The 71,937-nt window shown below is 40.9% G+C and overlaps 2 protein-coding genes across 2 annotated transcripts; both read left to right on the top strand.

Moving 5' to 3' along the window:
• Nucleotides 1-21,199: 21,199 nt before the first annotated feature.
• On the top strand, nucleotides 21,200-45,949 carry MDM1 (Mdm1 nuclear protein). The gene is made up of 15 exons (XM_050905326.1): nucleotides 21,200-21,217; nucleotides 21,782-21,887; nucleotides 24,217-24,578; nucleotides 25,018-25,152; nucleotides 27,275-27,418; nucleotides 29,476-29,609; nucleotides 31,787-31,886; nucleotides 36,757-36,795; nucleotides 37,162-37,337; nucleotides 38,769-39,047; nucleotides 40,785-40,933; nucleotides 41,056-41,186; nucleotides 42,129-42,372; nucleotides 43,468-43,536; nucleotides 45,787-45,949. The coding sequence occupies exons 1-15, from the start codon at nucleotides 21,200-21,202 to the stop codon at nucleotides 45,891-45,893; spliced, it is 2,193 nt and encodes a 730-aa protein (XP_050761283.1). The 3' UTR covers nucleotides 45,894-45,949.
• Nucleotides 45,950-58,258: 12,309 nt separating this feature from the next.
• IL22 (interleukin 22) lies at nucleotides 58,259-60,375 on the top strand. Its single transcript, XM_050915308.1, has 5 exons — nucleotides 58,259-58,462; nucleotides 59,258-59,323; nucleotides 59,420-59,563; nucleotides 59,785-59,850; nucleotides 60,262-60,375. Exons 1-5 carry the CDS (start codon nucleotides 58,259-58,261, stop codon nucleotides 60,373-60,375), a joined length of 594 nt encoding a protein of 197 aa, XP_050771265.1.
• The last annotated feature ends 11,562 nt before the right edge of the window (nucleotides 60,376-71,937 follow it).

The raw sequence follows: 71,937 nt of genomic DNA on the forward strand, positions 1-71,937 counted from the left end.
AAATCAGAGTACAAACCCTAAAAGCCAGGAGCGACTGCACCCCAGCTGGAAGGTGTCGCTGGAGGAGTGTGACATCTCAGGCCACCCCACCCAGGCAAGGAGAATGCTGTCAGATGTCCCCCTGGCTTCTAGCATGGTGCCAGGAGTGGCTGGAAGGCAAGTCTCTGCCTGCCAGAGAAGCAAATTCCCCTGTCAACACTGCTCCACGTAGCGGTGGAGACACGGCGTGTCCTTGGGGGAGCAGAGAAAGCCTCAGGGAGCTCTGTGTTGTATTTTGCATAGGGCATCAGTTTGCCATAATCCAGCTGAGTTCCTGTATAATGCAGAGACAAGGTGTTTTAGCCTCCTAAGTAGTGTCTGTCGCCTTGCTTTCCACCCCCCTCTTTTCAACACACAGATGTGGGTGATGGAAAAAACTTTACTTTGTTGCTTCATAATAAAATATTAAATGGAGAGACAGAGAGCAAAGTGCCCCCTCCCCCAAGAGCAAAGCAATGAAGAAATGAGAATCTCAATCTCATTTAAATATTTGCTGGCTCTGTTGACACTGGAACATAGAGCTAAGTCCCTAATTAAATGAGAAAACAATAAACATAACTAGTAAACTATTGGTTTTCATTAATCCCCATCTAGAATGTTTTCAAACAGTGTCTAACAGAATGAGCACCATATTTTAAACGTTCACCCTCTAGATCTCTCGAGCGTAATCAGTGATGTTTATCATGTCCTTTATGAAACTGCTGTTTCTCTCTCCCCTTCTCCACTGCAGGAGCAGAAGAAGAGAGGGAAGCTGTTCCTAGGATGTGGGCAAGATGCAACAGGGATTTGTAGCACCTGTGCACTGGAAACAAACACAAATTCTCCTGTGTGAGCATGATAGTGGTATTGGTGTAACGAGCTCTTCTTGGGTAAGTAAACAAGATAAACTGATCTGATTCCCAGTGAAGGATCTGGGTGACGGCCCACCCAACACAGGAAAGTCAGGGGGGTGGAAACAGGACTATGGGAACCTCCAGCCCAGAGCTTGGCTTTAACACCAGCCAACATGGCCTTTTGCATTAGGTCCACAGACAAGCCCCAGTCAACACAGCTGGTCCACAGAGCTTGCATGGGGCCGTTCACGAGACACCAGTTCTAGTTAGGAGGGACAGAAATGCATCACCTCCGCTATTTTGTGTTTTTCTCTGTGTCAAAACTCGCCTGACTCCTGAGAAGCATCTCCCATTATGTATTTTAATTTTACCTTGGAGTGGCTCCCATATGATAGCACTATTTTTCTCATTTCCACGTTGTCCTTGACCTGCATTGGCACCGGGTATCTACCTCTCCTTGACTAATGTGTATAAATTTAGCTGGTAAGGTTGAAGTATTAATGATTTCCAGCCATTTTGGCCACCATTTTGACACTATCAGAGGAAGATTCCTGTTTGAAGTTTATTGGAGCTGGTGATCAAAGAGTGGGGGAGGGGTGAAGCGTTGCTAAAGCATCTCCAGGAAGTATCCATTTTGTGAATGTCTGAGATTTTTTTTTTTAATTGATATTTGACATTTCAGCCAAGCCTGAAACCTCCAGGATTTAATTGCAGTAAAATCAATGGTACACCAGAAGTACTGAAGTGTGCCTGAATTATCCTGAAATACATATAATTGCTGTGTAACTCCCCCAGCAGGTCCCAGTTTCCCCAGCCACAGTCAGTACCTCATTGTTTGCCAAGAGTAAAGATGTCAGGAGCCAGTGGGATAGAGCATAATTAGCCAGGGTGCTCTTGTTGCCTGTTTTGGTTTTGAATGACAGGTAGTGAACGGCATTTGAGAAGAGGAAAGGGTGCTGGAAGAAGATGTTGGCTTGCTGGCATCCTCAGGGTGCTTCACACTCAAGCGGTGGGGAAGACAAGCATGGAACTGGGGTGCCGGGGGGTGGAGCAAGCACTGGTGCCGAGGGCTTTGTTCAGCTGGGAGGTCTGGGTAGAAATTAATGGTGTTCTCATTAGAACTGAGTTTCGACTTTCACTGCAGTATGGAAAAATCCCTGCTACAGGCCAAGATGAAATACTCTGTAAATTATCAGCTGTCACCTATTAGAGCCACAGCTCTGAGCCACGGCACTGCATGGAGCTAGGGGACAATAAGGTACCTGGCCAGGGGAGCTATAAAAGCCACTGTGGCTAGGGAGTCTGTCCTCCTAAGGGACTCTGCGGTACAAGCGTCCCTGCTCAGGATTTCTTGCTGCCTGATCTCTGCTGCCTTTCTTTCTCCTGGAGAGAAACATGCCTAAGATGTGGTGAATCCAGGCTGGACGTTTTCCACTGCCTGAGGATGCTTGACTCCACACCTCCTCTGCTGGAGACCAGCAAGACACCAGGTTTCAACTTATTTTACTGCACTGCCTCCTCTACTGCAGAGGTTCCCTTGTATACAGAGTAACTGTGCCTTAATTAAGGGCACTCAGCTGGGGAGGAGGATATGCAGGCTGAAGGTGGGATCTGATGTGGGTCTTCCTACTGCTGCAACCACTGAGCTACAGAGGCAGCCTCTGTGGCCCCTCAGTGTTGTGCTAGATTGTGGATGAAACTTGTTTCTGAAAGAAAGACAATTCGATAAATTTGTATTAAGCCTTTTTTTTTTTTTTTTTTTAAACAAATAGATCATTTACCAGCCCAGGGAGATGTAATGGGGATACACAGTCATCTGGACTTTTACTAAAAATAATACAAGATAAATTTAGCTAATGAGTTCAGCGTGTATATGTTTTAATAGCTTTCCCCTGTTACAGTCTTATACTGGCTCCTATCGTACATCAATGCTTCTTTCAACACATGTAAATAATACACAGAGCACAATTCAAATTCCCATACAAAGCAACTTGCTTTTAGTTACAAACAGAAATAAATAGAGCAGCAATCGCATAGATTCACTCAGGCAGTATATCAAAAGTTGGGCCAAATTCTGCACCTTTTGCTCACAAAAATAATCCTTACTGACTTCCTAATGTCACTGTGATAAACAGGGCTAGATTTTCTGAAAGAACTTTATGTTGCAATATATTTCATATTAGCTCCTAATGCCAAAGGCACTTTTAAAACTTTCCATATGTCTAGTTAAAGTATAGTGGATGAGCTCCCTACATTAATAGAGAACATCATAACCAATCAATTAGTATAAAGACTCTCCATAATCACCTGACTTCGTCATACATCATCTAACTCCAGTGCTACTAAGGCAAGACTTTTTAAATAGCCTATATTTGTCAACGAGGCCAAGATTTTAATGCAAGTCCTCTGTATCTATCAGTGTAGCTTACGAGAGCAGCTTGTCTAAAGTTCTCAACACTGGATAAAAATTTGAGATGTAAGTTTAAATATGCTATATGCCTCTGCGTGGTGAGCTGGGCCCACTCTTTGGACTTACTAGAGAGTCTGGCCATGCCTATGTTGCTCAAAAAAGCAGAGCAGAGTGTTACATGTGGCCATGTGCAACGTTTGCTCCCTGCAGGGACCATCTGAATTCACAAGAGTCACTGAGCACCATCACATAACAACAGTCTCCACTCCACAACAGTTATTGCTAATTTAAACCTAAACTTATTCTGTGGTCACGGTTTTTGTTGCACTTGCAAAAATATGTGAAGGAAATAATTTTCAGGCAGGCCTTCTTGAATATTGGTGGCCAAGGTGATGAGAGTACCAATAATAGCGTGACCCTTTGCTTCTGCCTTGGGACCTAAGTGATTGGGCTGTGAGACATCTCCTTTCTTCTCACAGGACCATTATTTTGTTTCATTGTGTTCTCTATTTCTATGATGATGCCCCACTTCCTAACTTGGGAATCAGTTAAGAATGAGCTGGTAGGGGTAACGGGTGAAGGACAGATGTTTGCTGTCTGATCCTTTGCAACAGCATGGCTTCTTCCAAAGCATTTTTATCTGAACAAAGCACAATATACAGTTTACTAGTGGAAAGGGGCTTTCAGTGTGAAACCGTGAAGCAGAAGTAGTGCAGGCTTCTCTCCTTCACCTTGGTCTTAATCTACACCTTCAAGGTTTGATCTTGTCCACATGAAGATGGCTGCTGTTGACTTCAGTGGGATTAGGTATTAGAAACATGCAGAGGGGATGATACAAGAAAGTAAGTACTTTACAGCCAGTCTGCATGGAAAGAATTGGAAATACCAGGTGCAAGTTCAGGGAGAAGAAAGATGCAGATGTTGCATTTTCTCCATTTAGAAATAGGCATCCAAAAATCAATATTCTTTATACATAGCTCTGGAATATGCTGCCTAAGGTGACTTGGACTCTACAGTGATGTGTGTCCTAGAAATCTGATCAATACAACATCTGCTCCAAAGGTCTACCTTAGTCAAAACGGGTATAACTCCTGACTCCTCAGAACATGGGCAGCTCCTGCAGAAAGTAAGCACAGACATAGTCTCCAATCAAGTGTGCTTATTGGGAATAACATTTCAGGTACAGTTTGCCTGCTAACCCACTTATTGTAGCAAGTTCTGCGAAGATCAGACCTGTCTGGGAGATTTTCTGTAAGAAGTAGAAAATATATGCTCAATGCAGCAAACTTTGATGATAAATGTACGCTATATTGCTTCATTCAAATGCATCTGTTTGTTTGTTCTTTTTCTCCTCAAAACCTCAATTCATTGTGGAGGTATATGTAATAAATATACCAATATAATACGGTATCTTTCCTAGTACCTCTTGTTTTCTAATAGGACTTTATAAATTTATCAAATTGAAATACAGTGGGAAGCAGTGAGGCAGAGTTTACAGATTAACTGTTATGAGGGCAATGGAAAATTTCTCAGGCGTGCCCCAAAATATTTCCATGTTCAAAGGAATTCCTTTTATCTTGAAGCTGATATTGTACCAGAACATTTGCCATTTTATGCCATTTTTATTCATCTTCATCCAATCACCAGCTTTCCTAGGAAACCTACGCTTAACACTTGGGGCTAGATTTGCTAGACCTGCAGAAATCATGGAGACTGAACCTGTAAGAGGACACGCATGTGTAAAGCCTTTCTGGCCTCTTGTGTTTTGGGTGAGGTAGACTAATACAAATATTCTCATCTTCCTACATCAAAGAAAGAAAAATATGCTAGAAATTCACATAGTTGACACATTCATCAGAGAGAAGTAGAAAAGGAATTTCAAAATTCACCACCAATCCCAACTGGAAATACGCAAACCCCAATTATTTCTACAGTACTGCTTCCTTTTTAAAAACTGTTTACATCTGAACTCAGTTAAAACCAAATCTGATCAGAGCAATCAGTTCAAAGGCAGGATTCCTTTACCATCAGTTGTATTTATGAACACTGACTAGAAATGTTCTGTGTATGCTTGGGATCTCCTTTCAATTAAATATCTGCTTTCTTTAATTCAGACCTTTAATTCAAGGTCTTGGCACTACCAGCATACTGTGCAGTGACAGTCCCACACCAGCAAACCCCAAGCCTCAGTACTGGAGGGAATGTTTGGTAGAAAGGAGACCATTTCTGTTAAAAAATATGGGTTTAGATTTTTTTTTTTTGAGGGGGTGGAGAAATGGCCTGTCCAAAAGCACCATTCAAATGCAGCTTGGTGCCACCTAATACTTTTATATAATACATCAGCAAGATGGTATAGTTTGAAAGGAGTATCTGTGACTTTAAAGAGCCACTCTGCTCTCAGGAACTAAGGCAAATGCATTTGTTTTTTTAAAAAGGTTACCCTTAATGAGCCTGCAGGGAAGCTATCTCTGAGAGGGGCATATTTGAGTGCAGTGCTATTATTCCTAACAAATTAGTCATATTGCATCATCAACACGAAACAATGAAACTGAAGAGCCAGGGCGCTAATTTGCTGTCATGCATACTGGTGTAACTCCACTGGGCCTGATTTTCTGGCACGCCCGAGCTGGGAAGAGATGTCTCGGAAAAGCCAGTTATAGCCTGAAGACTGCTCCGCTCTCCCGAGGAGCGGGTGTCCCACCGGACTGGACGGCAGCTGGGGACGGGATGGGATGGGAGCACGGCAGGCTCGGCCACCTCCCTCCCCGCCTTTCCTCTTCCCATGCGCCGAGGGGTACGTGGCAGCTGGGGAGCTCCCCAGGGAGGGGGCAGCCAGCTCAGGAGACCAGCCGTTTCCCACCTCCCTTTGTACTACCGGGCTGAGGCAAAGCAGGGAAGCAAATATTGAATCAGATGGAATCACTCCCCTTTCCTGGTATAGAAGAGTTGCAGAAGCCCATCGTTTCTTATGCCTGTTGAAAAGTAAGAAAAAAACCAGTATATTTTGGTAGAGTTTGGAGAAAGATGCCTTTCTGCTCTGTTCAAATAATACAATGGTCTGTGTCCTGATTGACCTCTGCAGTATTAACATTTTTAAAACATATTTTTTAATTAAAATGGGCTGGAACAAATTTCCGTTCTTGGTCCTGGATTGAGCCAGAGTTCACAAGTGGGTTTCTTTCGCAACCCAAATCAAAACACTGAAGATTAAATACATACACTCTGATTCAAACTGTGCTCTCAGTGAGGTTTCCAACAAAACACTACATTTGACAAAGTGTGGAGCTACTTCAGATTTCCATGCAGAGAATTAAGATCAAAATCTGCCCTTGACATTTGAGCCTCCCGCCAGTTTAGATCAGGAGTTTTGACTCTGATCCATGTTTAAGACTAGAATTTCATTTTATTTCTGCTATCAAAAAACCCTCTCCTGTGCTCTTTTTAGCATCTCTGCAACTTTATGCTTGTGTATAAACTGTAGAGTAAAAAAGTAAAACTAGTAACTAAAATAGAAGGAACATGATCTACTAAGCATCATCATCCGAGCAGTTCTTTCCCCTTCCCCCACGTGCCGGCTTGTTCTCAAGTATTAAATCACATCGTGAAGGCTGCCCTACAAAAAAGCACCCAAGGAAAGCAGCTGTAGTACGCTAGGGCCAGTTTCATCTTTACGTGTGCATTCGTAACCGTGGCTGATGAGGGTGAGAAAGCTACGTGGGCAGGGAAGTAATTGGAAGTAATCACAAAACAGACTTGCATAAGTGAAACGATGCATACAAGTAGTCTTTGGAGATTAAAGGTATTTGGGTTGGGAGAGGAGCTTTAATTGGAATTGACCTTGTAAAACATGCTCCCTTATTTTCAGGCTTATAATCATGGGTGGGCTGGCTGATCTATTTAAAAATGCCTGGTTCACATTAACCACCCAGTTTTTAGAGACAGTTTTTAGATGCTTGGTGGTATCGCAGAGCACAAATGACCGTGTTTGAATATTGATCCAGCGCGCTAGCAGTTAATGGAAACGAGTACAGGTGTTTCGTGTAGCACCTCAGACAGCACTATCATGCAATGTTTTGACATAAGAAAACACCTTCCTTCAGGAAAATAAAATACTAATAATCCAACTGCTGCTACTAGGACAACAGATTTCCAGTTGCTGATCTCTAGATATATTTTTAGAAGGAACAGACATTACAAAAAGATCTAATAAGCCAGGAGATTGTCCCAGGAAGATTTGGTCAAAATTAGTTCCTTTGATTGTAACACAGATCCAAATGTAATAGGACCGTTGCTAACAAACAAGCTGTTTTGCTCGGGAAAGCTGTGCAGAAAAGAAATGCTGTATCTTTGTGCACTCTGGGTGGGGGCAAGTGAAGGGCTGGGCTGGAAAGAGGCAAAGCAGATTTTTATGAGGAAGTCCAGGGCTGCGCTTTTCGGGATCTAGCTGCAACGAGTGCCTCTCCCTGACTTTCTTTTGGCCTCTGAAATAGCACACACCGATTGTCTGTGAAAGAGCCCAAATTCCAGGCTTTCTTTAGAAAGGAGGAGCATGAATACTGGGTATTTTGAATTTGCAGAGTTTTGATCACACATTGCTCACGTGAGCTGATAAGCTCATTCTGGGTTTTTTTTGGCAAATACGGAGTCCCAGTAATTCACTCTCTGCCTTTGCAGGTACTGTTTCAAGGTTTGCTCCCTGGGCTGTTCCCCTGCATCGGCTGTGCCCCTGTAAGTGCCGTGGGACCGCGGGAGCCCGGTGCCTCGCAAGGGCCAGGCGCTGCCCACGGGAAATAGGGTGAGACCAAGCTCTGGCTCCACAGAACAGGGGAAAAGGATGGTGAAGCATCTCTGCCTGAGCAGAAAGTCTGCTCCAGGCAAAGACCCTCGAGCAAGCTCCTGCCCCTGTGCAAGCTTGAAGCTTTGGGGCTTCTGTGGCTATTATCATGTGTTTCTAAATGCTGTCCACAATAAATCTGTAGCTAAATTGCATATAATTGACAAGTGCAAGTACACTGCAGTCCTTCTCAGGCAAGGGACTTACAGTGCAAGAATTCACATACATGCTTTAGAAATGTTTTAGAACTGTTGACTGAAACTTGTGCTGATGAAAAATCAGGTTTGGGCAAAATCAAGATTTTCTCAGAAATAGTTTGCTTTCCTCTATGTTATTTAAAAAAGAACATTTTCCCCCTTTTTAAACTTGTTGGCCAAAATTGAGAACTTTCTTTGTTTTCTGCCAAAAATTAAGTTTCCTGTAAGGAAACTCTTTCTTACCCCTGCACGCAGTTTCTGACTGGCTTCATGTGTATAACCTCCGTCACTGTAGTGTCTGGGTGTAGCATCACACTTCCAGGAAACCAAACCAAATTCACATTTGACACGAATGACTCAGGAACTTATGTAAGAGTAATGTATTAAAACTTGCTGTCTGTATAAGAAATGGGAATTGTTAAAAGTATTTTTAAAGAAATAGTCTCCTATCTTTTGCTTCCTGCAACCTCAGACTCCCTTAAAATCCTTTGACATGCCTCAATTTTTTTTTAAGCCAATCTTCTATTGCTAACCTCTGTGCAGGCTTTCAGAGTGGATGCTGTCCAGAAATCCTATTACAATAAATTTACTGTATTAAAAAAATCTGAGGAGGAAATAAGATATGGTCATATTATTAAGTCTGACTGTTCACCATTGCCAGCCTTTCATCCAGCCCTTTGTTTATTGTCGTCTTATCCTGCACTTAATCTCATTTAAAGCATAGGTGCTTTAGTACAAGGACCTTCCATTTTCTTTATTTTGAGTGCCTTCTGCATATATGATACCACATTTAAAGCACATATTCTCTCTCTTTAAAGTGCTTTCCACATCGATGATGCTGTAGAAATAAAAAATTGTTACAAAAGCTTAACCAAGAGTTGTAAGCCTAATCAGAACATATTTCTGTAGCTCTCAGTCTCCTTTGTCATAAACAGTGAGGCCAGCTTTCCTATATTTTAAGAGAGACCAATTATCATATTTATCTAAAATAGCTGCTTGAAGTAATGGATTAGATATTAGTAAATCTGAATAAAAAATCAGCAGTATATTAGAGTGTATATCCCTAAAGAAATCTTGAGCATCACTTGCTTTAACTGGAAATATCTTGGGATCTCCAATACCTACTTGGAGAGCCATCCAAGGCTTCCAGGTTGACATCCTGCTCAGAGGACACCATGAGAGCAGCTCTCCCCAGACCTCCACTGCAATGTCAGCACTGGCCTGGAGGCAAAGTGGTGCTGGGACACTTCAATTTACAGCCTTGAGGCCTAAAAACAAGGTTGCACCGAATGAGCTGTGTGGCCATGGCCAAAGGGAAGGAGACAGCAATGGCAGCCAGCTAGCCTCATTTTTATGATGCGGTCTTAGCTGTCCACATCACTGTACCTCCAAGCGGGAAAAAAAAGTGTATGCTTTAAATACCTGGCTGCAGAAATACAGAAAAAAATTATTAGCAGCAATGGATTTTCATTTTGCCCTCGGGGAGGAGGCAACACAGCGGTTCTGTGCCAAACACATCCGCCTTCCCCCGTTATCTAGAAGACTGTTGTGCAAACCAGAATGAAGTGGGCTTTCCAGATGAGTCCTGGGCTGATGGCTAGCGTGGTGGTGGTAGTCTTTTCCCTTACTGGATGGCAACTGTTCAGCAAAGCATTAAATGTTTCAGCATTTTTTCAGACATGTTTTCTGCTGCATCAGGTTCGTGCCACCTAGTGGTGACAGTCCCACCGTGCCAAGTCCCATCAGTAACGCCGGCAGTGGTTTTCCCATTTCTTCATGAAAAACAACAAAAATCAGAGTATACTTTCAAATGATAAAGCACAATGTCCTAGGTTATTAATCGGTAGCCTGGATGCTCTGGTAAGTTTTGTCTTTCACCTCCAAACTGTGCATCAGCCCTTATAAGACTGCAGATGCTATCCCGGACCTCGGTGAAAGAAAATGCCAAAGGCAAGCATTAACATCTGTAAATTTGCCTGCCCACTCCAGCTGGCCTCTGCCTGGGTCTTGAAGCCAGAGGCAATGCAGTAATAAAACAGAAGAACAGAGAAATGCTTCACTCGGGCAGTTCTCACTCATTGCCACTTCTTCATCTGCCCAAGTCATCATACAGTTCTCAACAGTCCATGCATTGCCTGGAAGCCCTGAAAGGCATATCTGGGGAAAAAAAAAAGTTTCTAAATAGCTTTAACTGATCTTGTATTTCACTTTGATTTATGATTATTGTCTAAACTTAACCCGGAATAGATTGGCTTAACAACCAGTTGTCAGCAAACCTGCAGTAAATTTTAAATTAAAATTCCTCCATTTGTCTTTGTTCAATGACATTTTCAGCCTTGCTTAAGCAAAGTACTTTTGAAGATTTGTCATCTTTTTGGGTGGACAATTTAATTCAGGGAGGGACAAAAAAGACAACATCTATCCACATTGCAGCACTGGAGTTGTACTAGGAATGAATCTGGACCAGCAGATTTATTGACCAAAACACAACAGAAGAAATTCTTGACTTCAATCTTTCGGCACTGAGCAAGCCACAGAACAGACTGCAGTTTTAATGAATAGATTGCAGTGGAAAATTTCTAGTATTGTGCATTCATGTACAGTCTAATGGATTCAGGCCAATGCTGAAAAGAAAGTCAGCACTCAAGTCTTCAGAGAAACCATCATGCCATAAAATCTGTATTGTCCCCATTCAGAGATCAAAGATTCGACTTGCCCTGGTGAGGAGGTAGAAGGCAATCTGAAACCCTGAGCTGCTTCACAAGTCACTCCCCAGGAGCACAGAAAAATGTGGTGCTTCTGCCACTCTTTTCTGGAAAATGTTAGGAGATTAGCTTTAATACTGGGATCCTCTATGAGTTTTCCTGACAGCAACTGTTGATAAAAGCTCTTGTTAATATGTAACCTTTACTCCAGCACCTCAGTAGCTGGTCCTGCGCTCTGTGTGATGTGTGGTCCCTGGTCTTGTTTTCTGCCGTTCATCCTTCTTCCAGCAAGCCTTCTGCCATTCGGATTAGCCAAAGTGCCCAGGAAGCAAATACAACTTCTGAGTCTAATAGAAGTGATACTATGCCAATAAAGGCTTTTAGGCATTTTATCAGTGCTTCTTAAATAATCCAATTCAAAACACGACGAGAAGTATGTCTGAGAGATGAGTCATCTCAATAAATGTAAAAAATGGATTAGAAAAGCATCATTTGTTGAGGATTAAATATTTTATAGACAGAAGAAATGTCAGAAATATGTCTTCTTTAAGCTGTCTTAATACCGTGCTTTCAGTGTTCAGTAAGTGTCAGAGGTGGAGCAAGTGCAGATGTAAAAAGATTAGGAGGAAAATCTGCATGCTGCTGCATTAGAGTTACATTTTAAAGTTAAAGTCAGGACAGATGCAGCATGTTATGACAGAAACCAAGGTAACATCTTCTTTAACAGCAAATTGTTTATTTGAGGATGACTATGTCTGGGAGGGAGCAGAAAAAAAAAATCAAACATTAACTCCCAAATAATTTTTCTAAGCTTGAAAAGGCAACAACTTCACAGAGACTGCCAGCATGACCCGCGCTTAAACAAGAGACCCAAAATGGAGAGAAAACCAAAACCACCCATTTTCTCAATTAAGACCAATACACCAGCTGTGATAATGCAATCAAGCTGGACTACCTTCCTGGATCCTGTTGCTACTGTTCAATTAACATGTGAAATGATTTTCAAACTTCTTTCTGATATTATTTCTACGAAGTCTAACTTCTGGTAAGACAGAGCAGACTGAGACTCTCCTGTTTCTTTTATTCTTTTCCCCAACAAAGAAGTAAAGGTTTTGGAAAATTTGAAGCTTTTCAATTGGAAAGTTTAGATTTTTTTTCATCAGGTGATTGCACGTGAAATATTTAACTTCCAATTATTTCCACATACTATTGTATCCACCAGAGAAAATACTCTGTGGGAGGTTAATGCCACACTGGAGGCTACATGTGGATACATAGCTATGTATTTATTGCTGTTCAGCAATGCTTTGCCCTGGACACTTTTCTCCAAATATAAGGTGGGATATAGTATTCTGCCTGCCTTGGTGGCCCCAACAGTTTTGCAAATGGGTGTTAATTAGTCACAAATAGCTTGTCTTTACCATGCTGCTACACTGGAAACTGTGCAGTCAGAGTGGTATTCACACACATAAAAAAAAAAATGAGGACCAATGGGATATTCTGAAAATGTTAACCCTACTTTTTCGTATGTGCAAATCCAAACCCAAATGGAAACTTCCAGCATAAGTCAGCCAAAAGAATGAGTTTTTTCCTACGCATTTCTATTTTAAAATTGATATTTAAAAATCTACCTACTACTCACATGGCTTCTTTTCTGCAACTTTTACATCCTGGTAGGCACGAAGAACTGCTTTGTTCTGCTGAGAGCATTTCAACTTGGTTATGCTACCAGAAGTGGTGGAACACCTGCCTGAACTAACCTTTAAAAACAGTTAAGTAGCACCACTGTTGGTTTTAACTCACTATGATACTGCTCTTTACATTAATGCTTTCACCGTCCCTGTCTTCAGAACAGGACCTCCTCTTGAGGTCATCAGGAATGTTGTTCCTTAGGTCAGCGGGACCTTCTGGACGTGACATTTACAACTTTGTGTCTTCACTGGATATTGTAATTGAGGGCTGGATTTTGACAGCTGGCTCCAGCTGATGATGGTGAGATCCACCACATCTTCAGGTGGGGAGGTATACATTTCGATCACAACAGCTTTTGCTGCCATTCCAGATTTCAGATTAAAAAACTACAAAACTTATTCAGATTTTACCTGGGACAGTCTATTTACTTGAGAAAAAGCTTTGGCAGAATTGACAACTACAGACTGCTCCCATGAATGACATCAAGCCACTGACTAGAACATAAAAGGTTATAATACATAATCCTTTTTAGATCTCTTAGCAGAGATGATCAGCCAATGACCCTATGTCTAGATCTGGCCTGCAAAGCAGTTAATATGGTCTGTGGAAAGAAAAGAGATACCTTCAGCAGACTGTACTTCTGAGGTTGCTCTGTTGATTTCAGTAGGAGCTACTTATGAGAAAGAAATTGCAAGACTTTGTTCCAGGTACTGTCATGGAAAGAAAAACCCTAATGAAATTATCTTTGGAAGTGTACCACTGCAAGTCAGGTATTTTGAAATAAATCCAACGTATCATATTTAATTGCATACGTTTTCTAAAAGCTGTTAAGTACTGAAGGCTCTGGTTTATCTGAAATTGAAAAGGCATCCAAGACTAAATTGATTGAAACTTGACTTTTGGGCACTGAGACTGAGCAGCTGCGATAAGGACCAGATTGCTTGTTGGGTGGCATTTTCCTTTCCAACAATATTGGGAACTTTAGATTTTGCTACAGATTGAAGGAAAATACTACAAAGCATCATGTTTGTGCAGACCAGCTGTAAGCACGGAAAGGCCCACTGTGCCCATTTTGTAAAGGCCCTGAGAGCATCGCCCCACCGGGAGGTCTGGCTGCCAGGGCTTGGGGACAACGCAGCATCAGTGGAGGGAGAGGCCCCCAAGCAGTGCCGCAGGGAGACTGCAGCTGGGACCCAGCCCTGTCCCCGGGGAGCTGCTTCCAGCCGAGGCCACGGCGCTTGGTCCCCACCTGAGCGACACGTCCCACCAGGCCGCTGCCCAGCCTCAGCCCATCCCCATGCGGTGGCCTTCCCTTAGCTGGTAAAGCACGGAGTCAGGATCAAGCGCGCAAGTCTTGCGTTCGGCAAATCCCACTTAGCAAGTCCACAAAAAGCAACAGGGACCGCCGGGCCTCTCCATGGGACCACCAGGGTAGGGCCAGGCTCAGCGTGTAGCTCCACACCTGCCACCCCCGCAGCCGACCCAAAGACTGACGCTATCTTCAGCCAGAGATGGATGAGGCCCTCCAGGAACACCCTCAGCTTGCTCAGTCTCTCTGGTGGGCATTATCTGGAGAAAATAATTTTCTGAAGAAACTCGAGATATGCGTGTCACAGTGATGTCATATCTGCCTTAGAAGGGACTTCAGGATTTTTGCCAACTGCTGTTTACACAAAACTCTGTTAGAATGGTGTCCCGGGCGGGGGGGGAGGGGGCGCAGACAGGGAAGGAGGTAGGAAACAGCTGCGCTGGTAAATATTAGATTTCTTTGTGCTTATATGTATGCCAGACAGAAGAGAGGCTGAGACAATTAAGAAACTTCATTTTTAGCAAAGACATGCTGACAAGACTATTAAGATTTGATTTGTGTGGCACTGGATCACCTACCAGTCCAAATGGATGGGGCAGGAGCACATGATAGCACTTCTGGTGAATTATCCAGAGTATGCAGTCTGGTATTTATACTGGCTTTATATTGTCTGGGGGGAACTGGCAATATCTAGTTTGGCATAAAACTGGCGTGGTACGGACAGAATATGCTCAAACCGATACAAACCAGAACATTTTTTTGGCACATTCAAATCACGTGCCTGCGGCACTTTGCACCATAAGGCTGCAGTGTTTTGGTGCAGTATTCAGTGCCCTAAAATATTCTTGTGTATTGTCTAACATAATTCCAACTGAAAAGCTGAGCGGCAGTAACCAAAGGCTTATACAGAGTGTTCAGAAGCTCTTGTCCTTGTGAACAGCCAGAACCATGTGTCAGAACCAGCTACGCAGTCAAACAGATTCCTCACAATACCTAAATACAGCTAAGAGACATATGTATATCAGCTGCTGTGTGTACCTAGTGCAGACAAACACCAGGAGAACAAGGAGCTATTCAGGCTGCCGGTAGTCCAGGACTACGAGATCCTGCCTACTTGCAGATTTGTGTTGGGCTATCTACTGAGGGCAGCTAGGGCAGGGCTCATTCAGATGTCCTGCTTACTATATTTACTGGCATTCTTTGAGGGGAGACAAGTTTCTAAATTTGCCTTTCACAAACTTTTAAAGCCAGGTACCATCATTGGCAGGGACACAGGTGGCAGCAGTGGTGGTGACCACTGCTAGTGACAGCAGGTCCTATACCTGGCTGCAAAGTACACATACTTGAGGAGAATGCATGAATACAATTTGGGAACCTCTGCTACGCTACTCTAATCAATGCCTTCAAATCACCTGATTAGAAGGCACTAGAGCTAGTCAAGTAATTGTGTGCATCAAATCTAGTTTTCCTAGACACGATGTAGCTGGCACAGTAATATCTAACAATTTTTGTAGTTTGTGGATAAATGTAGGTTTGTATATGTAACTGCTGGAGCATTATTCTTAGTCCTGTGGGCTGGTAGGAGTCAGGAGGGAAGAGGCACTCATTGAAAAAGGCTGAAGAATCAAAGTCTGGTCTGTGTTTAGTATTGGTATATGATCAAGCTATACCAGTGAAGGCTTGCCATCTGCTGATATTTTGTTTAACAAAAAGTGAAAACAAGAAGAACAAGGACATTTGCATTGCAGTTACTGGAGAGTTAATGGATAAAATGGCAAATAAAAAAGTTGATGTGACTCAGGATCTTGAGAACTGCTGCCACTTCATAAAAATAATTCTGTGCATCTCTGTGACAGAAAACTATCACCATAAGCTGCTGCGCTGACCCAAGAAATACATACTACAGAGTAATATGCAACTTCCTCTCCAGATGCCACCAGTAAGGGAGAAAGGGGGTAACAAGCTATCTGTCTGGAGCCAGCTACCCCTGGTATCTACAGTGAATGAGTTCCTGATAATAAGGGGGAATATATGATCTATGCAAATGCCACTAATGGCTTTTCCTGCAGCTGGCTGCCGAAGTTGTTTCCCCTTTGATCATATTTTCCCCTTCCCAGTCTGTCCTCAACACTGTTACAGCTACTGGTACAGTGTTATTTCAAACTATTAATAACATATCTTTCAATATTTGTACTATAAAACACAGCGGGTTTACGTACTTTTTTTTCAAAACATGACTCTATTGCATTATCAACTTTTTTATAGAGAACAGATGAGATGATAGATACAGATATCAGCACAGATGACAGACGCTGTGGCAAATAGCACTGATAGAGCATTATTACCAGAGCAAGAACAATTTTTAGATGTTCCTTTACCACAATGTTGCCAGATGAACTGTGCTGACCTAGACATACAGAACCTGAACTTGTCTGAACATTTTCACTCTGTCCTACAGGGCTGTTGAAATAGACTTCTGTCTGTCCACCTCCTGAAGGACACTGCCAGGAGCGCCGGGGAAGAGGGAGAGCGGCTCACATTTGGATTCCAAAAGGTAAAAGACAGTCTCCTTTGGACAGTGTGGCTAATTCCCACTCCCTTAATGAGCTTTCCCTTCTAAATGGCTATGAGTCAGCATCACGGAAGTGTGATTTCTTACTGATGCATGTATACAGCACCAATACTGTGATAGCAGATTATTGTTACAGATGGCACTCAGAGCAAAGTAAGGAATGAAAAGAAAAATGACAAAAGTTTCATTTAACAGAAAGTTCAGCATGTCTCTTACAAAACCTTTTCTTAATACATCATAGGGAGTTTTGGCCATCTAGCAGATGGCCCTCTACAGTGACTGTTAGCCTCTTCACCTTCCCTTTTGAAGTTGAACTGCATTACCTTGCCAACACAGCTGAGCCCGCCAGCCGGAGCTGTGAGATACCCGAGGCCAAACTCATGTTTCCATTGTTACGGTGCAGTTACCGATGCATCAGACCATCCCAGGATTACACACATCCTGCCAACAGGAGTTTCTCCCTGAGGGGTTGTCATAACAGATTATTTATGCCAGCATTGCACAATTTTGCTACTGCAGTGTGTAAATTTTACACACCTTTAAAAACAGAAAGGAGATTATTTCTACATTATGAACAGTCATGTAGACTGGTAATGACTGAGCGTGTAGAGCTGCACAAATATCACAAAGTAACGCCCTGTGCTTCCTACAAAACCAGAGATCACTGTTGTTTATAGCTACAAGTTGGGTGTACGCTTCTTTGCTAAAGGATGAGCAGCTGTGGTTTCACTGTGCTCTCCAGGCAAATGTTAGATCAAAATTAGATCAAAATGACACATGCTCTCCTACTTTGCTTTTTCTTCTAATGTAAGAAATGAAGTTAGCCACTGTTGCCCTTGCATCAGCTACACACATTTGAGATACTTTGTTCTGTTTCTGAACCTGAATTCTACACTTTTTAAAAAACATCTTGTGCTTTTATAAACAAAATAAGCTCATGATTAGCAGATACCAAACTATGGTTAGGAATCTCATATTATTCTCACTTTAGAGAGGGAGGAATGACAGAAAGGCTAAGGATGCTGATTTCAAAAGTGGTCTGATCTGAGACATTCTGGAATTTCCAGATCACCCTGGGTTGCCACAGAGGTCGGCAGCCCTTGGTTATGGAAAGCGCTGCTGTATGTGTCTAGCCTTGGGTGGGTAAAAGATGAAGTTCTCAAAGGCAGCAGTCACTTTTGACAGTGTTTTGCCCTAACAGATAGTGCACAATGCACAAAAAAGTGGATGGTGGGCTGAGAGTTGGACCTGTCTATCCACATTTCATGTTCATTTTATGACCTCTTTTACGGTTAGAAAGATGAACTACATCATAGGCTTCTCCGCAATTCAGAATGCAATTGTATCAGAGGGACAGACTAGTTCATGGTGATAACAGTTAATGCTTTTGCCAAGCTCAAGAACTACTACTGAGACATGAAGCCAGGGTATCTTCAAATCCAGACCCCTGTAAGCAACAAAACGCTGCCCTTTAATGACTGCTGGATCAGCTCTGTCACTTGAAAAAGGGATTGAAATGAGTACTAAAATTAAAGTAGTTTTAACACTGCAGTTTCTAAATGAGTTGTAAAATAAGCTGGGACAAGGTTGCATGAGAAACATTTGCTATTAAGAGTAAAACCATGGGACTTGAGCCAGGCCAGCTGTGCTACTGCTCCTCCTTTGCTCCTGTACCAGTACGTGCCAGAGGCTACAGAGTCTGGAGGTAGAAAATACGTTTCATTGCTCTCATTTGATTCCCTCAGGCTGACACATGGAGTGGAGTTGACAGGCTCCACGGCAAGCTGTGTCTAGCCTTCTTTGGCTGGAGGGAGGATTGCTGATACATTGTGCTTTGAGTTTTGGCAGGAGAGACCACCAATGCTAAAGTAAAAGAAAAGAAAGAGACTTTAGGTTACTGAGTCTTTAAGGCAGGGTTGCCTGTGGTATACAAGTTTACAAGCAGTGTGAGAAATGGGTCATAAAAAGGTCCCCATTTAGTTAGATGTAATAGCCAGTTAGCTATTCACAGGCTGATGATCAAGTGAAAGGTGCTCAGGGAAAATCTAACTTAATCAAGCACTTGAAGTCAGGACTCAAGAGGGCTGGGGTCAAGAGACAGAGAAGGTCAAAGATAAGGGTCTGGATATGCAGCAAGATGTAGTGAAGCTAACAAGCAAACAAGCGATGTGAAAAGAAAAATATATGGGTCACAAATTATCCATTTGAAATTACAGACATAAAAAATTAAAAGAATTTTCATATGTGGTTTAGCAAGAGAAACCACATCTGTTGATTCATTTGAAGAACAGCAACAGGAAGATCTAAATTTGGAGTAAGTATCAGTAAGGCAAAATAAAATACTTATATTTGCTTTATAGAAAATAAAGGTGGAAGATGGTCAACCTCTCAAGTGTAGTAGAAATGTGAAGTGACTTGAACTCAAAACTATTTAAATGTGTTATGTAGCAACACAAACTTTAAATGCTTATTTTTATAAACAATGGGATCCAATAAATAATACAGACCAGTTACTGAGGGATGCACATTTACATCAGTCCCAGCTAGTTTATTTTCCAGCAAACTGGAAACAATCTTTTCCTTCTTTTCAGGACCATGAGTTTGTGAATGCACTGTAACTTTTTCTACACATGGATCCATTTTTATGATTTCATTATTTATTCAGCACTCATATGAAAATATTCTTACCAGCCTAAGCATTTTAGCATTCTTACATCGTATTACCTTGAATAACTGTGTGTTCAGTAATGTATACACATTGAACTTGAAGTAGCTAGTATACATCAGCAGAGGTAAAGAGCATGAGGTAAAGATCCTAGCAGCTCAGTGGTTGACATATTTACTGAAGTGTTTCCTCCACATCAGCTATTCCTATCTCTTAGCTATAAGGAGAAGATTTAAAATGCAATTTAAATCAATCAGTGCATATAGAGGAATGTGAATTCCATTGTTTCAGGATAATTTATTTTGCTTTATCTTATAAAAAGGGAAAGACATTGTTAAGAAATATAATATCCCGCATTTCAGGATGGTGTGGTGTCATGTTATGTTTCTGTATTAAAGAATCAAACCCATCTCTGAATCCAGACAGCCCCAAACCATCTATAAATGCATTATTATAGTTTGGTTAATTGGAAAACACCCTAAAAACATACTGAAATTATGTTTGGCCTGGTTTCCATACATATCAAAGAGGAGAGATTCCTGGCAAACCTGGAATCTGTATTTTGAACAAGGAGTTTGCCAGCTGGCTTTTCACATTCTGTAACAAGTTTACGCATTACTTTAGAAAATGTACTGAACTAGATCTGATTGAACGTTACGAAATAAACCATTGTAATAACAAAACAAACTACTTTATCTGGTAGACCTAGCAGTTTCCAGTGTAATCGGCAAGCAAATTATAACAAAATTATTGTCTTGATCTTGAATTCATTAAAAAAGATGTGTGAAACTTGGAAACACTATCAATGCAGCATATTTCTCCCTTTTTTTTTTCCCCACTGTTTACGTTGCAGAAGAACCTTTTACTTTGCTTGCAAGCCTTTCATTACAGATTGGTGCTCTCTCCTCCCTCGCGTCAACAGTAAAAAATTGTTGCTCGCCTTTTATACAGGGTCCAACTGGACCTAAACTCCGCTTAAGTCAGTGGGACTGGCACCGCATCGTTCCTCCCATGTCTGGCAGGGTGCTTTGCAGACACAGAGGTGACAAAGCCCTTGCTCAAGAAGCTTACGCTGCACTAGAGACATCAGCGACCAGCAATAGGCCCTACTAAGAAGAAAGACAGGGAAGGTCAGCAGCCACGGGCACAGGGAGTGCAAACAGATTGCCTAAGCCATTTTGTTTAGTGTATCCATCTTACCCCCTTTTTTAACCACCCTCTCAGTTCTTTTGAATTTGATACAGTCAAAGAGAGTCAGCATAGAGATTAGCAGTGGGAAGGCAGTCAAAAAAGCAAGCCCTGAGGGAAGATCTGAACAAGAAGGTGGATTAGGATCTCCTGCCCGTGTGGTGAGGTCAGGTGAGGTGGCAAAGGAGGATCAGCAGCTGGCATGCCATCGCACAGGCTCCAGAAAGGTAAGGGAACTTGATTTTTCCTTTCTGTAAACTCTGTTTTTCTACCAACATAATGCCGCAAGCGTGGGCATGCGATTTTTTTTTTAACCAGGCATCCAATATTGCCCTGGCCTTGTGCTGCGTTAGCGCCAAGTGCCCCACGCTACTGACTGACATGCTGGTGGGTGCCCGCGGCTCCCCGTCGTCCTTCCCCAGATACGCTGCAGTGGCGATATAGCGCCGTTATCCTGCCACAGGTAGGGGAAAAGGCTTTTACTATAGATAATACGGCGACCGCACCGGGCCAACATGGCCCCCGAGGGCAACGCTGTGAGGGGAGGCGGCAGCCTCACCCGGCCAACATGGCCCCCAAGCCCAGCGCCGTCAGGGGAAGCGGCGGCGGCCGGGTGCGGGCCGCGGTGCTCCCCGCCCCCGCTCGGCGGCCGCCGCGCAGGCGCCCGGCGAAGCGAGGCGGGCCGGGGCGGGCCGGCGGCTTTGCCAGGGGAACGGCGGTGTTGACGGCCGCGGCCCGGCAGCCCGCGTTCCGCCATGCCCGTGCGCTTCAGGGTGAGGCGGCGCGGGGCTGCCCGGGCAGCGGCCGCGGCGGCGGGGGCCGGGGGGGGTGCGTGCGTGCGCGCCCCGGCGGGCCGTGCGCTGGGCGGGCGGGCGCGCGGGGCCCCGGGCCTGAGGGGCGGCGGGCCCGGCGGGCCCCTGCAGCCGGCAGAAGGAGGGGGTGCAGCCGTTTCTGGGGTGCCACCGGCGAAGCAGGAAGGGGGAGACACTTGCGCTAAGGAGCCCTGGCTAACAAAGGCAGAAGGAGTTCAGTGGTGTGGGTGGCAGAGGGTTCAGGCTGTATTTGTTCCTGAAACTTTACTCACTTAAAGATATAAATAAGTTTTTTTGCATACTTTTTGGTGCATGAAATTATTCCACGCTTTTTTCTGGAGAGCAGTCAAGTAGTTTTTGCTCTTCGATGGGGGTGGGTTTGGAAGATGCAGAGCAACCTGCCAGCTCAGCTGAATCCTGCAGCGGCCTTGTTAGTGTTTTTCCCCTTGGAGATCTGTTACCAACAGAAGCAGAGAAGCAGGATATGCACCGGTTGCTTGACAGACACCTCTCTGTTTGCTACAGGGACTGAGTGAATATAAGAGAAACTTCAAATGGAAAACCCCAGAGTTTTGTAGCCCGTCCCAACAGCAGAAATCCTTGTGGGCAGGACTTCGGTCGGATCAGTTTGGTAAGCGCCCCTGAGAACTGCCCACTTGATTGCAAACCCCGGCGCTGTCCAAGCCGGCTCTGGTAAGGATGAGCCTGGGCTGCAGTAGGCCTAGAGAGGATTGCTGTGATTGAGTGCATGGCCACAGCGAACTGGTAGTGTTTGCAGTTTGTGCACTTTATACAGTTAAAAGTATATTCCTGGTCATCGTTTAGAATATGTTTTTGAATGCCATATTCTTTCTGGCTACACTGAAACTTTCTTTTAATGTTAGTGCTATTTATATAAAACCTGAAAAATACGTGGTTTCTGACATGCAGCATAAGCTGAGTCCCAAACATGAAGCACAGATGCAGTGTTAACTGATACATGGGGTGTAGAAGGAGGCATTGGGTTACCTGTGGTGCATGGAAACAGTAAGTAAAATTCTGTATTTAAGAGGAGACTAACTTGGGGCAAAGTTTGCTACAAAGTAAAATTGTTATGAAGACTAACAGGGACAGCTCACTGAAAAAAAAGATGAGCATTAAACGGAAAAGCTTGTGATGCTGTAGTCTAGGAGTTAGGCGTTGTAGAAGTTATCATGGCAGGAAAATGTGGGGTTGGGAAGTAGAAGACAAAGGAAATAGCATCTGGATTGAAAGGCCCATAAGGAGTTGAGGAACAGGAGTAAGCTGGAGAGTGATGACAGCTGCAGTGCTTTGAAAAGGAGCAGTAAAAAATAGGAATTATTGTAGTGGCACAAGACAGATTAACAAAATTGTGCAATTCAGTGCAACCGCACTATGCAGTCTGTGTAATTAGAGTCTAATATATTAATTCCTACAATATGATACGCGTTCTAAATTACGACCTAGTAATTAAGAAACGACCACTGGGAGTAGGGTTTGTTTTTGGTCGAGATGCTAGACATTTTAATAGGTAATGTAATCTTGCTAAAGATTATGCTTTGTATATATTACTGCTTTCTTCCATTACTGCAAAATATATATTTCTTTAACCTTGCTTTCCCTGGCAGTCGGCTCTATGTATGGGTACCTGTATTGAAGAGTATAATGTGCACGAATTCTGAAACATCCCAACATCCAAACACATTAACTTCTTTTTAAAATTGTAATCTATGCTTCTTTTCCAGTCAAATTAAACTGCAAATTTTACAAGACTTGCAATAAAGTCATGAGTTAGCAATACAGCAGTTTCTCTTGCTTCTCACATTGTAGCAGTGTTTTTGTGCGTGCTTGATGTAGTTTTCCTACATCTTTGTGTTCATTTTCACTCCCACCTCTTTTCTGGCCGTTTAACCATCTACATCTTCAAATATCACTCTTGACACCTCATAGGACTTGCAGATTGTTATTGATAATTCACTTATTGTTCTTCCTGTTGAAACACATAGTTGGCAGTTTTAAGAATGACTTGGAACATGACCACAAAAAGTTAACAGCTGCAGGTGCTCCGAGTTCCTTCCTGCTACTTTTCCAGTGTTTTTCCACTGGAATTATTTCCTACCACCTGTATGTGGTGTTCTCTCTTTCTATGTTGCTTTTTCATGAGACAGGAGTTTCTCTCCTAGAAGGTGTTTCTTTCAGCCAGTTAGGGGCCTTCACTTATTTTTCCATTGCAGTTGAGCACTTTGCAGTTGGATTATGATTTCCTGCTTTAAATGTGTTCGGTCATTCAGTCCTTTTCTTAAAATGGTGGGTTAATTTTATTTTCATCTGCGTGTGTAAAGGCCAGCAATTCTTTAAAATAACTTGATACCTGCTTTTGTTACATAGTTTTTTTACGATTTTGGAAATGTTTTTGTGTTCGTAGTGTAAAAAGTCGCCAGCTATCTGAGATGGTTTTAAATCACAGTTGTATTAGATGGATAGGGATCTGTCACTGTCCTGTCACAATCGGTGAGAACCTGTTCAGCAAGGTATATTGTGCATGTGTAATGAGAAGCGTTTGTGGCATACTTTATCGCTGCAGGTTGGTTATTCTGTGTCTGTGTTAACCACATTCTTTTCACTGGCTGTGTTAATTTTGTTGTTGGTGTTCAACTCCCAGAATCAACTTGCAAAAGATTGTCCTGTGGCCGTATTTGCTTTATAGGATTTTATCCAACATGGTCCTGGAGCACCGTGTTCCCATCTCTCTTTAGTGGAAAGGAAAGGCATTCGGAGATAGGAAAGAAGACAGAATTTCACAGCCGTGCCCGTAATTCATAGGCTGTCATTGCTCAAAAATACTAAAATAGTTTTTCCTAATAATCACTTGTATGATAAACTTTCAGTTTATTCTTGTAATAGAGTGATACTATGTCTTCAGTAGAATGTTTTTGTTAAACCTAATGTGTCTTTTTCAGGAATCACAAGAGAACCAAACTTCATTTCCAAGAGAAGGGTACCTTACCATAATCCACAGATTTCAAAGTCCTTTGAATGGACAGCAGATTGTGATTTGAATGATCCACTTGAAACTGAAGCTCTTAGAACTGCAGAGTTGCACACAGACCACAACAACAATGATGTGAATCAGGAAAAAATTGAAACACCAGAAGGACCCAGACTCCCCCCAGAAGTTTGGTCACATTCGGTAGATTCTAGAGGTGAAACAGCTCTTGCCCTTGCAGAAAACAACATGAAGAGATTACCCTCTGCAGCTCCACCAAATCAAAATGAAGCATTTTCATCTCCAAAAAAGGAGTTAGAAAAAATGGGTAATGGGGTAAGGGAAGATTTTTTTTTTTTTAATTGACCAGTATAAAAATTACTAATCTGATACTTACAGTAATTCAATGCACATACACCAGCCTCTTATCTAACTCTCTCCTTAGTTCTGTATTTTGATATTCTACGTTGTAGCTTGTCAGTTGGGAGAACAGTACTTTGAGACCAGATTTTGGTTCCACTTAGGTCAATAGGAATTTGCCCTTCATGTACCATCACTATTGATTTCAGTTAAACAAGGATTTAGCCAATAATATACAGACTTTTTGGGGTTGTTGGCTATAATGAGAAAATGTACTTTGCATTCATTTAGTTCATACAACCAAAAACCAAACCATTGGTTTGAAAGTGTGCATTGAAAGATATCTGACTTGCAAAACGTTGTAGGAAAGGGAACAATCAGTGGTTTTTTTTTCTTGTCTTTTTTATGTTGTCAGTTTCACAGAGTCCTTCAGAGGAAAGCAGGCATGAATATTTCACGTTTAAACACTTTCCCCAGAAATTCTGAATATCAAAGCCAATTTGTTTGGAAGAGTCCTCATGAAAAGTCACCAATACTTGCAGCTGAACAGGTAACTTTAAAGAATCCAAAAAGTAAATGAATACTTTCTTTTATGTAACAGCAAAATTGCTTACTTTCCAAGATTTCCGTTCTTCCTCTTTTGGTAGAATGACAAATTCTTGGGGAATGACAAACTTGAATGTTTTTACATGATTTCCCCCCCCCCCCATATACAAAAGTGCAGTATAATTAGATTTGTTTCCCTGTGATTCTTTATTGTAGTCAGGTCTAATTACTCGTTCTCCTTATCCCTGGTTGTATTCAGTCCTTTTGAACAGGACCATGTTCTTCTGTTTGCATTGATTTACCTTGGGAGTTCTAAGATCCTACTCAATGTTACCCTTCATTTTTATCATTTTTATGTTATCTAGTATATAGCTAATCAACAGAGGAATGTTCAGGTGTTCTGTATTGTAACGACATGTCTTGCCACTGAAATCATTCAGGTTTCACTGTTTATTCTCATGGTCTTGTATGGGTTACCACAGTTTCTTATTCGCAGTCTCCATCTCTGTGCACATATACTTCTAAGCCCTAAAGTGCATCTCTGTAGTGTTTTTGCTTTTATGAGAGCTACTTATATTTAAAAGTAGAGTCTTCTGATTTTAAGATACTGTTGTGGCATTTTAATGCACCTTATGAGTTTTTGGACTTTCTGGGATTGGAAATGCTGCTATTTCTAATCAGACCACAAAGAGTAACTCTGATTGTGAGACTGCTTTGTGTTTTCAGTTTATTGTTACTGGGATCAGGACTTAGAAGACTCAGTCCATCTTTTGGTCAATTTACAGTATAAAATAGGCACTTCTGCTTTTATTTTGTCTTTTGTTTCTTCACTAGGAGTATATACATTAATGGGATTACTACAGATGGTGCGCTCTCTGTTTTTATCCGCAGGTAGCAGATTTGTTCAGTAACAGCTTTCAGAGGCAATAAATGTTGATAACTAGGATCAATCACTGTCCTGTCTTTTTCTGTTGGAATGCCAAGCAGGTGGACTTAATGTGAGATATCTGTTTCCCAGCAGTCCCTTATCCAAGGAAAACTCACTGAAATGCGTGACAATAGTATAGAAGCCAAAGGACCATTTGAGGAAGAGGCAGGTCCCAGAAAGTCACCTTATGGAAAATTTCATAGAGAATTCCGTTTGGTTCTATTAGAAATCAGTTTGATAATTTCATTGTTGATGCTTGTGAACGTTGTGCTATTTCAGAAGAGACTGTGAAATCTAAAATAGCAAACTTTTTTTTCACAGCTTATACAGAATAAGAAGCTGTAAGAATATGTCTATAGGCACTGTAAATCCTTAGATAAATAGAACTTAGAGAAAATCTAAATATGTATAAATGTTTGCAGGTTCTAAACTTAAGATTAGAATTTCATGATAAAAATCATACATGTTATCAAACTGATATTCTTTTGATTGCTATTGATATGATGGAGAATATACCTGAACACTCAATAATGACAATACCTTTCCCTTGAAAAGATTCTGTGAAAATATCAAAGTTATCCAAGGTAGGTTGTAAGTCAGACCTAAACTCTCATAGCAAAGCTGGGGAAAACCTATGCTTGTGACATAGGACATGGTCTTTTAATTCAGCACCCGATGAGGAGACGATACCTGACCAAGTATTAGGCAAATTCTCTACCTTGGTTTATAATACAGTATTGATCAGAAAATAGCGGATAGCTCAAATTACCCAAGCCCTAAGCATCCAGTTCTAAAACACAGAACAGTTGTCTGTTACGTATGGACTGGACATGCACTGAGGACTTATAGGGAAGTTTAATGCTATACGTTTTAAAAAATATGATCCTACATACAACTCTGAAGGTGAACTGTCTTCCCAAATAAACAAAACCTCTCTTAGTGAACTTCAGTAAGAACGGCGTTTGACCACAGGTTTAACTGTGTCTGACTTGGTCACTTTTAAATGTATTTTTATCAGATTAAGTTTCTCTTCAGTTTGTCCTAGAAGTTAATTATCTGCACATGCTGTATTTGTACATATGACCGTCTCTCTGCTCATATGTGAGTGTGTTTGCATGAATTGGTTAACTGATTTTGAAAATTTAGTCTTAAGGTAAGCAAATCACACTCTTTTTTTTTGTTTTCTTCCCCCCCCCAGGTTATTTGCAACACAAGTAAATCCATACCTCCGTTTAAATCTCCTGCAATTACTTCTGAAACTGCATATGAGAGAAATTTCAAAGGGTCTCCTCCTGTTAAGGGGCCACAAGAGAGAAGTGGTTCAGAAGAGAAAGAATTTCCGGTTTGTAAACAAGTAAATATTTCCCTAAAAGAAAGGCATTAGTGTACTTCTATAATTTTGATTGTTCTTTTTTATAATGCAGGGGTGGGTTTATTTTGAAATTTTTTAGTTACATTTTAGAGCTGTTGCTAATGACACTGGAGTCAGTTAGTAGTGGTTTTGCTATAAAAGACTGAAAATAACACTGTGCAGCTCTGTTTGCTCTTAGGGGTTTCTGTAGTGGGTTCTGTAGTTTCTGTAGTGCATTTGTTCAGTTTATAGTGACATTTTAAGTATGTTTTTCCTGTCACCTTAATTTATGAGTTTTCAAGTGGGTTCTTTTTTTTTTTTTTTTTTAATTGAAACTTTGTTTTTAGTCATTAGGATAGTTTCTGAAATCTAAATCTCTGATTTATACTCTCATTGGTACCAGTGTAGTCTCTTGGTATGCAGGAGGGCTGGATGGGAGGTCTGGAACTTTTTGGATCTCATAGATCACACATAGTGTGAATTAAAAAAAAATATTTTGATGTATGGAAGATGCCACAGTTGGAACTGATTTTCAGCCAATAGTTGGAATTTGAAGAAACATGGAGAAGGGTTACAATTAATTTCCCTTTGCCTTGATAAGTTGAAAGGTAAGTAATTGTATTTAGCGCAGGGCTATAACAGGACAAAACATTACAATGTCTTTTTTGAAAGTAATTTGGCTGTCTGAGGCCTTGCATTTCCTTGTCTTGCTGTTGGCTTGGACAAACTTACGCGGACTTTTAGGAAACATGGCTATGGCCATTTTACCAGATACATGTAATGAAAAGGAATTGTTTCAGACTGAGACCTTCTAAAAATAGGTGGGAGCAATTTGGACTGCATGACAGCTAACCTGTTTTGCAAGGTGGACATATGAATGTCTATTTTTGTAGCAAGCTGCCAAGTGTAGTGTTGTCTAAATTCCTGCAGGTTAGCTAACCATCCTTCAGGTAGAAGGACCGCATATGAGTCTCTTCAGTACCCATCTCTGTTCCTTGATAAAACAGAAAGAGCCATTGTCAGACAACGTGTTCACTAGGACCATTACTGAGCAAAATGCATACTTAACATGGAGTGCCTGTGGCTCAGTTTAAGCTGTTGGCACTTTTGACGTTCTTAAAAATGATTGTTGGCTTGGAGACTTTATCATTTAAAACTCAGACCTGCCCAGTGCTTTAAATCTCACCTGGGAATGAACAATTTTATATCCCCTTTTGCCTCTTTCAGCAGATGTGAGGAAAGCTTGAAAGGCATGAGGCTTTCAGGAAGCATTTATTTGTTTTTAATATTGGAAATTCAGTTTATGTTTTCCCAAGAGAGCTAATAAAGTGAAGGAAGAGAAGGCATGAGAAGGGAATTTTGGTGGAAGTGTCTAAACCACTTTTTGTTTATACCAATATCTCTTCTCTGATGAATATCTTGAAAAAGTTTTGGGGGACTTTGGTGGGCTTCTTTTTTTTGCTTTCCTTTTTCTTTTCCCTTGAATTTGAACAATACCTATGAAGATCTCTAGCAGAATCAGAAATCATGCATGAGATTTCCAAGAGGATAAAATAAGCAGGAAAAAAAGTATCTTCGATGTGAAAACTGAACAAGTCAGTCTGACCCTTTATAAACCAGAATGGCAGCAAATTAAAAATTTGCCTTTTGGTTTACTATAAATTGGTTTATATTGCTTGACTATAAAGCTAAGAGTTTTTATTTGTTTTATTTATTACAAATTCCAGAAATATACACGTTAAGTCTTACACAACTCAGGTTAGAATGCACAGGTATCGTGTTATTTCATTTCTGTGTTTCATGTTAAATGCATTTTGTAAAGCGTACAAAATGGATCATTTAACTAATTGAATGTTGCACTCAGAATCTTGGCTTTGGCTAGTTTATTTTTGTATTAACAAAGGAATGTAATCTTTTTTGTATTAAATATGCAAAACAGCTAACACTAAAATAAAATTAACTTTTTGCAAAAGTTTGATGTCAAAAGGAATTTGAGGGTTTTCAGATTGTTAGCTAATGTGGTATTTTTAAAATTATCTTTGCCTTAGAGTAAGAGGGAAGAACCGTTTCAAAAGCCAGCAGAAGATGCAGCAAAACAAGGGAAATCAGAACAGAAACATCCTAAACAAAAAAATAAGCAACATATCAGTCCAAAGCCCCTCTCTTTACATACAAGTCGTGGGTATGTATAAAATAGGAAAATCTAGCCTAGTGAATAGGTGTACAGCAGCCTAATATTTAGAATGATGGACGATGGACCTTTAACCATGCCATGCTACAGTTGCAGGGGCAAATGCCCCCTTGCAGTGCTGGGATTGAGCTTCCTGTGGGTACATCTAAACCTGGTGTTAATTTCCATCCCCTTCTCTGGGCAGCGGAAGTAGAAGCTTTGTAACCACACTCGTTCAGTTGAACCTTCTGATGCAATAATAATATTATTAATAATTTTAACATGAATGAAATTAAATTGGTGCAGTGCTGCTACTAAACTTTCAGCGAGTGGTTTGGAAGTTGTAGTCACCTTTCAAACTACTCTCCTGTGCTTGCTCCACACCTTAAAAGTATGATGATTGTACTTAATGTCTGCTTTTTCTAGTCCGTACCACCTTCTGTCCCAGAGTAACAAAAGCAGACACATGAGGTAAAGGGAAGTAAAGCAATCTGTCCCATTTAGGGTAATCTGACAAGCATGGAAATAGAATGAAATTATATGTGACTGAGCGCTATTGAAGTATCTTTTTCTTCTGCCACATACCTACATTGCAGGAACTGAACTCATGTTCCCATTTTCTACACATCTGAGATATGCCAAGAGAAATAAAATCCCAGAATGGATGTAGGTTTTAAAATGCATAAATTAATCCATCTCTGCTGTCTTTGTGCTTAATGTATGTCCCAGTGATAGCTTTCATTCACATGACCTCCTGGCAGTGTTAAGGCATTAGATTAAAGATGGGAGAGGAGACTTACCTAGGTCTGAATGCTGTTGGATATTGGGAGATAATTACAAAATGATCACCCAAAATTCTATGAAATAAAATTGCTTTATGAAAAAGTGAGTGGATATAGTGTACTTAAAACCTTTATCTCTCTAGTTTTCGTAGCTCTTTGACATAGTAGACTGTAGTCAATTTTGCAGTGAGTAGTGTGTAGAATTCTTGATCATTTGCTATGACGTCTTTCATTTAAGGACAAATTTCTGTCTCTCATGCCTTCACTGTGGTAACACAAGACAAAAGTTTCCAAAACAGTCACTGGGCAAATAGCTGTCAAAATGTGCAAGTTCTCAATATGCAGCAGGACTGTCACTTCGTTATGCAAGCTGCATTGCATGGCCTGCTTTTGCAGCAGAGTGACTGGGATCAAGGCACAGCAGTGATGTGTTTTTTGAGCTAATCCATTAGTTTTGCAACCAAAACTGAAGGAATTCTGTCAATTTCGAAGAAAGGGACATATGGAAAGAAATATTGAATATAAAGGGATTTTTTGCCTTGGTATTTTTCTTTTTACAAGGTGCATTTTGTTCTCTGACTTCAGGCTTTTATGATCTATTTCTGAAGAAGGGCTGAAAAAGAGGGCTTTTTCACCCAGTGCTGAATATATTAAAATAAAGTTAGTAATGTTCTGAAGCAAGATTAAAAACAAAAACCTCTTTAGATTTAAGCTGATAAATCCACAGTTCAGTGCTTAAGGACTTGAAGTATTACTTATTGCCTGCTATAGGTTAGATGGTGTTCATTTTTCTGTGTGTGTATGTATGTGTGTGGCAGAAGGGAAAATGAATCCGTCTTTTCAAGTACTGAGGCCTTTTGAAGATCAAAGCCAGTAGGACATAGTTAGATGAATTATACTGACCATTGTTCTGGTAGTCAGATGTTTCTAGCCCCAACAGTTCACCCCACCCATATGCAGAGCGTCTTTAGAGTGCAGTTCATAGAAGGAAATGTCTCAGACACAGTAGTGCCAAACCAGGCATTTTTACTTAAATGCACCTTCATCAGTGGCTTAAACTAAGATGCTCCACTTTGCATTGAAGTAATTGAGGCTTATGTGTGTATTATGTTCTGCTGATTTGGCTGTCAGGGCAAAAGCTTCTGGCAGAAGGGTTGTGAGGAAAAACCAACAGGAGTAACTACTTCAAGAGTCACCAACTGTGAATGAGCTTTTTCACAGCTTTCCTAGTTGTGTTGGTATGGATGAGCTGTGTTTCAAAGCATGCGCTTTTCACATCTCAGCCCTGGCATTTAAGTGCAAGTATACTTATGATTGTTGATACAACTTTAAAAGTGCTTTTAAAGAGTATTCTGGATATCACGTTTTACTCTTTCTGTCTTTTTTTCCTGATTCTTTATTTCTTAGGAAGATGAACACTGAATATAGGTCAAAATTTTTGTCTCCAGCCCAGTATTTCTACAAAGATGGAGTTTGGTCTCGTATCAGGAGTAAACTTCCCAATCAGGTGAGTATTCTTAAAAAATATGAAGCCTGAGTATGCTTTGTATTTTGATTTTTATATGCAAAAAACTTTGACTTGTGTTTATAAGATACAGTTTTGAGATTGTAATGCTAATGACTCAAGCTCCCAAAGGTGAGTATACGAAGATTAGGTTCTGACAAGCCAGTGTAATATGTAGTAAGAAAAAAAAAGAGACAGTGTGATTTAAAGAATATATTAAATGTGACATGCAAAGTGAGGGAGGAGCTTTGTTTCCCTTACAAATCAGAATCATCCAGAATGGAGTCTCTTGGAGCAGATAATTGTAGCGTTGATGTTCAGCCTGGTTGTAACAAGCCTAAGTTTTCAAAATGTGGAATTAGATGATAGGAGATTCCAAGGGAATAAAAGGAAAAGGCCAACATGTATCAGCCTAGGTCAGCTTGATAGTCAAGATCAGTTTATTGGCTTGCCATGCTGAATCCATTCAAAGCAGTCAGCTGAATTCAGTCATACACAACACAAAATTAAGAGTTTCTGTTGCAAGTTTCAGCCAATCTAGGTATTTTCATGTAGTTTATTCAGTAACTGTGATCAGTATTATACTGTATAGGAACTTGTTTGACAGAACTCTGAAAATGCTGAACAGCTTCAGGAGCATAGGATTTCTGAGCAGGAGTATTGAGTGGTTTCCTGAATTAGTCAAGTAAATCAAAACCATTAGCAGTGTGCTAAGAAACTGCTAGAGCTAGTTCTGCAACTGTCCGATTTCACTGAAGTGACTCAGGCTTCTCCCAGCTGATAGAGGGAGCCTTCATGAGACACTGTGTGTTGCTAAATGTGTGGCAAATACTTGGAAATGTGAGTTTCCTCGTCATTTGGGACCAAGCTGATGTGGAAGACAGAACTGGAGCGGATCGGTCTAGAGTATTGGGCTTTGAGATTTTGGAAATGACGTTCTCTGGGAATTGCAGGAGTAGTGTGGTAGCATTCAGTTTTATGTTTTCTCACTGGACTTGATCTAGCAAGTCATTTTATTTCTCTTTTTAGGCAAAAAGAAATCTATATTGAATATATATGAAATACTGAATGAGAACTAGGTCTCAAAGTTTAAAGTATATCGTAATTTGAGATAATTCATAATCGGATTTTGTGTACGCATGCATGAGATAATCCATTCTGTGAAAACAGCCTTGTGAGGATGTTAGAGGACTAAAAATAAGCAATATTTTTATTTTTTATATGTATTGATATATGCATTAGACTTAGTATTACCGTCATTAAGGCTGTAGAATAAACTATTGCACGCAGCCTGACTGTAAGCAGTATACAGAATGTTTCCATAGAATATTATGTCATTTTTCTGGTGTGTAAGGCTTTTGTCTGGTGATTGGATGTTGCATCAGTATCATTCAAAGCAGTCAGGAGCGGTGCTCAGCTTCTGAGCACCTGACTGGTAGGCAAGTAAAGGGAAAGGGATGCATTGCCTTGGAGTAGATTGTGTTTGCGGCACAGCCAGCTGGGAGGAGTCACTGCAGTAGAATCAAGGGAAAGAATGAGGAGACTGCAAGTGGAGGCTGGGTGTCCTGCTTTAGCAGGCAGGATCCTTTTTGGGTCGTGTTTGAGAGATGTAGGAAGTAAATACATGCGGTATTTAGTTAGAGCATATGAGAAACGAAGAAATTCCCACACTGTAGATATGTGATTTGGATGTGTCTGACTTTTCCATGGAGATTTTCTTGCTGACAAGGGAATTGCAGAGGAAACTAGGAGGCAGTCACTTGGGAGTAGGCATGAAGTATTCAAAAAAGAATTATTAGGAATTTTAGGGCCTTCTAAATGAAGGAGTTGTGCTGGGTAGCTGGAAGATCCAAATGCATTTTAAGACTATAATAACAAATGTTTTGTTGATGACAAATGTGCTTAGATTACATACACATTTTTATATATGCATACCTACATTAGATCCTAGTATGAGTTCATGTAGAAGAAACTTTTATAATTGGAATTACCTGAATTTCTCCTCTCTCTTAGACTTCAAATCACGTGCCTGTGAGCATATGTCATGGTTTAACCCCTGTAGGCAGCTGAGCCCCACCCAGCCGCTCACTGACTCCTCCCTGGTGGGATGAGGGAGAGAATCAGAAGGGTAAAAGTGAGAAAACTCATGGGCTGGGATAAGGACAGTTTAATAGGTAAAGCAAAAGCTGCATGCGCAAGCAAAGCAAAATAAGGAATTAATTCACTCCTTCCCATCGGCAGGCAGGTGTTCAGCCATCTCCAGGAAAGCAGGGCTTCATCACACGTAATGGTTACTTGGGAAGACAAACACCGTAATTCCGAATGTCCCCTCTTCCTTCTTCCTCCAGCTTTTATTGCTGAGCATGATGTCATATGATCTGGGACATCCCTTTGGTCAGTTGGGGTCAGCTGTCCCAGCTGTGTCCCCTCCCAACTTCTTGTGCACCCCCAGCCTACTCACTGGCAGGGCAGTCTGAGAAGCAGAAAAGGCCTTGGCTCTGTGTAAGCACCCTTCAGCAGTAATTGAAACAACAGTGTGTTATCAACACTGTTTTCAGCATAAATCCAAAACATAGCCCAGTACAAGCTACTCTGAAGAAATTTAACTCTATCCCAGCCAAAACCAGTACAGCATATCAAACTGGTTTTGCTAGTAGACAAACAATAGTATTTAGCTTGTGTAAATGTGATACTGTGGGGGATTTTTTCTACATAGAGTTTTTTTAATTCGTTATTGTCTTGTTAATATTTCCATATATATCGTTGAGGGTTATAACTCTTCAAAAAGAAGTTTTTTGTGGGTGTAGTGAAAACAAAGAGCAATATTAAAGCTTGGAATTTTCCGGTCTTCAAGACAGATTGGAAGAAAACCAAGGTTAATTCGTAAAACCTCTGTTAATACAAGAATAAAAATCCTGATAGACCTGATCTGTGGCCAGGCTTTTTTTTTTTTTAAAAGCATCCATCAATATTTCTGTTCTAAGAACTACAGGATGGGATCCAGCATGGCTAAAATAGTAGGACCGAATAAAATACTTCATTCACGGTTGAGACATAAGAAAGAATCTAGCCATTTGACAAATATGTTAAGAGCAGATTAATGAATGTATGCATAACTTGGAAAAAGTGTCAAGTGCATCAGTTTTATTGTAAAGCAACAAAGGTGCTTCGGCCATTCACAGTATGCCCAACAGTCCTTTTGGTTTCTACATGATTGCATACCTGTTCCCATACTAACGCACTGACATGAAGAGAAATGTTCTTCAAAGCTGTTTCTAACCTCTGCCTCTGATGGCTTGTTGAGACTCACCCCTGCTGAAGGTGCCTGCAGAACATCTTTTGTGTAAGTGATTAGATGATAAACTCTGACTGATTCAGTCTAGTTTCTCCCTTAGTTGGGACTGCACATGGGTAATTTTGGGTCCAAAACAGACTTTCTGAAGTTCTGAGCCCAAACAGGCAAAGACCATAATAGAGTCCTGGTATGACCTTAGCCATAGTCATTACTCCTAGACTGCTACTCTACAATACGTTATTAAGGGTTGCTTTTCAGCAATTGAATGAAAAAATCTCTTTGAATTATGCTTTTGAAAAATCAATGTGGGCAATTCATAATCACAGTAGGGCTCTCTGGGGCCTGTGTCCTGCTGAGATAATGCTGCCCGCTGAGTCACTGAAGGAGATGGTTGTCCTTTGTACTTCTTCACAATTCACTGGAGACACAGTATTCTTCCTCCCCCTGCAGTGTCCTGTTGCTCTGGATTTATATTCCTTCTGTTGTGGCTGTCATAATTAATTTTTCATTCTTCTACTTAAAGTGAATAATCCAGTAGATCACTTGCACCTCAAACTTTAAACTCTCCTCTTAAAATGACAAGTATATATTTTTAATGGGCTATTCTTTGGAAGTTTAGTGGGTCAAATTGTGGGATGTTAGCTGGTGTGGGCTAAGTGGATTTCCATCTGCTGCATCCAGTTACTTTCAGTGGGTTTAGCGGAATTTGGCCCACTTAACTCTGTTCCTTGCAGAGAGAATGATGCAAAGTCTAGCATGAAAGAAGAATAAATAAGAAAAGCTATGAAAATGTGCTAGAGGAGGTGTCAAGTATTACTTTCCTGCTCTTTGACAAAATCCTTATTTCCTGTGAACCATTTTTTAGTGAGCTAGAATTCATACAACAGTATCACAAAGTTATTTTTAATAATTTAAACATAAAAGTTTTGTTGTTGCTTTTTCTTCCTGCACTTTAGTTGTGTTTGGGTGAAGGACACAAGACAGTGTGAGTGTTTAAATAAGTTTAGTCATAAAAACAATAGTGTGTAATCAGCAGTATAATGTCTAAAGAGAAGGCTTACCGCTTTCATTTTTTTAAGACTAAAACTGACATCTGACGGTTTTGTATCTCATTCTTACAGTTATTGATAGCCTAGAAGGAATGATTTTGATATTATGTCTTACATGCAATAGCACCAAGAGTTCTCATATAATGATCAGCTCCTCACTGAGATAAGATTAACGTAGCTAGAGACAGTTGCAGTGTTGGTAGCATACAAACTCAGTATTACACATGCACATAGATTTGTTGACTTGAAATAATCATAAATTGGTGGTGAATTTATTTTTGAGTGTTAATGCTTAGAAATCTAAATTAATTTCCTCAAGCTTGGGAAAAAGTGGTGAAATACCAGTGCTGAGGTATTTGTTTTACAGCTTTTTACTGAATCTCAGGGAGGCAGTATAGAGCTATGTTGACAGGTTTTTAGTATTTAATTTCTTACTTAGACTGAAATAAAGTTACAAGGGTGATAATAACAATACAGTGTTGAGATCAAAATAAGGAATTTTAAAATAATTCTGTATTCCTCTCCTTAGGCATCTCAAAACACCCTAAATTCCATGTGGTATATGGAGGTTGGTTGCATCTAAGTTCCTGTTTCAGTGTTTGGAGCACTGTGTCTGAGTGCTGGTGGAAAAACTAGAATCCAGCACTAAACTTATTCATAGTTGCTGCATAACTTTTTGTGCTCATTGAATGAATAATTGACAATTTTGCTTTGGCTTCATGGCTCAAACATGCTAACTAAATACACACTTTTGTTATTTTTGCTTTCTGTTTGTTGCATTTACTGCGGCATGCAATGTTTGTGCTGTGGGTGGCCCTGTATTATGAGTAACTTGCCTTTCTCCTCTAGCTGCCATTAGCTAATGCAAATACTTTATAATAGCCTATTAGTGAACTTTAAACAGACATGCAACTTATGAAACTTTAATGTGTAGGTGAGAGAACTTCGAGAAAGAGCAAAGGCTTACAGGCAACAAGTAGAGGGAACACACTTCTCCCGATACCATCTCAATCAGATCCTGTCCGATAATAACAGTCTTTGGGATGTGTCCTCAAATTCCAGTTCAGAAGAAGGCATCAGCAACAACATCAGAGCACTAGATCTTGCCGGGTAAGGTTGTAATTCCTGCCTGTTATTCTGCAGCTTTGAAACAGAGCAAAATGCTGAATATAGGCTTAGCATAGCTGTGAGATCTTGGATGTTTGACTGCATTCAAGGTGCGATTGGACAGAGTGCTCAATAATCTCATCTAGGCTCCCTTTTGCCATGAAGGGTTGGACCAGATGGTCTGTCGAGGATCCTTCCAACCTGAGCTGTTCTATGATTCTGTGATATGTAAATTCTCTAGAACAGATGAGAGCATTTGCCTTTTCACAGATACATCAGTTGATATGGGCTCAAATTGAAAATGAGACACAGTCCAGTCTTCTGAAAGAAGAGAAAGTTACTCCTTTATAATTCTCCACAAACGCTATTTAGTGTGGCAACCTTAGTCTCATCGAGTCTGGAGGAATTTCGCACTGAGTCATAATGAAGTAATATTCTTCTTTCCACTGGAATGATATGAAATATGTTTTGCCTACTCAGATGCTATCAATGTTCTTGTCAGGATGAAATAATCTTGTGATTGAGTCTTAGACACTATTTAGTTCTGAGATGAAGACTTAGGAACTGGAATGGTGTTCATCCATTCTCTCCTTTCTTTGAAGGCCATCAGAATTGGCAGATATTAAATCGCTTGCTAGGAAAATTCAGAATTAATACTTTAGTAAAATGTACTGACAGCTATTGCTGAAGCAAGGAGGAAAAAAAAATGCCATTTGTGTCTTCCCTGAGATCTGATATTTAAAAACAGTGCCTTGGATGCCTCTGTCTGTAGTCCACTTAGACTGCTGTATGTGCACTACTTGTCTTGTGTGTGTGGGAGAGATCTACCCATTTGCATGACTGTAGCTCTAATAAGGGTTGGGGGATGACACGTAAAAGAGTATTTACTACACTATAATGTGTGATATTAAGTATAATGTATATTTTTTGGTTTGCTGGGCTTTTTTTTTGCCTGTGAAATACAGATCCTCTTACTGATCTCATTTCTGTGCACTGGGCTAATTTGCACTGATTTCTGTGAGCAGCTGAGAGTTTAAGACTTTCAAAAGTTGTGCCTAAAGAGGAGTCTTCTAAACTGCTTGGCTTTCAAAATTGTGCCATCAGACAGTCCCTATGCATGGAACTAGTTATTTTTTGAGCACTTCTGATAATCTAACTTGTTTAAATTGGAAATAGAGCCCTAATTTTACATTACATTTTTGGAAATGGTAATCCATAAAGAATTTTCATAGAATCTAGTTTGAAAATGGGTTGTGCTTAAGCATCAGTTAAAACTTCAGTGGAAATTTAACCATTCGTCATGTCAACTGTACCACTTTTTAATATCTGAGCTGTACTTTTGGCAAAGGACTGAACTGGATGAACATGTTCTACATAGACACAAGTATATCGTGCAAATCAATGGTATGAAACACTGCTTTCTTTGTTACCTAGAGTTTCTGAAAAAGAGACTGCACCAAGCCCCCAAATGCTGCAGCAACCTGACTCCAGAGAACAGCCACACCAGGACAGCACTGAGAAGAAAGACATGTCAGATGCTTTAACTGTTCCAGTCAAAAGGCATTTAGTTTGGGGTGAACAAGAAGGTACTGAAGAAAGGGAGAATCAGCAATCAACAGAAGAAGAAGAAAAACAAGATGAACAGACTGCAGTCTTGGCTCAGCAGTTAGAAGAAAACAATAAGGATGCCAATGAAGATAAGAAAATTGAAGGGTAAAACCGAACATTTTTGTGGTGTATATATATAATTTTTTCCTCTAACATCTCAGAAATTTGTAGGTTAACTAATTTTTGTTTTTAAATCAGATTTACTTAAGAGAGTATAAGTTGGTGTGACACTACTTTTGTTTTTAACAGTATGATAAGGAATGAGAAAGTTCAAGACATTGAGCTGGTTGATGGAAATGGATCTATCATTAAGAATACTGGATTTCTAACTTGCAAGACAGACATTTGTAGAAGCACAAACAATTCTAATGTTTTTTTCCAAAACTATAAAATTTGCAGTATGGGCCTCTCAGAACAGACTGTTCATTACACAGCAGCCAAGTGTAGTGAAAATTAAAGCTCACAATTTGCTTCAAATTGACAGCGTAGGATTGATAGGACTGAAAGGATAGAATACATGCTAATCTTGTACTTAAGCATCTCTTTCTCTTAAAAAAATTCATGGGCAAAGATAAAGGACTTGGGAGAAAAAACCAACTAGCATCCAGTGATCACCAGTGATTATGTTACTGAGCACAGGTGGGAAAAAGGTGGAGGGGTATTTAGAAATAACGGGAGATCAATTCAGTATGTGCATAGTACAGTGCATAGTACTGTATTTGACAGTTGAAAGATCCAAATTATATCTAGTTACAGAAGTCTTTGGCTTTTTACTGTGCAAGTTTTGAATACTTTTTTTGGTAGAACAATATTTTAGTTTGATAGATATTTAAATCTGAATAACTTCGGCCTGTGTTACCATATCATCTAAGCATTATGTATTCCTCATTGGATTTTATATTTGGTGTTGCAGCAGAAGTTGAAACTAAGGAATTTTAATTGTCTCCTTTGGGGATAGTATCCTGTATGCAAAACCCAGGCAAAGAACGATTGAGATGCTAGACTCAAATAGAAATTAAATGCAGGCTTTCAAAACCATCATCCTGAAAACCTTCTTAAGTTTCTGTCTAATTCTAGAGATTATCCAGTTCATAGATGTGTCTCTGACATTGAAAAATTTCTGTCATCCTGCAATGTGGTTGTGTGTGTGCTGAGATACGCTCTGGACTTGGCCATGCAGAGCAGCTTAACGCTTGCATGTTATCTAAGCCTGCTTGAGAGCTAGAAATGAGGCATTCTTTGCCTAGATGTCCTCCGAGCGTGTCTAGCGTGCACTGATAGGATCAGGTTCCTTGCACAGTGTGAGTGTGCTGCCACCTCCTTTTGAAATGCATCTGGCAGAAGACAACAGAAGTGGTAGTGCTGATTTATTTAATAACCTGGGGGCTGGAGCGGTTACATAAATGTGGGATACTTGGTTTCACTTCCACCACATTGACTGAAAAGAGTCAAACCCACATTCCCACCTCTAAGGTGGCAACCAGGTTCAAAGTTTTCCTGGGTGAGTACTCTTTCCAGCCCTCCTGTTGGGTCTCTGCTACTGTGCAGCAATACGTTCAAGGTTTATTGGGACAGAGGGAGCCTGAATTTGCAGATTGAGGCTGTTTATGTATTTTGTCCAGTTACACTAAAAAAACCTGAACAAACAGAAACTGAGGCTCAAGGGCTGGAATCCAGGACTCCCCATTGCAAGCAGATGTTTTAGCTGCAGGCTGTTGGTGTTTTATGGCCCTAACTGTCTTATCTTAGGCTTCATTGTAGGAATGTATTAGAAACAAAAAGCTTGAGTGCAAGACTCCTGAGTCCTTAGCTAATCTTTTAATCATTTCTCATTTTTTGCAGTGAGAATGCCTTAGTATTGAATTCTTCTGCGGCTGTGTCAGATTCTTCTTCTGGATCCTCAAGGACAGGCGGCAGGCTTCCTACTCCGAAGCTGAGAGCGCTTGGTGGAGCTCAAAGGACTCATCATGATCTCACTACCCCAGCTGTTGGTAAAAAGACTTTTAAATGCAAAGCAGTATTTCAAGAACTAAAGAAAAAAAAGACATGTATGAATTAATTTATTAGGTTATTTAAGGTAATAAAGAATTTTTCATCTTCTCCACTACAATAGGAGGTGCGGTTCTAGTGTCTCCTCCTAAATTCAAGTCTTCATCTTCACAGCAGAGAACACGAAGTTTAGGAACAGACCCTTCTTCAGCTAAGCAAGGTGTAAGAGAAGCTTCAAAAAGAAGATCCTTCCGGGTGAGCCAGAAAAGAGACTTATCATTGTGCATTTTAGGAATGTGCTTTTTAAGTAATTGTGAATAACTTATTTAATAAATCTTTTTCTTGAGTTGTCATTTACTATTCTAAAATTCTCAGCATCTGTGACTAAAAAAGGCCAGTGTCTGAATAAATAATTTTTTGGGGGGTATCAAGCAAAGGAGTTGAGACTATTGGAGTGAGATTGGATGACCTCCATTTTGGCTTTTTCTGCTAAATGCACAAGATCTGTTTTTTAAAAAAAAAAATCAGTTGCCATCAGGAGCTGTTGATCTGTTGATTTCCCCATTAATCTTATAGTAGCTTGCCACTGACATAGGGCGCAGCTCCAGATTCCTTGACTTGAAAGAAATTCAAGGAGGAGAGGTTGGGTGCCTATGTACAAGATAGGTAAATGTGCCATAATAGTTTCATTCTCCCTTTCCTTTACTTTTGTGCTTCTTGCATAGTTACTAAAAGACAAATAGAAACATTTAGGAGTTGTTTAACTGTCTTCATCTTAAAATTGTGGGGTTTTTTGTCCAGTTGTGCTTAATCTGTGTTCTACAAAGACAGCTAGCATTTCACTGCATACATCCTCTGTAGTAAGTTCTGTAATAGAAGCAGACACAATTGCATGAGAAGTTGGTTACGTTGGTTTAAAACCTAAGAACACAGTTTTTTGCTGTGAAGAAAATAAGCTTTTACTTTCACCTGGCTAGATTACTTTCAGACCATGTTAAACACTTGTTATTAGGAGTAGATCTTCTGTAAGCTGTCTCACAAGCTTGAAATACTTATTCTTCCAGTATCCTCATGAGAAGTGTAACAGTGTAAAGCCAACATTTGCTGCATATGTGAGGATCTGTACTGGAAGGCTGTATATGAGATGTTGGGTTTTTGTGTTTTGGTTTTTTTTTTTTCCTTTCTATTGTGTTTTAGCCTGATGCAGAAGTGGAAGCTGTTTCACTCCTTACCTCTCCACCTGCTGGGCTGGGAACTTTGGATCCTCTGCCACTAAGGCAGGATCAGTGGCCTCCTAACAGTGTTTCTGATGAGCAAGTTCCTCTTGCTTCAGCCCATCAAGAGCATTCCTCTACACCTCCTGTGCTGAAGTCTATGCCTTGCTGGAGTCCCTCTTGTCGTATTCAAGGGACTCTCAAGGATCCAGAATTCCAGCATAATGGTGGGTTTTGTGTATCAACCGGCTGTGTTAGAGTGCTGCAGGATGGAAATGGCTATTGTGCAGTGTTCAGGCCAAGAGAGTGCTGAGCTTGCTGCCTGACAGACTACAAAGAATGTGTTGTTTGTAAACAAAAGCTTTTCTACTATATGTTTAGTGTTGCTGAGGAAATGTGCACAACCCTCCACCTTAGTTTTGGATTCCACTAATATCATTATATTCTAGTGGTCTGTTGTCTAATTTTGCCTTATTAATTTCAATAAGTACTTACTCATTATGAGAATAATTTGGTTTAGCATGAACAGTTGTAATTTTTAATCTTTAGGCTACAGCTGGATGCTGTGACACTTTTCCAGCTGGAATTACCAACAGCGGTGTGTAACTGGGGACCTTTATAGTGCAGTATTATTTTGCAGGACTTGTGGATTTCTGAGAGATAAGCTCCTTAAATATTTCTGCAGGATATGGAAACAAAAAAAGCAATCTATAAAAGATTTATTGGATATTGAGAAAAACCGTTTCTTGGCTGAGGAGGAATTTGTGCTGGAGCATTGCAAAGACTTTTAACAATGTTTAGGGGTACTGGGGGCATAAATTTGATAAAGAAAAGAATCCTTCACCCCTTAGTCAAAATAAAGTTTATGTGCTTAAGTCTCCATTCCAGAAAGACTTTCTGTAGCTGCTTAAGGTCCCACAATTCTTGGTCCTTTTATTATGAAGATTAGCTAAACTAAAGTAGTATTTCCATTCTAGAATGGAACAAGTAGTTGTCAGGTTAAGTGGGATGGTGAAATCTGGAGAATTTCCTTGGAAAGAGGTTAGAATTGGTGCTGTGTTCTAGCTCTGCACCTCGAGTGCAGTTCACTAAGTAACTTTTCTCATCTACCAAAGATAGGTGCCTTGAGAAGAATACAGTGGAGTAAGTTTATTTTACCTCAGCTTAGAGTAAAGGAGTCTTGTGGAGTTTTTGGTATGTTTGCTATTTATAAGACTCATGTTTTGGAAATAATGTAACATTTTTAAATGTTCTAAGATGAAATATTATCCTTTGTCTATTTTGAAATGATTCAAAAATGTGCCTTTCACTTTTTGTCTTAGGGAATGTTGGCAATCCAAAACCAAGATCTTTCCAGTTACCCCTTCAGGAAAGAAACTATAATGATGAAGGTATTTCTCATCCCAACGTATTGTTGTATATCACGTGTATATTACCTAGATTAATTTTAACTTTTGCACTAATGTGAGAGGTCTCTGAATGCAGTAAGTAATACTGGCTTACGTGTTCGCATTAATAACTACTGCATTGTTTCATCAAAATAATTTGAAAATGTTCATTCTAGTAATCTGAAGTATGAATAGGAAGGTATATTCTAGTATGAATAAACCATTAAATGCGGCTGAAAGTTAAACAGACCATTGTGTTCAATACGTTTCATATACCTTGCTCAGTTCCGTACCTAAAATCGTTTCCTCCCCATGCATTTTTTAAGCCTTTGTGTTGATAGCAACAGAAGCAAACTGCAAAATGATCACAGCCCGGGTTGCAGCTGCACTTTGGATGCAACTTAAAAAGTACCAAAAATCTTAAGATAAAGATTTTGCTTGTGAGACTTCAGCACAAGCTGTGCAGCATACAGTGATGCTACTGACTATAATTTTCACACCTGTTCCTCTGCTCAGTGTATTAGGGGTACTTACGGCATCCTGTTACTCTGATTGCTGTTTTGGACTTTGTTTACTGTAAAGTTAATCTGGGGGAGCAGCCAGTGCGCAGCCCACCAGTGCATCTTCTTGGCCCTTTTGTGGACAGACACAAATAAACTCTTTCAGTAGTGTGAGTCAACCAAAGGCACTGTAGCCTCATTAGCTTGAGCTGCTATACATTGTTTCTTAGCATGGTGTATGAGGTTGAGCTTGGTATGGTGCTGGGCTAGTCGCAGTCATCTGTGTTTGGTTCAGATTAAAATATGGGCAGAGCAAGCTTATATCTGATTGCAGTTTATTTATAGATATACCCCAGAGAAACCAAAAGCTTTTTTCTGTACCCCTTACGCTTGTTTGCTCCTTGGTTTTAACCAAGGTTCAGGCTGATTCTCTATTTTACTCATTGCAGTTGGCTGGAAAATGTGTGGGTTGTGCAGATGGCTCAGCCAAGCATCTGTGTGTCTACATAAAACATGCAAAATCCTATAGTACTCTGCAGCTTCCCACAAGCTTGCTGCAGACAGATTAAATGCTGTAACTGCTGTTTCTTTTTCTTTTTTTTCCTTTGAGCTGAGTGATGATGTATGAGCTTTCAGAAACAGGTGCAATGCGCCAGCTCACAGATACTTCATATGCCCATATTTGTTCATGTACATACAAAACTGGGAGTTATTCCAATGACATGTCTGTTTGCAGAAGTGCAGTTTTTCTCATACATGGGGATATAGTTGTTATGCATAGTGTGTGAGCCTGTTACGGGCTGTTTAGATCCCTGTATTTCAAGAATTTAGAAATGCTGCTGAAAAGTTAATTGAAACGCTGACAAAGTACAGGTCCTGTTAGGATTGAGTTGTGGACTTTGTTGTTGGTTTTTTGTTGGTGGGGGTGGCTGGAAAGTAGTGATACTGTTCTTTTTAATCCATTGCAGGAAAATGGGTGTAATTAAGGTCATTTTTCACAGAGAGCGTCTTGACAGAGCTGTAGCAACATTTTAATGATGATGTTAAAGAAGTGTAATGTTGTGTTTTATCAGAGAAGCAGCATCCAGGCTGCTTAATTTTAAGAGTTCTGCTGGGTGTGAAGTGGACCCTGTATTCAAAAGGAAGACCTTTCAAAAGTACATTTTTAAAGCATGCTTCTTGTTGTCTTTGTGTTAAACTTCCTGTTTTCTTCAGAAGACACATTTCTTCTAACAGCTTGTGGCACACTAGCTGGGTTTGGCACAGAAGGGCTCTTTCGGCAACATAGGTTCTGATATTTTAGTCGTGTTATTCTAAGGTTGTCCGCTTTGCTTGAAGCGGTGGGTTGCTTTCATGAATATGTTATTATCAGAGTCTAGTTTATACAGACTTCAGTGGCAGAGGAATGATTTCTGAGGTCTTCTGACACAGGAGAGTAAATGTAAAGATGTCTTGGAGAGTTGGGCAACTCCCAGGTGACAGTAGGGATCTCATTCTGGAGTTTGTCAAGAGTTGGGCATGTAGCTCTCTTAAACGTACCTAGCATCCTAGTAGCTTTCTAGTGAGATTCTTCTCCAGCGTGTCAGTTACCAAGTAATAGAATTAAAGTGTATTGTGGTACTATTTTAGCATCCATTGTGAAAGAGGGCATAAAAATATTTGCACTTTCAAAGTCTGCCATGAATGTCAACTGTGTTTTAATATGTATATTTAATCTCCCTATTTACTTTTTCCCTTGTTGCTTTCCCCACAGATGACAGGTTGTCTCAGATTTCCGCTCGCTCCGCAGCGTCTAGCTCACTTGCATCTCAGATACTGGAACGAGCTCAGAAGAGGAAGGATTTCTGGGGCAAGACATAATCTCTCCCACCTGTTGTATAGGAACCGTTCTGTAAAATGATTTATTTTTTATAGTTTGTAGCGTACATTTTAAAAAATGGTGATTGTAGATACCATGCAGCATCCTTTCACTTATCACTAATATGGCCCAACTTTTAGGACCTGTCATCCCGATTTAAAGTTTCAATATTTAAATTAAAATTTCAATATTTAAACCAGTATTGAAAATGTAGGTCCTTTATATCTGAGAGTTATGTCTTAATTCACTATGTTATAGCAGCCATGTGCGGTTGTTTTTTTTTTTTTTTTTTTTTTTTACAGTGGCACCTCTTGAAACTGAGATAATTATTTTTTTATGCAACCTGTGTGTTACTTTTCAAGGTATTCTGCTGCAGTCATGCAGTATGACCTGGGACAGTATTCAGGGGCAACACCATCATTCACCAAACAGCTCAGTTGCTCGATTTTAACCAGCTATCTTAAAGGCAACTGTGGTATATTTGTTTATGTTACTGTATGAATTGTCAGTACAACACAGTGCTGTAACAAAAAGTTACTTTTACTACTTACTGCTTTTAACCTGTTACCAAAAAATTCATACTATTTCTTAATGAAGCTAACATAGAACATACAGGAGTTTGAGGAAAGGACGCTAAGCGTTAGGGTATGTTCATTGTCCACGGTTTTTTGGCCAGGATGTCTATTAGAGTTCAAAGTGTACAGTACTGCAGTTCGTCGGATGTACTGATGTGAAAATCTGTCTTTTTGTGGGCAAGACCTGTGTTTAGTGTTAATTTCAACTTCTCTACAAAAAGCAACCTCAGCCACCTTAAGCAGTGGCCTTCCCCAGCCCCACTTCAAACTCAGGTATTTAGGAGTAGTTGATCTCTTAAAGTAAACTCAGAAGAATGTTTTTTCTTGACTTTGACATTTTAATTACCGCTCCTCCTAGTTGCCTGTTTCTGGGAGACTGACATACTGTTATGATTGTCACAGTGAAAAATGTTTGTGATTTATGCTGACAGCTTGTTTTATCTTTCCAAGTGATGCAAACAAGTTAACATGAAGTAGAGGAAATAGGTGGCTAGCAGGCAGTTTGATTCTTCTTGTGTGGCTTCAAGTTTTACTATTACTTCGTCTGGAAATTTTATACAAGAACAATTTGAATTTTGTACACATTTGCTTACGTTTCAATTTTGTACATGATTATGTACACGTATTACTGAAAATAAAAAAGGTTGTTTGATTTGTTGCTATTCAAGTTATGCCAGATAAATTGGTAGAGCCTATTATGTTGGCACTTCTCTGTTTAGTTCTCTGTTTCACCTGTTCAGCTGAAATATCTGTGGCTTTTGAAAGACAAGATGTTAACCTTGGAACTGAACTTCAGAAAGAGTAAGTTACTAAAGCTAGGTATGTTGATACTTGGAATCGTAACTGGCTACAGATACTTGGAATCATGACCCAGAGCAGATGGGTGCTACACAGACTGTAAGGCTGCAATGCGCAAAGGGACAGTCCCCAACAAACTGTATTTGTGTGCAACAGTCTTTATCAAAATTGCTAGTTTTCCTCTAAAATGATAGTTTTATAGTGGAAAACTTAATGGCTAAAAAATGGAAATATTTTTGTTTAGGAGGGAATGTTGCTGCAGTGTAGTGCGGGTGGGTTAATTTGGGTGTCTTCTGTCTACATTCTTCATATTCAACATGTTGTTGTGGCCAAGAGCTCTCATCATCCTTTACTTCTCCTCTGTGGTACCTGTAATTTGAGTTTTATGAACTGTGTCCACTTTTTAAATCTTTTATTTTTGTTTTTCTAGATTTGCCTGGGATTCCTGGCTGTCTGACAGCTCTGTCACATTTTTTTGTGCAGGCCTGATTTTGAGGCCTGTAAGTCATAGATATTATAACAGCATATGTGCCAGTTTTGCTTACAGTATTGTACCATGAATCTGGTGAATCTGGGTAGCTCTGAGTTTGTTAGATGTGTGCTGTATGCTACGTGTATCTTGATTTCTGCCAGGGAGACAATAGACATGGTGAAGGAGGGAGACATATTTGTCGCATGGGGGGTACAAACCCAATTTAGAGATGAGAATGGAAGCCCCTGGTGTCCCACACGTCATCATGACATTATTTCCCATCTGAACAAATTTTAGCTTTTGCCTGCAATGTTCTACTTTTGGACAGAAGTATTTAAGGGAAATGTAGACAAAATATCTTTTTTGAGTAATGTTAGTGCAAAGCTTCTGAAGGGTGCTCTTCTGTAGTCTTCAAGGCAGACATAAAATTCTTTATGCCTGCTTTCTGCTATTGTTGTTTATCTAGTTCAAGAGGGTTTTTTGTTTTGTTTTTCCTGAACGTTTCAGACCAACCTTCAAACACGTTTCCTGTTGTGTTTTCCAGCAAGCTGAACATGGAAGAAAGGTTCAAAAGTGCACCCTTTATTAATAATTACAAGTGCGTGCTGTACAGTGAATGTGTATTGTTTTCTGTCAAGGAAATCTTAGAAGCCTTGAAGTGGAGAGACCAAGTAGATAAAGAAGGAGGAAGGCCGTTGCCAACAGGAGATATATCTAAGGAATAAACAGCTTTGGGATCTTGTTGACTTAAGGTCAAGATTTACAAAACCAGCACATTAATAATAGACCCAGTCAGTAGGAGTTGAATTGAATGTCTTCAGCTGCTGTTCCCAAGTTGGGTATACCTGCTGGGTGAATCTCGCTGCTGGGGGTTCACAGCTCTCAACCACCTGTACAAGTAAATAAGCCTGCTCTTCCTCACTGACTGCTGCCAGCTGGGAAAAGGCCTTCCTTGACCCAGTATTCCTGCCAATAAAGTGTTCCCCCAGCAAGCCCACAAAGAGCAGACTTGATTCCAGTCTGTCACTTCTCAAAAACTTCCCATCTTGCCAGACAATAAGCCTGTTGCCTATCTGTGGGAGTGAGAAGCGAGCTCTCAGTTTCTTCTACTGAATCTTTTTTTGGATAAACATGGTTGGTGGCCTAGGGGTTGGAACAAAGATCTCCATGTTCCCAAAGCTGTGCTCACTCTAGCATCTTCCTCCTCCTCTCTCTAGCCAAATCACTCGTGGAATAACTTCAGCAGGAGGGATGAAGCACCTTTCTCAGCACTTGGGCGATTCCTCCAGGGAGGTTTGGATGCCCCTGGGCATGAGGAGAGTTTTGAGGATTTAGCTAAACGCTTACAGTAGCAGCAAGGTAGTATTTGGGCACTTGCATCCTTTTATGGCTCTGGGCTTTCATTTCAGAGTCTCAATTTCCAGTGCCTTTCATGATGCATCAGCCTTCTCTACTTAAAATGCTTTAATTACCCCTGAAACCCTGGATTGAACAGTTTGAGAAGTATCGGTTGGGGCTTTCCAGCTCTGCAGGGCAGTTTGGGAGAACATCTGGGATTGTGGATAATCCCATCCAATTAAAAAACTCCTGCTAAAATGCGTTAGTTTTGCAATAGTATTTTGTTGTTAACTTTCAAATTTTAATGCCTTACTGAGGTGAGTTCTGAAACATAATGTGAACTATATAAATGTTGTTAACCTTACAAATATAAGCAGTCAAGTTTCTTTAGCCATCACAGCTAGATTGCTTTTAAGGATGGTGTAGGCAACAAGGCTTCTTTTTGGGACATACAATCTGGATTAAGTCCTAAGGCTGCCCAGTGCTCTTCCAGTGATGCTTAAGTCACTATGCGTATGTTGTATAGGGATTTTTCAGCCTTTTTCGATGAATAGATGCGTATGTCTTCTGTATTGCTCATATGGATCCCTATGTAGTGAGTAACAACCTCCTGAAAACAGGTTTGCCTTCACCGATGCCTTGCAGGTAGCCTGAGTTTGCCCTGGACCTAAGGGCCACGGCCTGAAACCCAGTGTATATTGCAGAAAGGTGAAAGGAAGCGAAGTTACTTACCAGCCACCAGCTTTCTCCTTCACTCACAAATTCTTCCAGTTCAGGTACTAAGATGTTTTCCTTATCTGACTCTTGGTGTCATCGCTTTCTGGCAGACAGCAGTGGAGGAAAAAGGGATTTCCAAATACTATTCGTAATACTCGACGAGCAAATTTGTAGTACTTGAAGATGGGGCAGGAAGCACAGCTACTTTGAGCAATTTAATGCTTATTTGCATAATGCCATATTGCTTCATTACGTCTGCCTGTTCCTGCAAGGCTGAGCTGGCACCTAATGTTCTGGTATCAGAGCAGTTCCTACTGTCTGGTAAAATTTGTCAGCAAAGGGCCCCATCACCATCTGATGCAAGTGGAAGTTTTGCTATGCCCTCGTTGACCAATTTTTAGCGTAGCCTGAAGCAAAATTGTTCCATTACCCAGATGCACACAAATGTGTGATAAAGAAAACAAGCCAAATGGTAATTTTCATGTGAAGTGACCTAAATTAATGTCCTGATTCCAGCAGTTATTCAAACCTTTGCAGACAGGAGCCTTGGGAAGAGAGGGGAGGATGGTGGAGCTGCGGTTAACTCTTTGGGGTACAGTCAGTTTTTCGGCTTTGCTTTGCATCGAAACCTGGTGGGAAAGTGTTAACTCACATAGCAGTGACACACCAAAAGCAAAAGCTGGATAGAGGATAGTGGGTGGTAGCTAACCAGAATACTCCAGTTTCATAGAAATCCAAGTTTTGTTTTGCTTTTTGATCTGAGTTTAATATTGTGTTGAAGAAGGACATCTGGAGTTCCATGTTAAAAATGTGAATGAGCTTCCTAAATATTCTGATATTTACTACAGTTCATCTGTGCCGGATGTGAGCTGACCTTGCGAGGTTTCTGTTTCACAGGCTGTGTTCTAGAGAAGCTCGTGGAGCGACTGGGCCCTGCCTAGCAGATCTGAACTCGGCGTGCCGAACGTGCTGTGCGCAGGAAGAGTCCTGAGAAACTCTGAAGGACGGTGCTCGGTGGTCCTGCAGCGTCTTCTTAGGGTGGAGGACTGAGAACTGCACAAGATCCGCCTGGAGACTGGCAGTCCTTTGGGAAGGCGAGCAAAGCTTGATAGCGTTTACAGCTTACACACCTTTTGTTGGATCGGTTTATTCCATTCATGGGGCTGGAATAAAAGTATAAGAGCAAAAGCACTCATTTGCTGGTATGAACTTGCTCTTTGCAGGGGGAGTTTGGTGGTACAGTCATGGCAGCAAATCCTCCTTAGTGCAGACAGTTCTTCAGTGGAGGGGGAAAAGGACAACTGAAGCGTCTCCCCACTTTCTTCAGAGGTCTTGATAAAGTCTTCTGATAAGCATGCATCAGCTTTGTAAATGTGACTGATTCATCTTTATGCCAGCTTGCCTTTCCTGAGGTAACTATGGCAGTGACCTGTGCAGGTTTTTAGTGGGCCTCAAAGCTTTTCCTTTAAACTGTGTTTATATCTGATATACACACACTGTATGTGTGTTTGTGTACATATATACATGTGTGTGTATATATATAAAAAAAATGGGGTTTTGTTCAAGGTGACTTTGTTTAATACTGTCATGTGCTGGGGTGTCTCCAAAGCACCTACTTCAAGACTTGAAGTAGAACAGGAATGGCTGACAGGATCCAGAAAGCCTGTACTTCTGGATTTCTCCCTTCCTAGGTGCCTTTCTGGTCGCTGGGTTGGTGTGATACACACGTACAGGCATCTGTGGATGCACCCTGTTCTGGAGAGCTTGGTGCCCAGCTCTCGCCCTGAGGTCTCTTGTGGGGCCACGGGAAACCTGCCGAGGCTCAGTGCCCCCCGGCTGGAGTGGGTCTGTGAGTTCCCGGAACAGTGCTCTCGTGAGGAGCACGCTTTTCGTGTTTCCAGTGGGAAGCTGGCTCCAGTCTGTTTACATATTTTAGCTTACACGACATGTGGCTAAAAACAGATAACCCAGGAAAACAGCATCCTAATTGCTAGGCTGTAGCTATTTTGTCTGGTCTCCTTTTGGCCCCATAAATCTCACATTCTTGACAATAGTTCCACTCCAACAGGAAACTCGCTGACTCAGAGGCTCTCCTGGGAGATGGGCAACAGCATACTGGGGAAGGGCTGGGGCATGGACTGTTGACTTCCTAGGGACGGATACTAACTAGAAGACTACTGTTAACAACATGGGAGCCATCACCTCCTTCTCTAGTAGCCCTGTTATACAGAATAACTGAGCGGCCAGGGGCTCACCTTCAGGAGATGATGCTGAGCTCAGAGCCTCGGTGGAACTGCTGGTGTATAGGCAGTGTCTGGGCACAAGTACTTCACCTTGAATAATGTTGCTTCCCTTCAAAAGGGCTTTAACTACTCAAGATGGTGTGGATTCATTACGTGATAAAACTGATGCTACTTGGTAAATCAAGGTGCATAATGTTGGAGCCATTTCTTAGTCTGAGTAACTGTCACTGAATTTTGGATTATAAACCAGCTTGCAAAATTCTGTTCCCAGTTACAGTGGTTTTCTTTGAGATACACTATGTCAGTAATTCCCCTTTGCCATGTCACTGAGTCACTGCTGTGCAACCACACCACGTTAACAGGAAGCACAGAAGTTTCTGTTCACCTGATCTGACTGTTCGCAAGACATAGTTGGATATATGTAGGTCACTATATAAAGTGACAGAGTCTCATAATACATGTGTGATTTTACACTCTGAATTAAAAGAACTAGCCATCTGGTGGAAGGGTTAATAGTGGCGCCTTTGGTGGCGTGAGGCTGCGTGCACTGAGATGGTCTGAGTTCTCTTTTCTCCTGTCTGAGCTCTCTTTTCTCCTGTCTGAGCTAAGTGATGGCTCCCGTCAGCAAGTCTTATTCAAACTTTTGTTTATGCTTTATTGATGTCGGCAGCAGTTGTCTGCAGAGGCAGGACCGCTGGACTAACATCTATTGCACTTCCATTGACACTGTTTTTTGGGTTTTTTTTTTGTTTCCATATTAATCACTGAATCCTCCTGGCACTGCAATGAAAGCTACCACATCAGTGGTCCTGGGGTAGCAGTAATAACGTTGGTAGCAGCTGTATAGTGTTGTCTCAACATGTCTCTGGGTGACTTTCTCTTGGATCTCTGCTACATGAATGTTTCTGAGGTGAGAATAAAGTTATTTAAACCAAGGGGGTTTTTGTCCCAGAATGTAATTTAAAATTGAGACCACAATGAACTATTAGTTCCCTTCCACTTAGACTTTTTATGATATGAAATACCAGTTTTATGATGTTTATTATATAGCATCTTATACTTAGAAGACCCAGAAATTATGTAACAGAACTAAGTGAAGGTCAGAAACAAAGCTGTTTGTTTGATGAAATATCAGACATATAAGCAAAAGTGTTACTGTCAGAGGAAATGTGTTACTCACTGTGTAACAAAAGTGTTACTGTCAGGGGAGGTAGGTGAATCGCACATCCTCTGCAAAAAGCCTGAGTCAGCAGTGTCTGTACCAAGATCTGACACAACAGACCTTTCCAAAGTCACCTAACGCTCACCGGCTAAGCAATTTTAATAATACTACTACTCCTCTTTCCAAAAGATTCACACTGTCTTACACAACATTAAACCTACCGTGAAAAAAGAAAAAATATAACCGTCAAATGCTATATATCCTCGCCCAATCTCTGACTTGATATAATTTCCTCCATAGAAAATGAATCCCTTCTGCCATTCGTAATGATCATGCCCAGAAGACGCTTGCCTCTGTACTAGGATGTTTCCATAATGAATGGCTGAATTACAGAAAGGCTTATTTTCAAGTTTTATAAGGAAGAATCAACTTCCACTACTGACGTTTTCATTGCTGGGTGGAGAGCTGACTAAAAAAGTCTCCGCTGGAGATTGAGCTGAAACATTTTTAAAGTCTGCTTTAATCTTGTCAAGCTTGAAAGTCTAGGCAAAAGCAGAGAAAAACTGACATAAAATGCAATGAACTAGCTCACAAATGAGCTGGAGCAAAGTGAAGGGGATGAGTGTGACCTGAAAGTTGATGATGTCTCCACATAGATTGTGTGTTCAGTTTTAGGCATTATGTGACCTGTGGTCCATTCGTACAGGTGGTTACGGCGGAGAATTTCATCACCAGGTAAAAGACCCAAGAGGACGATACACAGGCTCCCTCTTCCACATGCCTACTCTTGACAGTGTTTCAATGTTTCTAGCCCAGTGTTGGATCCTGAGGATGCTTCTAATAATGCAATATAATCCTAGCTGATTGAAAACGTATTAAAGTTCAAGAAAATTCCTGCATGCCAGCGTGCTGGTGATGATACACAACAGCTGAACAACAAAGTACAGTATTGGTTATTCACCTGTGGCCTCATTCGAAGTACGAAGGAAGTGTCTGTGGCTTTTGAGGCAGACGTGATGTAGAGTTCCAGTCCTCCTCAAAAAATCCTGTCTTCAATATGGGTCAAGAAGTCATTGTCGAGAATATTCAACCGCTATGGTTTCTTAATGAATTAGGGAAACTCCATGTAATTACACTTTAAAAGTTTATCGGTGAGGTCAGTGATAGGATAGACGTTTAACTCTTTGGACAGCACCAGGGAGAAAATATGATCTGTGAACCATTTAAAATTTTTTTTTTTAATTAATTATACTTAAAAAACAATGCAGAGGGTACTTTATAGAAGTTCAGAGGTCTTTGGTAGTTTTTAATTAAAATGAAAGCATAGCAGGTATGTTTTCTTGTAAGAATTTTGTATTTTAAACAGTGTTACTAGCCTTAAACTTTAAAAATATCATTAAACCTAGAAAAAATAATAAAATTAAAAAGGAAAGTCACTTTTTTCCCCCACACTCTTTCCCCTCCCCTCCCCCCCCCCCCCCCCGCCCCACAAGCTTGGAGAGGTGGTTTTTGGGGTTCGTTTTTGTTTGTTTGTTTGTTTTCAAGAGAACGTCGTTTTATAAAGAAAAGCTTGGTACTATCATGTATCATAAGACATCAGTAGTTCAGGCTCAAAGAGAAATTACTGAATTACCAGTTCCCATACCACTTGCTAGAATACTTGACAACGTTAACATAGGAAAGAATTAGTGAGAAAGGCTGCTCTTTTAAGACATGTTCTTCAGATGCATTTTTTCCACTTTATTCTTTCTCCCCAAAGTAAAACCCACCAGTGATGCTTTCAGCCAGGGTACCACATTTTAAATTAAATGCAGGTTTCCTTCCACTGATCTCTTCTGCCAGCTCTACAGTTCAGAGCGGCTTGTTGGGGGAGGGGTGTCTAAGTAAGCAATTTCCCTGGGTTTCACCTTCAGTGCTGGCTCAAGACCTTATTTTTCAGAAGTTTATTGTAATTCCTCCTCAAACAAGAAGAAAGAGAAATTCTTCCTCAACTGTAGCAGAAAACCTTCCGATTCCTTCCTCCCCCTCTGGACTTCAGCTGAGGACTGGAGTAAGATCCAGTGGTAGTGCAGGTTTTTAGCCCCATCTTTCCGTAGGACGTAATGCTGGATGTGTATCTCCCATCTGGGGTGTGGTGAGCTAGTCAAAAGAGGTGATAGCAGTGACTAGTCACATCCTTGTTCAATGCAATCTCATAGCAGAAATAGCAGACCCTGGGAACAGGAGGCGTATCTCCACTTCCAAAGAAATTCTCTTGACGTTACAGGGAATAACTGCAGCCATGACTGTGGCTACACCATAACTCAGCAGTACATCCAGGACCAGCAGTCATCTGGTGGAAGGTGGTTGGGAAGAGGCCAGGAGTGGACTGATGAGCACGGGAACCATACAGTCCGCTAAAATTAGTGTCCAGCAAGATTTTGAATGTTCATTTTTAGGCTGGACCATACTCACAGCAAACTAGAGGGATGGAAGATAGATAGGTTGTTATAACTCACAACGGCAAACAAAAAGTTAAATAATGCAAAGGCTTTAGGAATGTCATAAAAAGGGAATTTGTGAAATACGAATTAATGAACTTACGATATGCATTTCAGCATTTCAGTGTCTGGAGAATAAAGGTGAATACCAGAGGTAGGGAGGTAAACTAAACAATTGAAAAAAGCTTTTTTAAAGCCTCAGGAGGAGGACATCATGGCACAGCCAAAAAGTAGTATGACTGAGAGAGGTGGCTAACAATATAGATGGGAGAAAGAGAGCCTTATCAAATCTAACTTAACGTTTTCTATGAAAATACATATGTCCCAGTGTATGGTTTCCAACATTAGAGAAGACAGACAGAAGAGATCCTGTAATGACTGCATAAAAGAGGGCAGAAGAAAGATTCAGCACCTAATTCCTCATCCCTCTGCCTGATGACGTTGAAATATCCATCAGGAGGTGTGGGAAGCTTGGGACCAGGTGGGCTCCTTGCAGTGGTTTGAACAGATGCGAGTGGCACAGCACCTACTTACCCAAGTCATGAACCCTTTCCATGGGATTGGAGCCACAAGAAGAGATCAGGCAAGCTGGATCCGTGTCTGACAATCGTAAGTGACCAAAGGGATGGAGAGGTGGGATCTGCCAGAAGGGCAGGAGGACAGGGGGTCTGGACCAGGGAGGGTCTGAATGCTCATTCACAGCTTTTGTTCTGGGTTTGGGACTTCTGTTCTGCTGGATGAGCTTGTGGAGAAGAGCAAGAAACCTCAGTTAGAAGCAGACTTTGTTTATCAGACTGTGTTTAACACCTGGAGAGGAGTTCATGGGAATGCATTTCAGGGGAGGCCAATCTTTCAAAACAGCCTCTCTGTCTGGATTTCTCTCAGTTTGGTCATTAATGTCTGTCTTTTGGCTAAGTATAACTCAGCCTCTCATCTTCTCATTAACGTGCTCCCCCATTGGGCCTATTAGCCTGGCAAACAAAAAATTTATGGAAAAGAGTTTATAAACATGTTCTTGAATAGCTTTGTGGTTCATTTGGGGTGTAACTAGGTTGTCAACATCCTGGGTCCAGACTTGCTTTCTGCTGCCTGCTGCAGTCAGGATGCTATTGGAGGCCGGGCATGGGAATGGGTATCTGAGAGGGGCATGGAAAGGGATGTGGTGATGATGGCTCCAGGGTGAGGGGGTGCAGCTTCAAGGGCACAGAGCTGTGCAGAGCTGATGTGGCAGGTATCGGAGGGCAACTGAGGCAGGACTGAGGCATGGAGAGATGAATTCGTGCTGCGGATGCATCAGGGGAGGCTAAAGCGTAAACTTGGTGCCAGCCAGCCTTTAACTGCTTCCTTTCAGGTATAAGGAAAAGAGCTGGGCATTTCAGCCCATGGGGTAAGGCTGATTATGGCTCTTGTCCTGAGAACCTTAGCCACAAGGGGTGAAGCCCAGCCCCAGGGATGCCCCTGTTCACTGTCAGAGGCAGAGCTGGAGCCTTGGTTTTCCAGGTCCGATTTCTCACATTTGTCACCTGTGTGCCTTGTGGGTATTAGACAACCAGGAGTTTGCATTTGTACCGGTTCTGTGTCCTCATGCATTACTGTCTACAGCTGGGTTGCAAATGACTCTTTAGAGAGAGCAGTTTCCCTTTAGCACCCTGCATAATATTTCAGACTGAAGGTGCAGCACTGCCTTTCCATTAGCAGAACAGAATCAGGAACACGGAAATCACCTGGGTAAGTAAGTGCATGACCCCAGCTCTGGTCATTACACCCGTGTACAGCCTGGAATATGGATAATTTTTTGGAAAATGGGAATTTGGAGATCAGGGATGTGATAAATGCAGTATTGATCCTACACAGTTTCTGATCTCTCAGAGAGGATTGCACAGTGACAGACAGATGGCCAGTGACTCCAGTGGGCCACTGTGTGGGAAAGGGTATTTGCAGGGTAGGAACCATAGGTGGTCAGTGCTTTGGGTCTGGTGCAGTCTCTGACCACTTGTGTATACCAGTCAGTAGCAGAGGAGTACCCATCTTGTACCACAGAAGATGAACAAAAATTTATATGTTACATTATCTGCCATCAAATTGCCAATACAATTAGTGTGTTACAATCAATCAGGACAGGAAGCACAACCCCATAAACTTCTCAAATATTTTTATGCAAAAAGAATTCAGGATTCCTGCCCCGGTAAAAGCCCTTGCTTTTCCCTGCATTAAAATTTGGTTTATTTTATAAGAAACTAAAGATTACAGTGGCCTTGAAGTTGTATTTGTGGGTTTTATAGTGGTTAGGTAGTTCTCAGAAGAGGATACTGGAAAGTAAGAGACTTGCTGATGTCATTTTTATTTCACCACCAGTACCCGAAAAAAAAAAAAAGCTGAGAGAGATGTTGGTGGCCCTATATAAGGTGCACCTCACCTCCTGCAGAGCACATCAAGAATCACAGCAAAGGTAAGGCTTGCAGCCTTTGTGCCTCTCTCACTTTGCCTTGCCCACTCTCCCTGATGCTAACACTGCTCTCTCTCATCAGTGCTGAGTGCTGTAGCTGCAACCTGCTGGGACGGACGACTTTGGATCGTGAGCCATGGCCTACCTGCAGACCTTGACCAAGAGCTTCTCAGGATGGGTCTTCTGCTGCTGCTGTTGCTGTCTCCCTCTTCTTCTCACCAGCCCTCTGCCTCCGAAAGGGGCAGGGGTGGCTTCTACTGCCCATCATGCCTGCAAGCTCAGGAAGATCAACTTCCAGCAGCCCTACATCAGGAATCGCACCTACACCTTGGCTAAAATGGTACAGTAACCTCCTTGTCCTTCATGGCAGGATCTGAGGACCTCCTCCTCTGCCAGTGCCCTTGGCTTCTCGCCTTCAGCATCCCTCTCCCTTTTTCATGCCTTTCTCCAGAAAAAACGTGCATTTGCAGTAAGGCAGAGCTTGGGTGTGTGGAGTGGGTCTGTTGCCCGCTGGTTGTGTAGCCAGGGGAAGCTGCTGCCTCTCCTCCTCCGGCTCCCCAAGGGAAAGGCAGCCCCTGGCACAGCACAGCTCCTTCTCTCGGGCAGCTGCTGCTAGACTGGGACAACTGTGAAGCATGAGCTTAAATTTCTCTGTTTGCCCCGTCCATTTGGAGCTGGGCCTGCCCGTGACTCCAGCCATGGCCAGGCAGCTCCTCAGGCATCTTACAGTGCTCTGCTTGGGCAGGTTTCTTGGCTGCTCTTACAATGGCTGGGTCCCACCGGTGTACGCCATTGAGTGCTGCAGCACCTCCCAGCAGCGCTGCGGTCCACCGTGAGGTCGGCCACCTGCGGCATCTGGTTTAGTCATGATAACCACTACCACATCTGACGTTTAAGAGGGGGACAGGAATTCAGACTTCTGCTTATTTATTTTCCAGTGATACTGACCTTGAATCTCACACAGTTAAGGGGAGAAACAGACACAATGTCCACGCTTATCTACCTGTAACAGACCGTCTATGGTGTCCATTCCCTCATTTCACCTGCACTATTATTGATGAAAACCTTAGGGTTTATTATTAATTTTTAGGTAAAGTTCCCATCCCCACCTGACAGTTCCTTTTTTTCCTCTTAGGCCAGGGTCTCGGACCAGGACACCGACAACAGGCTCATTGGGCAGCAGCTCTATGTTAACGTCAAGGTAAGCCTTACACCAGGAGGCTGCTCTTTGCATCCTTCTGCAGCACTTGTTGATCTCTTGCCATGATTTAACGTGACCTCTTACTTGCATACATAGGAGAACAACCGCTGCTACATGATGAAGAGGATTGTGGAGATTGTAGTGCAAGATGTCCTCCTCACTAAGGTCAAGGACCAGTACCCGTACGCTGAGGAGGTGGCACAGTTCTTGGCATCCCTGACCTCGGAGCTGAGCAGATGTGTGAGTAGCATTAGGTTTCTTGCCCTTCTCTGAGTTGTGAATCTTGTCACTGCTCCTGGATCTCACAATGCTGCGAGCAGCGGCAAAAGGCAGTGATATGAAAGGAAACCTCAGAACAAAGATATCAAACTTGAGCTTGACAGAAAGGTGTTAAAAAGAAAAAAAAACCATATTGTTGCACACAGCTGCCAATGTTATGTCTGGGTGTTTTCTTTTTTTAGAAATGCTCAGGACACAGAGAGCACATTGAAAAGAACCTGGAAGAAATGAAGAGCAAAATGAAACAGGTACATTTTTTACCAACACTTAAAAAGAGCAGTTCCAAACCCCAGTCATTTAGTTGGATTAAGGCTGACCTAATTATAAAACAAACTCTGGAGATTATTTAGGAGGTGAAGCCTGCAGGGGCATTAAAGAGGGGATTAGTGATGTTTCCACTTCCAGCCCTCCTTCACTTGTCCTGTTAACTCTCTGCACATGTTATGGTAATTTAAACCTTCAGAAGTCAGGTTGCAGGTAACTGTATATGCTAGACTAGATTTGAATGAGCTAGTTTATATCTTATGGTATAATGACTCTAATAGAACTACTTGAGAGAATGAAGAGAGTAAGTTCTCGATTCAGTTTTTGTGAAAAGCCTAATTTCAATTTTCTGAGAAATAATGACATGCTAAAACTTACATTCTGCTCTTTTCTAGTTGGGAGAGAATGGAAAGACTAAAGCCATTGGAGAACTGGATTTACTGTTTGACTATGTAGAAAATGCCTGTACTGATGCCCCAAAGAAGGGAGGGAACAAGAAGAAAAACTGAAAGAACTTCAGATCAGGCTTGAAGAGATGTCTCCGAAAAACTCTTGCTATAACTCAAATCGATTAACTATTGCGGACCACACCCCCCCACACCCCACCCCCCGATGTAGTGTATTTTTCATTTGTGCCAAAAATAGCAAACTAAGTGGGCAGAGACAGGATGCATATTGCTGCCTTCTTTGAAAATGAAAACTCCAGGACAGTGTTTGCAGCTCCATTTCAACACAGGGCATTAGTTATTTTCAAAGGCACGCTGCTGTCCTCCTCAGGTCCATAGGAATAAGGCAACAGTTTCTGTATTTTATATGCTGAGATTTGACACCTATGAATCAGCTTTGGTCAAGGTACGCAGTGATACGTAGCCAGGATGATTTGAGCCTTTTACTTGGAAATCTCTCTTGCATATGTTGCCCCCTTCTGACCTTTACCTGAAAAGTTGGTATTTCAGACTAATTCAGAAATAATTTTTGTGATTCATATTTAATGGTAACTTATTTTAAAGTAATAATTATACAGTACTTCTATTTATATAGCTTAATTGAAAACTATCCAAGAAAATGTATTTATGAAGCTGTACCAAAGGGTTTTAAGTGAACAATGAAATTAAAACTGCTGTGTGGTATTTATATGCAGATGGATTGTTTTATAAATGCTTACTCTTTAATTTATTATAATAAATATTTTGGTCCTCAAATATTGCCATTTACAGAGCTTTTCTCTTTTACTCATATGCGAGGGAGATGACACATATTGTGCCTGTGGGGCTGCTGGGCCAGTGGCTGTATTCTTGTATCCAGAAAGGATGCAAGCTTGGTCTGGGGACATGCTTCTTCACCATAAGGCTGCAATTTCAACTTATCACAGTGTCATGGTTTATCCCCAGCCAACAACTAAGCACCACACAGCTGCTCGCTCACTCCCCCCACAGTGGGATGGGGGAGAGAATCAGAAGGGTAAAAGTGAGAAAACTCGTGGGTTGAGATAAAGACAGTTTAATAAGTAAAGCAAAAGCCACGCACGCAAACAAAGCAAAACAAGGAATTCATTCACCACTTCCCATTGGCAGGCAGGTGTTCAGCCATCTCCAGGAAAGCAGGGCTCCATCAGGCGTAACGGTTACTTGGGAAGACAAAAGCCACCACTCCGAACATCCCCCCCTTCCTTCTTCTTCCCCCAGCTTTATATGCTGAGCATGACGTCCTATGGTCTGGAATATCCCTTTGGTCAGTTGGGGTCAGCTGTCCCGGCTGTGTCCCCTCCCAACTTCTTGTGCACCCCCAGCCTCCTCGCTGGTGGGGTGGGGTGAGAAGCAGAAAAGGCCTTGACTCTGTGTAAGCACTGCTCAGCAGTAACTAAAACATCCCTGAATTATCATCAACACTGTTTTCAGCACAAATCCAAAACACAGCCCCATACTAGCTACTATGAAGAAAATTAACTCTATCCCAGCCAAAACCAGCACACATAGGCCAGGGCTTAGCAGGGAGCGTGTGGGTCAGCCTTTCTTGTGGGGGGTGGTGGGAAAAATAGCATCACTCCTGAGAGTCATTGGTTTGGTTCATTGATTCTGCCTCAGTACGCCCATAGACAAGACCCTGTCTTGAATAGCTGCTGGTGAAAAGTCCCAAACTGTCCCTCCTGGGTCAGATGAGATGGAGACAAACAGTGAGGCAGCAGTTGCTACTGAAAACTCAGGGCACTGTGTTCTCACTGCCCCATAGGCACGCTGAGCACAAATGTTGTTCTGCAGCATCAGGGATTTGAGAGTACTTCAGAAGAGAAGTGCCTGGTGCCTACTCTCAACACAAAATCCCAGACAGAAAAAAAACCCAAGTCACTGAAGAGCAGTTTAATCCATTATTATCATGTTCTTCAGCAATATCCCCTGGGTAAAGACAGAGGAGTTGCTCTAGTGCAGCCAGGGACATTGGTGGCTGGACCAAGGTTGAAGAGGTGAAAAGCATCCAAATAGTGAGAAAACCAGAGGAAATATGTAATAGCAGATTGTCAGCAACGGGTGAAAACTCCTTGAGCAAGGCTTTATCATTCATTCATCAGGGCAACAGGCATCCTGTCTACATCTCAAATAAAGGACTCAGGGTGGCAGTGCAGGTGAACAGGGTGAAGTTTTGTAAATGTAGCATATCAGGGACATACAAATGCAAAAATGCTTGCTAAAAGGATATCTAGAAGACACCTCATGAATAGATACTGTAATATGGGAAAAATGTTAGCAGGAAATCTACCTTGATCTACCTTGGTAGCTTCATCAACTAAATTCAAAGAGAAATTAAAGTCAATCCAAAAATAGTTAGTCTCAACATGTCTTACATCAGCTGTTGAAGTTAGACGGCATTGAAGTGGGATTAAACTATCCCATGTTGCTTCTGAGCCAGAGTGATTTCGAGATAAAAGCATCCATCGATACCTAATTTGAACAAGGTTTATGTGAACTGAAATTATAACACTTTCTTGTGGGTACTCACATACTAGACTGGCATACAATCCGTCTGGCTGATAGATGCCTGTTACCTGTCAAACTAGATGCAATATCAGCATTGTTTACTTTGCTCCACACTCTCATTTGCTTCTCACAACGTATGAATTACATGCCTGTTCATTGTCAAGGCAGAAGTGACCCAACAGTGACAGCCAGCCAGGATTTGGTACCACATTACAGTGTTAGGCGTTTAACCTTTTGCTATATTCAGTAGGATATTTATTTTCTTTCTTGTGGGATAAGTGATGATGTTGTCAAGAGCTGTTGGCCAACATCCTTTCTCTTATCACTCGAACTTGCGACAGCTGACAGCAAAGGGAGGGAAGTTAAGCACCAAATGGGGAGTTCATCTCACTGACCTTTGACAGACAGTCTATCTCCAAGCTACACTCGGCTCCCCTTACAGTCAATAGGAATTATCCAGGCGTCATTCATCTCATTTACATTAGAGGTTTACAAAGATTGTGCTGTTGGACAGAATAACAGGAATTTGCCCTAAAGTACCTGTTTTCTTCCTTGATTATAAATAGAGACCAAACCATGAACCACACATGCTGCTCCTCATTGATACCATCTCTTCACAAATGGATAATTAACTTATTTCTTTCTTCTGCTTCCTTTAGGCCTCTTCCACATTGTCCTTGTTGAGCTATCCTACCTAGAAATGTCAAATCGATCTCTCAAGCTTTCCACACTGGGGCTAAACCCAGATGAAAACCCATTTGTCCACAAAAGTGTAAAAACAAAAGTCAACTGTTTATTAACTTCTCCAACCCTGAAAACCACCAGCTGGAAGACTCTAGCATGGAAACCTCATGAGCTGGAGCCCTGGAAATGCCACACAGCAAATTCTGCAGAATTTCCTTCATAGGTTTTATTGCAGGGCATGTGTGACTTGTGGGTGTGTGAAGGATGGCGAGTGATAGTCGGTTTTGAACAGACAAAGGAAGTAGAAGTCAGAGGAGATTTCCCTTACAACCAGGGGAAATGTCTGGCACAAACAATCACTGACCAAAAGAAAGATGTAGTTTCAGTCAAGCAAGCTGGGTTTCAATTCAGTCAATTGTTACAGCTCAAAAAAGGAAAATCATGCTGAAATGTTTCATTCTGACATTTTCTAAATAAAATATTTCAGTTTTACACTTCAAAATAGTGTTTTGGTTTAGAATTTTAAGTACATTTTCTTCCAAAGGTTGAAAAGAGATTTGAAAGCAAAACGAGCTGTTTCATTTTGAGTTGGACAAGTGCTTTGGGCTGACCCAAAATGAATTTTTTTGGTTTAATTTTTCGGTTGGGTCACCAAAGAGAAACTCCGTTGTTCACGTAATTCTAATTTCCGTTGCCCTATTTTCCTTTCCTCACCCCGCCTCCAAGTCATGGACTATTTGTAATTCCCAGAGGTCCTGGACCTAGCACTGTTAGGGAAGGCACCTGCTCCACATCCTTCATCGAGGACACCTCCATTGTAGAGGCTGGAGGACCCGACAGAGCCGCCTACTGCCAAATTTGTGTTTCGTTGGCTCTTCCTCCCCTTTGCTTACATTAGGTGACCAGAACAGGCACTTTTTTTGCTACATAGATAATTATAAAACGTTTAAACTACCTCTGAAACTTCATATTGTGAAGAGAGAGGAACGCAAAGTACGAATAGAAGTTTCCACATCCTGCTGAGTAAGTATTGGTGGCAGTTTAAGAAATGTCTCTTAAATACTTTGCATGGAGTGTTACTCAGTTGAGAGATTTACGTATTCAATGTCTGAATATATACTCCTTAAGTGACCTAGAATAATAGAGGGTTGATATTTCCAAATTGCTGCTGGAAGTATATTCTAGACAATGCAAAGAGCTGAAGCTATCCTAATGGTAAAGCAGCGGCATGTGATTATGTCACTCTGTGTTTTAAAGCACAATTAGCTAAACAATTAACTGCTTTGAAGAAGGGATGGACTGCATTGAACAGCAGTAAATGCCTGATAACCTTTTCAGTCACAGCCATCATCAGTACCCAATGGATGCTTGTAAAACAATTGGTGTAATCTGGAGCAGAACTGGCCTGCTAATGTGAAGCAGGATTGGCAGAGGCATTACAGTCAATCTCAGGCTTATGAATGATGCTGCCAGGAAGAAGGTAATGACCATGGAAAGAAGGAAAACATACAATGCAGTTCTGTGGGACCCAGGGTATTTTTGGCAGGCCACTACCCGGTGATATGTTACATAAAATAACATATTTAGGATAGAAAGTAATGCAACCTCTCAGGGGATCCAGACCAGGATTCTGTACTGTTCAAGAATTTGTTAGGAAGTCTTATGTGGGTGAGGTAAATTACAAAATAGAAACGATGCTAAAGCTGATGGCATTTCTGGGGCTACACATGCTTCTTATCTATTTGTAACACCTTTTTCTTGGTTAACACGCAGCTGCAGACCTTATCAGATGAACTGTATGAATTTCACTACTAGCAAAAGTGTTAAACAACTATGTAAGTGAAAAGATTTCTTCTGAAGGCCAGGAAATCACTCTCTCTGTTTAACCATTAAATTCCAAATCCCTGGCCAAATTCACAGGTATCAATTGCTATAATTTAATCTGGAATTCACTGATGAATGGTTTAGAAAAGAAGATATTCCTACCTCTTTCCTCCTCTAAGGAGAAATGAAAAAAAAAAATTATTTTGCAAAGAACTGTCCATTTATCTTCAGCAAATTAACTCATGAGACCCAAATGTAAACATTTTTTGAGTATGAAGGATTAAAGCACAGCATTAAATATTTCCAAGATCAGGCCATTTTTCTTCTCTAGGATGGAATAAAGAGAAAGGGCAAATCTTCTAAAATAAGAACATTTTCTGTTTTGCTCAGGGCAACATGAATTGAAATATTTTAAAAAAACAGACTGAAAAATGTGTCTTTGACTAGCTGACTTGAAACTGTTGTAAGGGTGTTTCTGCAAGAACCAGTAAGGTTCTTCAATGGAAATTGTAGTCCTAGTTTCAAATGACTGAATGCAAAATGATACTGTTTTCCAAAAACTGCAAAATTGCACTACTTTCAAGTTTATTTTGTCCTATGGTTTTCCAAAAGAGGGTCGCTTCTGACTCCTGCAGCATTTTTAAGGAGTGGTGATGACGTTCATTAAACTGTGAAAGGAATGGTGCAATCATGTATCTGTGGTAAAGTCTAAAAGCTATGCAATCGTGAAGACTGACTTTCTGATTTGTCTTTCGCATTAGGCCTTGACATGTAAAAGCTCCCGAATGGATTAGCTTGTCATGTATCTGGTCCTGCTCCACAGAAGACAGAAAGAAAACTCCTATTGACTTCAAATTGTATAAGATCAGGCTTGTAGTTTGTGCGTGTATCAAGTTAATTATATTACAAAGAAAAGACGAAAGATGTCAACACAGATGTGAAGATGGAAGTGATGAATTGGACTGCTCTGATGAAATACTTGTTCCAGAAAGTCCAATGTATTGACACTTATTTGGGAAGCAGAGGTTCCAAAATAAAGATTAGACATTGCTTGTCATTGCAGTGACCTTTTTTTTTGTTGGTCTAAAACTATCCAGGCTTTGTCTTAGGTTAATATTTCTTATCAAACATGTCTTTAAAATTTCTGGTTTGACCAACCTTTCTCCTTTAGCAGTTATCCTTTATAATGTGACTCCTGCCAGTCTCGAATAGGAGAAGAAAATTCAGATTCTCTCCCTTTTTTTCATATTTTATCACAAAAAAAATTGGATAACTGAGATTTTAGGTAGATAATTCCAGATTTAGGGCTTATAAACTCTGATGCTCATTTTTACTCTGGCAACTAAAAAATGGAGAATACTTGTTTGTCAAGCACAGCATTTGGCGAACAGTATGATTATTTTGTAGGCATTAACATGTCAACTTCAACACAGTGATCATTGCTCCTGCATGTAACAGAGGTTCCATTAAATTTAGGAACGCATCTTGGTTTGGCGGGATCCATGTGTGTCTCAGAAAATGCAAGACAGTTACTTGCACATGAAATGTCTGGTTTAACTTGACATGTGAGGTTGAAGCCTCCAAAACAGGGAGCTGCTCAACCTTGGCATCATGCTCTCATTTTTCAACCTGCCAATGATTCAGTTGTTACATGAGAAGGACTTCTGGGCAGTGGCTGGGAACACAAAACAAATCCATGACCAAGACTCTGATCCTGCAAATTGGTAAAATACCACAAATTTTCCTCATTTTGATAATAGCCTTGTATGAGTCATCTGCCCTAGCTTTGGTGACAGAAAACTAGCTAGTGAAGTCTGAGGTGCTGCCCACAGGCCCTTGCAGAGCCTGTCTGCAGCTCCATCATCAGCAAGGATGTTAGGCAGATGAGGGGAGGTGTCCTCTGAGGGCCCGGTCCCCTCCATCAGCCCCGGGTGATGAGCACAGATGCAGACATCCAACCTCCAGTGGTCTATGGTTGGGCGTGACAAATCCCAGGCGTGGACTTCAGGGTGTTATGTTGCTCATGGGTCAAGCTACTGGCAAGAGAAAGAACCAGAAACAAGCGGCTTTGTCTATGCCATTTTACTTTGGAAACCTTTTGGCAGTAAGAATGTAAATTTAGATTTCGTTTTTCATTTCTTAACTGTTTTCCATTGGTACTTTTTACACAACTTGCAGTTATGAACTTCAGTTTATGGGTAATCCAGTGACACTGGAAATGAATAAATAATAAAGACTGTGTTTTAGGTGAGACGAACATGTGAGGTTTCTCTGAAAATAGGAAGAAGGGAACAACTCATCTTTTCTACACTTCTGAAAAGTAAAACAGAGAATTTCTTAGAGCTGCAGTATGAAGTTTTGGCTGGGAGGATTAGGTTTATGCTGTAACCTCATTATCAGAACCGAGACAAGAGAGAGGTTGCAGATTGATAAATTATCTCCTGATCTTTGCTGTGTGGTTACAGGGGTATATGATAAATAAAATGTTTGCTGTTCAGAAGTGACGGATTAGTAAAAATAAACCTCAGTATGTTCAGAGGTTTGGGCAAACATTTCAGACCTGGGATACTTTTCAGGGCTTGCCTACAAGTTTTGAAACAGATTGGCTGAATATCAAGGCAACAAATCTGTTTTTTATGGAACTGCTAAGCTGAATGAAGGGAAATCTGCTAGAAAAATGCTCCTTCCCAAGGAAAGGAATTCTCATGTGGAAAAATTTGCTTTCAAATAATCTAATCTAAATGTGGAAATGTGAGGAAACATTTTACAACCCCTGAAGAGCTTATTTGGTGCCTGGTATTGGATCAAAATCCACTAAAGTTTGCAGTGAGACTGATAAAACCTTCTTCCCAAATGGGTACAAGTACTGAATGTTTTTATTAGAGATGGGAAAAAAGTCATTAAAATCAAGGCTGCCATGTGATTTTCCCAGCCCATACAGAGGAGTATAGATTTAACCTCTTTCTGCTGATGTAACAAATACAAATAACGAGAAGAATGATGGCAAAGGAATTTTTTTTCCTTTTTTTGTAGCAAATGGTAGCTCTGCAAACTTGATTAAGACTGGAAGCCTTTTTCCATTGGATTTTTTTTTTTTCCTGCTGGTAGAAAATGGGTTTTGTGAAGATATTAATATTTTTGCTGCTTTGCTACGTAAGTATTGATTTTCTCCTGGAAACTCAAAAACTGGAAAGCCCAGTACTGATATTAAATTGTAAAAAAAAAAAAAAGTTTTCATTGGTTGTTCGCTGGAAACTATTGGTCCACATTTTAAAAAATGAAAAGTAGCTATTTTCATATGGAGAATATCAACAACTTTCTAATTAGTTTCACTTCATTCCTACAAGCATATCAGATGATTTAAACTTCTGTCACAGTTACAAAATTAATCAGATGTATGGGAGTTTGTAAAGTCAATGCTCAGATCTCTAATCATAATTTTGCACGTAAGGATTCCCTAAAAACTTTACTAAATCTACAAATATTAAGAGATGGAATATTTCTGATTTGTTTAAGAAGCTCTTAAAGAAGGTGTTTGTTAAAACATCTCTTCCATAATTTAAAACATTGTGCATGTTTTTACGTATTGTGCTACAGACTGAGTAAAGAGTAAAGCCTAAAAATAGGCTAAAGAGTGAAACTTCAGACAAGCAAGCTATCCAAAGTTAGATATAACCAGTATTTTACTTTTTCCTAAGTTTCTAAAATAAATTACAAATAATATAGGAAATGTGAACTTCATTATTATCTCCTTGATTTCTAGATCTAACCACTATCATCATTAATATCTGCTGAATTAGATTTAATTACATTAATTGCAATAAACAATGCTATCTTTTAGATGGTAACACAAAGTTTCCCCATCGTTTTAATTGGAAAAAACCCTCAAAATTTCCCTGATCTGAAGTGAAAATCTCAATGCATATTTTGACATGTGGCATCTGTTCTTTCTTTCTAAGTGCTACTTATATTTTGTGATATTTTATTTTTCTATAACTTTTAGGAGTCTTTACAACACAATCTCTTTTTTCTAAATACTGCCAACAAGAAACCCAGATTTTACTCCACCCTCAGGTAGTTCTCTAGTGCTCATTTATGTGGGCTGTGCCACAGGATTTCACATGCTTTGGAAAATGAACCTCTCATGAGTAATTTATTATTTGGCTCCTATATCTTCTCTAGCAAAAAAGTGCCAGATGTGATCATATCTAATAATTAAATCAGTAAATTTTCCACAAAAAATGCCCCTACTGATGAGATTCATTGAAAGCACCACTTCACAAAGAAGGCAGACACACAGTGGGAAGCAAAGTCCGGAGACATGAAGGGGTTGTTGAACAAAAGCTGGGGAGATGGCAGCAATCTCTGACTGAAGGTCACAGACTTCTTAGGGCTTGAGGACTACTTCCAAGGGAAATGTAACTGAGGGAAGCACCTTTATTACCAATAGGTTTAAGTTCGCCGGAGGGAGAATGGCACCTCCAATGGAAAAATGCTCTGGAACATCATCTTGTTGCCTACTGCACTGTTGATTCCCTCACTTTTATTCTCTGATACTACTGTTGGAGAATCAAGGTCACAGCCATTCTGCGGCAGTCAGCCCAACTATGGAAATACACTGCAAGCAAACATTTCCTACACAGTTGTTTGGTTTTTTTTTTTTTTTTAAATGAAAGACTATTCTTGCTGATAAAGATCAACTATAATGATTTTTCTTAATGTAGTTTGTTTTGCTGCCTGCCGTTAACATGGCCATGCCAGCTGAAAGACTAAATGCCAGTATTGTTCACCAGTGTCTGGTTAGGTTACTTATACCTCTGTATGTCCTAACTTATCACTGTAGTTTCTGAATATTGTCCAGAAATTCTATTTCATTACTATTTTAAACTACATTTCAAAATTTTTTTCTCACAGGACACAGCCGCCTCTGAGCAGTCTGCTCAATTCATGTCTTAAATAATGTTCTTTTCCAACACCAAGAAATCTTTCCAGAATGGAGGCTGTAGTTTCTGCAGCTTCACAATCATTTAGCCCAGCTCCCAGTTGATGTTACTTATAGAGCTGTACGGGCACCCTGTGTTAGCAATACCAAGATGCTCAGGGATGTCCTGGGTTAAGAGAACAGAGGGGAAAAACCTTTAAAAATTAAATTTGAAAAGAGAAGCAGGCAAGAATGCTAAAAAAAATTAAGGGGAGAGACAAAACTGAAAAATGGTGCAAAAAGGTAGGAGAGAGAACCTTTTCAGTGTAAGAGTGGTGCCATACAAAATGACCCACTTCTACCAGCCTAGCAGCTGTGGGCATCCTCCTCCCCCAGAAGCGGGCCCAGGTTTCCATCTGGTTTGCTTTTTCCTTTCATAATTTCAGTATAACCTTTTTTATAAAGCCATGATGAAATTACAAGAAAAAGCAGGTCACAGACTCTTGAACACTCCTCTATGTCGCAAGAGAAAACCAAGAGTTTGGAATAGCCGCTTGCCTACGTAGGCAAGCTGAGCTGTCTGTTATTGCCGAGCACATCTGTACACTCTGCAGTAATACCACCGTACAGTGATTTCCTAGTGTGAGTTTCGTGGTAGCAGATGAATGTTTTCTAAAAAGTTTGGGGACTGAATCACTGTCATTACGTGAGTTAACTTGACTAGTTGATGGGAACGATGTGAACATGCTCGAACACTTTTTCATATCTCTTTCTTTCATAATCTCTTTTCTCAAATACAAGACTACAAGAATGTGACTAGTAAAGGCTATATACATAAAGGTTTTATGTCAAATTCAGCTCCTTTCCTAGCCATGAAGTGATTACTGATTTTTAATTACCCAGCTGGAGACATCTGAAAGGCATCTTGAGATATTCAGGGAGTGCTGAGCATTCTTTCAAAGCAGTTAATCGTTGGCCATAAAAATTACTACTGCTTTGAAAATTTAAACTGTTGTCTATTTTCTGTGCACAGAGGCAAAATTTTAGTTTTAGTACCTTGGTGATTTCAAACTGGACCCTGAATATACTCTGTAATCTGTCTCTGAAAACACTGAATGTGCTGAGACCTTCCTATCAGATGTCCGAAGTAAAACTAGCTTGACAGACAATTGTCGGCCATCTGTCACCAAACTGAAACACAGAACCAGGCCAGTAGCGCAGGGCGATCCACCACTAGGACCAGTCTGTGATGTTTCTTGAAGATGAGAGCAGATTAACAGTATGTTTTATAGCAATTCACCTTTGAGGCTTACACAAAAGATGTTACTCATAAAGTGCAGAGATGCAAATGCCCAGAGGAAATGTAATTGGGTTTGGGTTTTTTTTTTGGTTGGTTGGTTTGTCTTCTTCGTCTAGGTTTGAGTCTGATTTCTGCTTTACTTAATGCCTTCAAATTTTTATGAAGTTTGTCTAAGGCACAGAGTGAAAAAATTCTGGGTGTGGTGGATATGTGGCCCTGGTGGTGGAGGACCGCAGAGATAATTGAGGGACTGGAGCATCTTTCATATGAGGAGAGGCAGCGAGAGTTGGGACTGTTCAGCCCACAGAAGAGAAGGGTCAGGGAGATCTTATCAATGTGTATAAATACCTGAGGGGGGCAATAAAGAAGA

The sequence above is a fragment of the Gymnogyps californianus genome, chromosome 1, assembly GCF_018139145.2.
Source record: "Gymnogyps californianus isolate 813 chromosome 1, ASM1813914v2, whole genome shotgun sequence".
Classification (NCBI taxonomy): domain Eukaryota; kingdom Metazoa; phylum Chordata; class Aves; order Accipitriformes; family Cathartidae; genus Gymnogyps; species Gymnogyps californianus.

What these genes read in the sequence shown, in the direction of transcription:
- MDM1 (XM_050905326.1), top strand. An exon ending in GAAGATAAGAAAATTGAAGG is followed by an intron (nt 39,048 to 40,784) that starts GTAAAACCGAAC and finishes CATTTTTTGCAG; the next exon opens with TGAGAATGCCTTAGTATTGA. An exon ending in TCCAGAATTCCAGCATAATG is followed by an intron (nt 42,373 to 43,467) that starts GTGGGTTTTGTG and finishes TTTTTGTCTTAG; the next exon opens with GGAATGTTGGCAATCCAAAA.
- IL22 (XM_050915308.1), top strand. Translation starts at nt 58,259, where the DNA reads ATGGCCTACCTGCAGACCTTGACCAAGAGCTTCTCAGGATGGGTCTTC. An exon ending in AGCTCTATGTTAACGTCAAG is followed by an intron (nt 59,324 to 59,419) that starts GTAAGCCTTACA and finishes TTGCATACATAG; the next exon opens with GAGAACAACCGCTGCTACAT. An exon ending in TGAAGAGCAAAATGAAACAG is followed by an intron (nt 59,851 to 60,261) that starts GTACATTTTTTA and finishes GCTCTTTTCTAG; the next exon opens with TTGGGAGAGAATGGAAAGAC.